The 72089-nt window shown below is 37.1% G+C and overlaps 1 protein-coding gene, 1 long non-coding RNA gene and 1 pseudogene across 2 annotated transcripts in view; 1 reads left to right on the top strand and 2 right to left on the bottom strand.

The window, feature by feature from the left end:
• Window positions 1–16533: 16533 nt before the first annotated feature.
• Window positions 16534–45784, bottom strand: LOC112034442 (probable amidase At4g34880; annotated as a pseudogene).
• An 844-nt stretch (window positions 45785–46628) lies between these two features.
• On the bottom strand, window positions 46629–48097 carry LOC136068545 (uncharacterized). The gene is made up of 3 exons (XR_010629911.1): window positions 47822–48097; window positions 46797–46848; window positions 46629–46701 (listed from the first exon to the last, which is right to left on the bottom strand). It is a non-coding gene; the product is annotated as an uncharacterized LOC136068545 (long non-coding RNA).
• Window positions 48098–71746: 23649 nt separating this feature from the next.
• Window positions 71747–72089, top strand: part of LOC111999683 (very-long-chain aldehyde decarbonylase CER1-like) — a 15869-nt gene continuing 15526 nt past the window's right edge. The window contains exon 1 of the mRNA XM_024031812.2: window positions 71747–71806. Within this exon, the coding sequence (XP_023887580.1) occupies window positions 71747–71806 (60 nt within the window). The remainder of the gene's footprint in view (window positions 71807–72089) is intronic.

Genomic DNA, 72089 nt, shown 5'->3' with positions numbered 1-72089 from the left:
GGTGGTGGTGGTGGTGGTGGTTGTGGCTGTGGTTGTGGCTGTGGCTGATGGTAGAGGTAGTTGTGGTTGGTGCTGTGATGTTTTTTGGGTAGGGGATATATTATTTTATTGTAAGGATATATTATTTTATTGTGGGGATATATTATTTTATTGTAATGTTTATATTATTTTATTATGTTGAAAGCTAAAATAGTCCACTGCTGTAGTATATGTGTAAGTAAAATAGATAAAATAACTTTTGGTGGAGCTAAAAAGCTGCAAAAAATCATAAGTTTGCAAAAAACGTAATTTCAATAAGAGGTTCAAATTAGAACCAATAATTTGTCACCTACGATTTATTATGAAAATATTGTGGACATATCACTTCTTATTAGGAAAAATAAATAATTAATAGATGTCGTAAGGGCATTAGTTTAGAAAATATTTTTAGTTAATGGTTGTCTTAATGGTAATGGTTTAGGAAATTTTTTATAGGAAAAGAAAAAAGTAATTGTTTTATTTCACAGCTTTTTTATATTTTCCATAAAAGTGATATATGAAATACTGATATCAAAATTATCATTTAACAAATGCCGTAATGATACTCGTTAATCGGGCCCTTTGAAATATAGGCTAGATTCTAAAAAGGAAATCGGATTTTAAACCTATATCACACAAAATAGGGAGTCTCTATCACTTGAACAAATTGAAACAAAAAACTAATTAGGAAAATATAAATTTGTTGTTGAATTATTAATATAATTTAAATTCGTTAATTATATCTATTTCAGATTTGTTAATCTTGAAAGAAAAAGCATTATTAGGTATAAGTTTATCCCTTAATCATTCATGTCGGGTCATACAATTTGATGGATCAAGACAATACTCTTATATTCCCTTTACAAAATTCAATGGAACATTATATACTGCATTATTTTTTATATGTTAAGGTATAAGTTTTTATATTTATCATCCTTAATTTTTATTTACTTTTTAAATATAAAGAAGTGATGTCCTAACCTTTGGCTAAAAAAATTTGTTCCTCCATATTCATAAGACACTTTGAAAATCCCATAAAATGACAATGATGATTAAACTTGAGACTTCTAGTTTTATGTTACATCCCAGACTAATGTGTCTGCCACTTGAGTACCCTTTGATGGTCTCCTTAATTAAAACTTTAGTGAAATGGGTTTAGGGATATTTTTTTTTTTTGAATTACTTTTCAAATTCCTTTAGATACATCCAAAAATGGAATATTGCACTAAAAATTTAGAACAAAGAGAATATGTAGTAGCGAAAAAGGAGTAAGAAATATGTTAACAAATATTCTTATACACCCGTTAAGGTAGCTTCAAAAAAATTTCACCTATATTAGAAAGTAACAAGAACTAATATACAAAAGTACTCTGAATCCAAAGGGATTGGCTTGACAGTACTCTTTGTAAGGTGGACCCCAAAGCACACAAGCTCATTAATTTCTGGGTTGATGTTGAATTCTGGTGCATTCTTCTAACTCATTCGGATTTTGGCCCATGAAAAATGAGGGTGGTACAAGTACCTTTGAATAGATTGATTACACCAGATGCATCTCATAGTTGTTTATTATCCCCTAATGTAATTGTTTTCCTAACTATTTGATATGTGAAACTATCCTTGGCTTGGTTGGTTAGTTCATTAAGTAATATATTCAATTATCCTGGTTGGTATTAAATAAGTTTATTTAGTAAATATAATAGTAAAATTTAGGTGCAATATCTTAAGTAGAATATATTAGATTTTTCAATTGAATTCGAATACTTGAAATGGATTGAATTTAATTGCTTTTGGAAAATTTAAGTTGTATCTTAAATATGAAAGGCCATGCATAACTTTTTAGACTTAGGGCTCAAACTATATTGAAGTTGAACTGACCCTAATCTTACAATCTCTTTGGAGGAACAATAGAGATATCACGTAAGATCGGCTATTGCCAGTTTGATTAAAGCAGTGTACACTCTTTACCATGACCCCCATGGATCTCAAGGTCTTGCTCTACCTTGGTGGGACTTCTTGAATTTCAAATTAATTGATATGCTCATATACAGACGAAAATGACATCCATATTAGGTGCCGTTTACGAACACAAAGGCGAATCTCTACCAAACAACCCACAGTTTGTTATAGCTTTCGTGGCACTTACCTCAAACAAGAGACATGGGAACAGGACATCAAGCTAGACACTCTGTGCTTGGTGAACCGACCTCACAAGAGTTCCCGCTTTCAACATGCAATGAACTACGTTCGTAACATGGTTACTTCGTCTAGAGGTGCAAGTGTGTGGCTGGCTGGACATTCTCTGGGGGCAGCTATGGCACTGCTTGCAGGAAAGGAAATGGCCAAGGAGGGTCATTTGATTGAAATTTATCTGTTTAATCCACCATTCTGCTCTGACCTCATAGCGAAGTGGATCCAGAATGATATTGTGAGATTTGAGAACCACCTTTCAACAGTGGTGGAGTCCTGATTCTTCCTGTCAATCTTGGGATTATAGGTACAACCCTAGAAACTGAATGAAGCAGAGATATATAGGTCTGTTGAGTAAACTGGCCCAAAAGAATAACCAATACATACAGTCCCGAAGAATGGGTCTTGGTGAAGCGTTCATCTGACCCAGATGTGGGCCTAGGTTCCTCTTACTTGTTGTTTTGTTAGTGTCAATATGGCAATTATACTAGAAAAGTACCATAAAGAACTACAATGATTAACAAATTTGTTTCTCTAAACGTATGTGAATGTTTCATAATATACTGTTAATATTACAAAACCATTATTGCAATTGTAATTTTTAAGCCAAGAATCTTATAATTCAATTGACACATTTTAGTGTTTTTACATATATAAACATCCAGAATACAAATCTTTTACTCCGTTGCATCTATTGAATAATCAAAAAACGTAATTATTTTTTGAGATTTATGCCAAATTTGAATTTTTTTTTTGGTTACTCTGTAATTAAATCCAGTTCTATAGTAAATCTATAATTGTTTATTCTCTATAGTTGTAGATGTTGTGAATTAATATTCTCTATAATTGTGGGTTCCAGTTATTTTAGTGTTTTTACATATATAGACATCCAAAGTACAAATATTTTACTCCGTTGCATTTATTGAATAATAAAAAAACGTAATTATTTTTTGAGATTTATGCCAAATTTGAATTTTTTTTTTTTTGGGTTACTCTGTAATTAAATCCAATTCTGTAGTAAATCTATAATTGTTTATTCTCTATAGTTGTAGATGCTGTGAATTAATATTCTCTATAATTATGGGTTCTAGTTAGCTTAACTGGTAAAGTCTTTGATGGTTGTATAAGAGATTTGGGGTTCAATCCTCGCCTACACCAAAAACTGATTGGTGTCTTGGTCTGATGACAAAGAGCTATCATCAGAAGCGGACGCCATAGGTTGAAACTCTCTAAAAATATATATATATATATATATATATATATATATATATATCGCTTGCATTATCAGCTCTTTGTAATTAAGTAGAATCATCATCTCCTACACTTGATAAATTGATCTTTCATTTGAAAGTTGAAACAACTCATATATATATATATATATATATATTTTGGGTTACATCACAATCTGAAGCATCCATGGGAAGATTTGAGTAAAGTCAATTTAATTAGGGTACCTTGCATAGAATTCTCGACCATAAGGCTCAAAGTGGAAGTAGGGATGGAAGCTTAATTTATGTTGTTTGACACACTATTGTGCCAACGCAACTGAAAATAAAAAAAAAAAAAAAAAAAAAAAGAAAAAAAAGAAAAAGAAAAAAAAAGATTGTTAAGCTGAAAACAAATTGTACTAAAAGTAATTAACATAAGCTATCTAATGATCTAGTAATTGGATTTTACCAAATTGTGTGTAGATTTACAAAAATGAATGACTCGAATATTAGAATAACCTTAAATAATACTAAAATCACAATCTTCTCTTTCTCCTATCTCACAATTTTCTGTCAGCCTAATTCTATCCCTCTTCTCCCAACAACCCACCCCAACCCCCCCCCCCCCCTCCCAAAAAAAACAATTTCCTAGGAACCAAACCAAGAGAGAAAAAACAAAAGAAAAAAAATGAGCAAAGTAATATATAATTGTCTAAATTGAGTAGAGCTACACAATATAAATAATTATAATTGAAACATGCAATCAGAATTCATTTGAGAGAGAATGGAGGCACTTTAGCAAAGTCAACTCCAAAACTTATTTTACTTCTAGTAATCAAGCTAAGTTACATCACATGATCCATACATTAAAGCAGCACCTTGTTGCAAAGACTAATAAGAAATAACTATCCCCTCAAAGTCAAGTTTAGAAATAACCAGTAACTACAATTTCCACCATGACCTTGGAAGGACGGAACAAATACGAGCACGAATGCTAGCAACAAGGTAATTTTTGAAAAATTATTACACTAGTATGGCGGAAATATGTATATTAATTAATTATATTTTTCGAAACTTATAAAATTTGTTTTATAGAAAAAAATATTATTTGTTTTTAAATAATTGTTAAATATTATTTTAGAAGCATATTAAAGCCAAGTCAGTAATTATATATACATGTGTCTACTGTCTACCTAAATAATGTAAAAGAATTGTGAAAAGTTAACTACCTAGTAATGGACTTCAATTCATAAGAGACAAAAATTTGAAAAGAAGCACTTATTTACACATCTTTTGTTCACGTGGGTGACTGGAGATAAAAGAGCTCTTCACTTAACACAAAACAATAAAAAGACACGTGGACAAAATAAGAAAAAATGGAAAAAGGAGAAACCTGTAAAAGAGAAATAAATAAAGTTAAAGAAGAAGAAGAAGAAGAAAATATCAACGTGGGAGGGGAAGAAGAAGAAAAATAAGATCGGGTATTAGCATAAGAGGCAGAAGAAGAGATGAACAGTGGGGGAAGAGATCGGCGTGAAGGAAGAAGTGAGAAGAGATCGATGTGACAAATAGTGCATTTCCCTTTTTTTTTTTTTTGGTCCAAGCCGTTTCCCAACCATGTCCCCACCTTGTCATTCATTTGAAGAAAAAATGGTTGGGACGTGTATGTTGCTGTGTCCAATACATTTCCCGTGTCCCGTATGTGTTCATACACGAGCACAACAGCCCAAATACCATGTCCGTGCTTTCCAGACCATACACATCAGGAGCAATCGAGAAAAAGGTGAATGAGAACCAAATTGAACTCATAAGTCTTCCATACTCAACCCAGCTGCTCATATTTAACAATCACATCCTATGTCTCAATGTTTAAAGGAATTTTTTATAATTAAAAAAAAAAAAGTCACCATAGGCTACAATGTGACAAGACGATGCTCTGTCACTCCATTTCTATACAGTATAAAGGAAATGATATTTATAAAAATAACTAAAAAAATGAAATATTGGAATTTAATTAACTTCAATTAGTGACCACCGCATATCCTTGGTGCGATGATCACTCTATAAGTATAAGTGCTTGTGGATGTGGGAGGTAAGGCCCGTGGTCCAAGTTTCTAGGAGGGAGTTTCACTCACATATATACTTAGATTCGGCTAGAATAGAATTTTTATCTTGTAAAAAAAAAAAAAATTAACTTCAATTAGTGTAAGTGGAGCGCTACGCTGCTAGTGTGCTAATGTAGATCGTTGCTCATAGATGCAATTTGAATATTACGTACCAAAAGATGGACTTCTTGTTTTTCATTAGAGTCCATAATCCATACTCAAGACTGCTAGCTCTTATAAGTTTTAGCTAATGCTGCACAGATTTGCAACGATGCCAATATAGTATTCAACTAATTAAATTTCTCATTAAGGAAGTCAAAAGTTCTTTCCCAACTAAAAAAATTTAAAGATGTGCAATGTGTAGCCAAAAAATTCTCTATATATTCCCAAACATAATGTATTCCAAGGTTGTCTAAATTAGTGAAACTTTTAAGGCAGGCCATCAATTGTATCCAGATTTTGTACCTTAATTCATGCCAAAACATACTGGTTCTGTCATGCAAGAAAGGGCACAAAAGAGCAATGCAATCATCTTCAACATTAAGCTGCTCTAAATGGAAATTAATCTTTTTTTCAAGTTTTGCAATGAAATGTGAGGGGGCTACATGAGCAATAACAGATGAATCTAGGTCCTAAAGGATAGGTTGCAGAAAGGGCACAAAAGAGCAATGCAATCATCTTCAACATTAAGCTGCTCTAAATGGAAATTAATCTTTTTTTCAAGTTTTGCAATGAAATGTGAGGGGGCTACATGAGCAATAACAGATGAATCTAGGTACCAAAGGATAGGTTGCAGCTCCCTCTAAATCCATGGTTCTACTCTTTCTTTTGTACTGTTAACAATATAAAGAGAGAGAATGACTGAATAGTCAGTATATTAATATGTGTAAAACAATGTACAAAAGAGAGCCTTATATAGGCTAGGTATGTGTGCAGTACAAGTAACATGAGTGCAGTACAAGTAATATACTAGGCTAAGCCCAACGGCCTAATCGAGCTTAATCTATACACTAACATCCCCCCTCAAACTCGAGGTGGTAAGGAGGAAGCCAACTGGAGTTTGGATATAAGATCTCGAAGACGACCAGGCGGGTGAGACTTGGTGAATATATCAGCAGGCTGGTCAGCAGATGAGATGGAGAACAACTTGAGATTGCCTTTCTTGAGATGCTGGCGAGTGATGTAGCAGTCGATCTCAATGTGCTTGGTGCGTTCGTGGAAGACATCATTATGAGCAATGTAGATAGCACTACGATTGTCACAATAAAGGGGAGTAGCAGTGGGTTGTGGAGCATCCATGTCAGCCAAGAGCCAACGAAGCCAGACAAGCTCGCAGGTCGTGTCGGCAAGGGCACGATACTCAGCCTCAGTACTGGAACGGGAAACAACATCCTGCTTTTTGCTACGTCACGAGACAAGAGAAGTACCCAACAGGAAACAGAAACCTGTGATAGAGCATCGATCAGTCGAATCACCTGCCCAGTCCGCATCTGAATAAGCATGAAGCTCAAGAGAAGACCAAGAGGAGTAGTGTAGACCATGATAAAGTATGCCCTTGACATATCGGAGAATCCGAAGAACAACAGCATAGTGGACAGAACGAGGGGCATCCATGAACTTACTAACCATACCCACGGCATGTGAAATATCTGGACGAGTAACAGTGAGATAGATCAGACTACCAACCAACTGACGATAGCGAGTAGCATCAGATATAGGTTCACCATCCAAGGGTGTGAGCTTTGCATTGTATTCCAAAGGAGTGGAAACAGTCTTGTTGTTAGTGATACCGGCTTTAGAGAGAAGATCAGAAGCATATTTAGTTTGGGAAAGATAGTATCCATCAGAGGATGAGGTAACCTCAAGCCCAAGAAAATAGCTGAGAGTGCCCAAATCTTTCATCTCAAAATGCTGACTAAGGAAGTGCTGAAGAGAGCAGATACCTGCAGAATCATCTCCAGTAATAATCATATCATCAACATAGAGAAGAATAAGAGTGATGCCAGCAGAGGAATGTGGAACTCCAAGCTTGAATCATTAGTACAATTATAGCGATCGGCCAAAAACTTCCAAGCAGCCTTAGCAGTCTCAAGATAAGGAAGAAGATTATAAATGGAGGGAATAGAGGTATTAATAAACCAAGACAAGATCTTACTCTGAATACTCTCCCATTCCTTTAGGCGATCTTCATAATCATCTGTTGTAACAGTAGTCGTGGAAGACTCTTCAGAAGCTGTGACTTTGGATTTAGGGTTTGGTACTGGCTTAGGAATTGAACCAGTCACATATCTCCACAGTTTACGACCCTTGAGAAAAACAGTTATATTCTGAGACCATGCATAATAGCTAGTAGGACCATCCAACATAATGGTGATAGGACGTATGATGTCGCGTTCATTTTATTAAGCCATAATGAAGAAAATGACCAAAAAATGAGACTTAGAGACCTCAAATGCAGAAACGGAGCCCAAAATCGGAATCTACACAAAAAACTGAGCAAGACAGGTCCTGTTGAAAAAATTTGACTTTGGTCAAAGTCAACAGTCAATGGTTTGGTCAACGGTCAACGGATGTGCTGACGTATGCTGACGTGGGATGATGACGTGGCTGAGTGATGTCACCCTAAGGCTGATGTGGCAAGACGCGATACGGAGCAGGCGCGTGGCCGGTGCGTGAGGCGTGTGTGGAAGGAGGACAGCGCGTGGAGGCGCGTGGGAGAGCATGATCGAGCGGTAGAAACTTCAGCCGGCACGTGGGGGCGCGTGAGAGGTGATTTCTGGCCGTTCTTGGTTGGGTTTTGCTTGGGACTGTCAGATCTGTCAATATTTGCCTTTACTTTGGCGATTTGATCAACAAACTGACGAGATCCGAGTGTTCTAGGGTTGTGGGCGTGACGGCGGTGACTCGCTTCTGACAGTGACTACTAGATAGAGGCGAAGGCAGCGGAAGAACGCTGTAGATGTCCACAGGAACCAAAAAAATCAGAGGAAAGGCTCTGATACCATGTTAACAATATAAAGAGAGAGAATGACTGAATAGTCAGTATATTAATATGTGTAAAACAATGTACAAAAGAGAGCCTTATATAGGCTAGATATGTGTGCAGTACAAGTAACATGAGTGCAGTACAAGTAATATACTGGGCTAAGCCCAATGGGCTAATCTAGCTTAATCTATACACTAACATGTACCAATATTTCCCTCTAAATACAGTGCACAGTTATTTTTAACTATGCAATATAGCTCAAATATAACCAAAAAAAAAAAAAAAAAAAGGTTATTATATTTGCATTCATATTGGTTAGATTTTTTTTTTTCTCTATTTTTATATGAGCCAATTTATGTTCCTTCTCCTTGATTTCCTTTGAAATAAGCTGCCACGGGAGAAGCAAAAGCCCAGGATTGAATTGTTTATGGAGCCAATTTATGTTCAACATAATTAGACATGTAAAAAACAAGGCATTCTTACTTTGTGAAGCATGACAATAAATTAAAACATGACACATAGGAGATTTTGTCATATCTCTAGTCATTTATAAGCACAAATCTCTTGTATATAGTGAATGAAAATGTATAGAAGCTAAGGCATGACCTTTACGTCAAATGGAAAAATATTTAGATATTACCGTAGCACTGCTCTAAGACTATGCATGTAAGAATTGCCCATGTCAGATAATCTCATCTATGTTCTGAACATTATTACAGTAGATGTCAGGAAAATATCTCTGATTCAACTTAGATTTAACAAAAGCATTGCACTCCACTTCAAGAATCTTGCTTTGCCATTATACTACTGGTAAGGCTACCTCCTTTTCTTACTACATTCCATTTTAGCCTCTACCTCATCCTAGTTATAATAAAAGAAATCTGCCGGTTTTGGTTGTGATTTACGACCAAAAAAAAAGACACTAGTGAGAAAAGAACTTTACCGTATATGCAGAAGACTTTGAACAATGCTGCCACAACTCCTTCACCCATTCATCCTTACAACTTGAGCTTCCATATGTAATCCAAGAGATCAGGGAGAGGCAGAGGGACTGAGGGAGGAGCATGAGTAATAATTCATTGAGGCACTATATTAAGGTGGGGTTTGGATTTCGCGGTTGCATTTCAGCAAACGCGTTTTCCTCTTTCTTTCTTTTTTTTTTTTTTTTTTTTTTTGGCCGCATTTTTTGACTTAGGGAGACAAAAAATCTATGCATAAACAATGCGTATACTGTTTACGCACTGTTTATATACTGTTTATGTAATAAAAAAATATTAAAAATAAGTTTCACGGTACTATTTACACATTTAAAAATTATTTTGCTACACTATTTTCAGTTTTCAGTTTCAGCAACAATAAATTCAATCCAAACACACTCTAAATGGACTTAAATATGCCTAGATTCCTTTCTTCTTATTATTATTATTATTTTTTTTTGAGAAATAATATGCCTAGATTCTTGTGAAGCATACATTATGGAACAAAAGCGACACAAAAATCAAATGGCCTTAGAGCAAGGGCAAAACTCTTTCACGGCTTCCATCCATTCAACTTGAGCATCTCTATGTAATCCGAGAGAGAAAGAAAGACGACTGATGAGAGAGGAGCAATAGTAATTTACTAAACACAAGTTGCCGTGTTTTCCGGATTCGTTTGTTAAGAGGGAAAAAAAAGAGGCACCATATTAAATGGACTTAAATATGCCTTAGATTCCCCAGAAGGACAGAAAAATCAAATTTCTTTAAAATAGGGTTAGGCTTCCCGCTCATTTAAAAATCTCCTATTCTCTTTCACTTTTTTTTTTTAATTTTTATTTATAAACTCCCAAAAATATTAAGAAAAAATAACAGATATATTAAAAGTACTGGTTAAAAATATATATTTTATAAAAAAATTATTTATTTTATGGTTTTATATTTTTAATAAAAGAGGTGTTAAAATTTTATTAAAATAATTTATTAATAATTCTCTTCAAATTGACTAGACGTTGTCCTTGTCATGTATAATATGGCTTGCTTGTCTTTCTTTTTTTTTCTTTTTTTTTTTTTGGTGGTAAATATGGAGTGCTTGTCATGTGCTACAAGTTCTTTGAGCTGGGTGCTAGTATGATTGTGGATGCTTTGACAAAACCAGACTATGCAAACAATATAATATCCCCTATATCTTTGATGACTGCAAGCAGTTGCTGACTCACTTCCAGCAAGTTCAGATTAGGCCTTGCTTTCGGCAAGCCAATCGCTGCGCAGACATGATGGCAAGGAAGGGAGCTGAACAGCAGTTAGATTTTTGTGTTTTAATGGTCCGCCTGTGGATGTGTTGGAAATCTTTAGGGAAGACTTTGATGACATGTATTTTAACAGGTTTTGTCAGTTGTAGTTTGTTAGTTTGTTTTAATGACTCATCCTTTTAACCCAAAAGAAAAAAATTATTTTGCTAGAATATTTTTAATTTTTAGTTTTAATTTTAGCAACAATAAGTTCAATCCAAACAAACCATTTGTATAAAAAGCATTGCTGTCTCATGTAACCATTTATTATTAGTAATCACACGCTTTTTGGCAGGGACGGACTTACAATATGGCAGGAGGAAGTAAGCGTGCCTCACGTGATATTTAACTAATCTATTATTAAGTATTCCCTTAATTGTAGGACGTACGCGTGTTCAACCAAGAAGAACTTTCAATTTCTCCAAACGTGTTTAACACTTTAACAAGGAAATTTCTTAGAAATTCCATGGGTCGGTGGGACTTTATCTTTGTTCTTTCTTTTTCTTTTTCTTGCAACGTCAAAAGATCAATGTTTTTGGGATGTAGACTTTTGGGATTAAAGACTTAGAAGTTCCATAAAAAATATTTTCATAAAAAAAAATCTTGTTGAAGAGTATGTAATTATCTATTCTTTGACCTTGAGTATGTCAACTCGACTTGTTTCACAATGCCTAAGGTAAACCTATAATTTTTCAATCATGCTTAATGAAAAGATGGAATAGGGTCGGGTTGTTAAAGAGTTTGAAAATTTTTTGAAGGGTTTTTCGGGTCATACATACAAAATCGAGATGGAAAGGGCACAAATGATTTTTGCTGGAATATTTTTATAAATTACAATATTTTTATTATATGATTTAATAAAAATCAGTTTCTTTCTCACATACTATAAATTTTATGTTGGTATTTCTTTATTAAGCATTTTGTATTTATGTTTTTGTAAAGGAAAAGGTTTTGGTTGGAAGGTTTAGCTTGCCTCAAGTATTTTTATTATATGATTTAATAAAAATAAGTTTCTTTCTCACATACTATAATTTTATGTTGGTATTTCTTTATTAAGCATTTTGCATTTATGTTTTTGTAAAGGAAAAGGTTTTGGTTGAAAGGTTTGGTTTACCTCAAGTATTTTTTTAACTGAAATTTCCTTTTGTTTTAATAAAAAACTGTCAAATTACCCATTAATTAAATAAAATGTGGAGATTAAAACTCATTACCACCTGTTATTGTGTATTTAAAATAAAAAGAGATTTTCAGTTAAAAAATATTGGAAGTAAGTCAAACTTTTGGTTAAAACACAACTGGCATACAAAAGGGTATATGACCGTAGGTGTCAATTTTATGAGGCTCTACATGTATATGTATGTCATTAGTATGAAATAATTTCTATAAGTAATTTGCAATAATAGGCAAAGTAAATTAGCCTTTTATGGTAATAATTAATTTTCATCAAAATAATTCAAAGGATTTTTTGACCATAGCCTCTATATGTACAGACCACCATGAACGGGAATTAGAGACATAGACTCTTACCTATGTACGGTGAATGTGAGGTACAAAAACAAGTGTAATTTTGTTTTGTCATTTTTACATGCAACAACATATTTCTAAAACACTTGTATGGACTTTTTTCTCTTCTTTTAATGGAATAAATATATATACCCCTACTATGCTATATTCTTGGGTAAAGAAAGTACTATCAAGAGATTTCTATCCTACAAGCGGTGTAATTTTGAAGGATAATTAGCGAAGGTGGTTGGGTTGTTGTATTCCGGGAGCGGCATGTACAATGTTTAGTCTACTACATTCGGAACCTCATAGACGCGTGTATCGTCTCAAGACAGTGACTTAGTCTACACCTTAATCCCGCCAACTAAAAACATATATGAATTGATGGTAATTTGCTTCTAATGTTATGAGTTCAATTTTGAAGTATTATTGAAGAAATATCTCTCCATTATTCTCTAATTTTATGGTAAATTCTAATTTATATGATATGTTAAATGTTATGAAATTCAATTTATTTATCAATTATTCATCAAGGATCAACAATTTTTTGTTCAAACTTTTCAATGCATTTAAAAAAGAAGCAGAGGGTCCACCAAACTTTTGTTTGGCAGAGAAGCTAGTGGAGATGAACAAATTAATGTTGTGACATATGTACTGTGTAGAAAACAACTAAATCCCCCTGAATGACATGAAATGGCTGATAACCCCCTCGCGCGCTTTCGGCATAAAAGAACTCGTTCCACAGACTGATTACTGAATAACAGACAAAACCCTCTTTTGTTTGCCTTTCAGAGCTGCCATAGTGCCATGTGGTGTTCTCTTCTAAAACATCGTGGAGCCATCAATTTAGTAATTTGACACTATAATAAATTATTTTATCTATTTTATTATTATTTTAACTTTTAACACAATAAAATAATATAAATAACACATTAAAATAACATATGTACTACACATTAAAATAATATAAAAAACTACAACAATATAAATAGATACAAAACATACCGCTCACCACCGGTTAACCACCCTTTTCACATAGCCCACTACCACTACCCACAGCCTACTCCTAATGCCACCACAACTACCAAAATCAGGCCACAACTACAAAAGAAAATCAACCCACAACCACAAAAAAAAAAAAAAAAAAAAAAAAAAAAAAAAAACCACTGCAACATAAAAAAATAATTTAAAAAAAAAAAAAAAAAAAACCCTGAACCTGAACCTCCAATCCCATAAATTTGAAACTCACCACCACCACCTGCCATCAATAGCCGTTATTAGAAGATAAAAGAAAAAGAAAAAGAAAAAGAAAAAGGCAAAGGCAATTTGTGTATTGAGTTTTTCTGGCATTCTATCATCAACCCAAGCCAAAAAAATCAACCCACAACCACAAAAGAAGAAAAAATGAAAGGGAGAAGAGTATCAATGGCTTGGGTCGGTGGAAGGGGTGGGTCAGAGCTAGGAAGGCTTTGTGGGTCTGTTGGCGGCTGGGTTGGCGAGATTGGCGAGGTGTAGGAAGAGAGAAAAATCTAAGGGAAGAGTGAAGAAGTGAAAAGAGTGAGGAGAGATGAGCAACGGGAAGAAATGAGAAAGGATGGAACAGGTGCAGGACCCCAAATATCAGAATGTATAAGATCAAAAGGTGCAGAAGAAAATGAGTCACTATTATTAAAGGGTAATTTTGTTTGTTTGCCAAAATGACAGGAAGTACAATCAAATTTTGAAACTGAACTGAACCTAAATGACCTTGAGAAGCTAACAACTGAAGACGAGATAAGGATGGATGACCAAGACGAGCATGCCATAAATTAGGTGAGGAGGTGACAGTGGTAGTAACTGCAGAAATAACTTGTGAAGGAATCTTCAAGTCATGAACCTCAAACATGCGACCAACCTTACGGCTTGTCCCAAGCACTTGACCCGTCCGGAGATCCTGCACATCCACACCATGATTAGTAAATAGAAGATCAACGCCTAATTCACAAAGTTGACCAACAGAAAGCAAATTGAGGGATAACTTTGGAATATGAAAAGTGTCACTAAGGGATAAACAAGGAGAAGAGATTGTTCCTTTATGACTAACAGGCATAGGAGTTCCATCAGCAGTGTAAATGGTGACTGGATGTTCTAAGGGTGTCTTATTAGAAAATTGGGATTCATCAGGAGTCATATGGTTACAACATGCAGTATCAAAAAACCAAGGTTGTTTACCTGAGGTGACAGAAAGGGCAGTGGAAGTGCGGGATAAAACCTGTTGAACAACTGCCTCAATATCAGCCGTAGTAAGTGAGGAAGCCAAAGATGGACCTGTAGGAACCGATGGATCGGAAGGACATACAGCAGTGCCCGAGGAAGAGAAGCTTTATTCTGCTCTTGCATAAATTTCTGCAGTTTGCGACAAACTGAGATGTCATGGCCTTTAGCACGGCAAAACTCGCAGCGAATACCTTTGGAAGACTGAGAGGTGGAACGCCCAGAGTTTATCCGTGGAGGAGCAGTGAATGCAGCAATGGGAGGCTGTGGAGATGGTGTAGCCAATACATGATCAGATGATGACATGTGATAAGCAGGCCGACGGTTTTCCTCAAGATGAGCTCCTTCACTGCAGCATCAAGAGAAGGAGTAGGAGACCGACTAAGCAGAGAAGCCCTAGTAGGCTCAAAATCCTCACGCAAACCCATTATGAAGTGCATAAATTTACGGCGATCCCGATATTTGGCAAAGAGCTCAATGTCCTTAGAACACACTAGTGGAGGATCTGCAGCAAAGAGTTGTTCCCACATAGTAGAAGTCTGAGAATAAAAATCAGAAATGGACTACCTGTCTCTTGTCGCATTTGATAAAGTTTTGATTCAATGTGGAACTCTAAGCTTGAATCATTAATACAATTATAGCGATCGGCCAAAAACTTCCAAGCAGCCTCAGCAGCTCAAGACGAGGAAGAAGATTATGAATGGAGGGAATAGAGGTATTAATAAACCAAGACAAGATCTTACTCTGAATACTCTCCCATTCCTCTAAGCGATCTTCATAATCATCTGTTGTAACAGTAGTCGTGGAAGACTCTTCAGCAGCTATGACTTTGGACTTAGGGTTTGGTATTGGCTTAGGAATTGAACCAGTCACATATCTCCACAGTTTACGACCCTTGAGAAAAACAGTCATATTCTGAGACCATGCATGATAGCTAGTAGGACCATCCAACATAATGGTGATAGGACGTATGATGTCGCGTTCATTTTGTTGAGCCATAATGAAGAAAATGACCAAAAAATGAGATTTAGAGACCTCAAATGCAGAAACGGAGCCCAAAATCGAAATCTACGCAAAAAACTGAGCAAGACAGGTCCTGTTGAAAAATTTTGACCTTGGTCAAAGTTAACGGTCAACGGTTTGGTCAACGGTCAACGGCTGATGCTGACGTGGAATGCTGACGTGGATGCTGACGTGGGATGATGACGTGGCTGAGTGACGTCACCCTAGGCTGACGTGGCAGTCCGTGAAACGGAGCAAGGCGCGTGAGGCGCGTGGCCAGCACGTGAGGCGCATGGAAGGGAGAGACGGCGCATGGAGGCGCGTGGCGGCGCGTGCTCGTGAGGCAGAAACTTCTGGCGGCGCGTAGGGGCACATGGAAGACTATTTCTGGCAGATTTTTGTTAGGTTTTGCTCGGGACTGTCAGATCTGTCAATGTATGCCTTTACTTTGGCGGTTTGATCAACAAAATGACGAAATCCGAGTGTTCTAGGGTTGTGGGCGTGACGGCGGTGACTCGCTTTTGACAGTGACTACCGGATGAAAGCGAGGGCAGTGGAAGAACGCCGGAGATGTCCACAAGAACAAAAAATCAGAGGAAAGGCTCTGATACCATGTTAATAATATAAAGAGAGAGGATGACTAAATAGTCAGTATAATATTGTGTGTAAAATAATGTACAAAAGAGAGCCTTATATAGGCTAGGTATGTGTGCAGTACAAGTAATATAAGTGTTGTACAAGTAATATACTGGGCTACGCCCAATGGGCTAATATAGCCAATCTATACACTAACACCAAGAATGCTATATATATATATATATATATATATATATATATATATGTATTATACCTGATGTATTATTTGCCATAAGAAGATATATTAATGCTTCATTACTTGTTATATTGATAGATGGGAATCACCAGATCACACAAGTTTAATCGAAATACATGATTAAGATGTATTAATACAAGTTCTTCAATTTAAAATAGAGGTTGTTCTAAACATCAAGGTTTAAATGAAGGTGGCTCTCTAATCTTAGTAGCTAGCTCAAAGCCATGTGCAATCTCAATCAACGTTGGCTCTGAGCCCTTTAGTCCACCAAAGGTTATGCCAAAAGGTACAGCTTTATTATCATATCCTGCAGGGACACTAATACCAAGGAACCCCCCAATTGCAAGAACACGAGCAGCATCGGAATCAGGTGTTACCAATGCATCTAAGCTAATCTTACTTATCAGTTTCTTAAATCCATCTCTGGACAGTTTTTCCAGGTTCAGCAATGCTGCCTTCTCTTTATTGCCAATTCCATTTGTGGATTGGAATGCTAGAAGGATGTCTTGGCCAAATTCCTTAATCTTTTCCTGCATGTCCATTCAAGTCAAATTTTTAGCATCAAATGAGCAAGCTTTGCCCATGTCGCTTGAATATACAACCATGGATCGAAGAAATTAAGGGAACCTTTGATAATATGTCACCCAGGAGAAAGTAAGTAATTGAAACTTTTATTTATTATATTGTTGAAGTGACACCAATAATTTATATTTATTATCACGCAAGTTTGTAAGTTTTGTATAATAAAATTTGTTGTAATTTTAGAAATTTCCTACTTACCACGTCTGAGAACTTGATGTTGAAGGTTATTACATCTGCCAAGGATCGCACTGGAGAAACCGCTTGATCTTTTAGATATGCATTTAAGAATAGTTTGAACTCAGCCAGCAATTGAGCAAAGCCGTTGCTTCCCTACTTTACGTGACATTCAAGATGACGTCAATGTTGGCTACTTCCAAGTGGTCTATCAAAATTGCACCCTCTTGCCTTTATAACATGAAAATTATGACATATTAAAGCAACATCACTATGTAGAGCCAATTTCTTACTTGAATAATTTTGCTGTTTATTTAGATTAGTACTTGGAAATATTTTATCTTAAAGTCTGGAAATGATAGTCAAAAGCTTTAGCCTGGAGAGATCCAGTGCCAGAAGTGAAGAAGGGATTCCTAACTACTCCCAACCTCTTCTTTAAGCCTATAAGCATTTAGAAACTGTTTATAGCCACCACGTGGAATGTACTTTGATGCATCCTCTGTTGCTTTATCATTGTAGTCGAAACCTGTAATGGCGTCAAGAACATAAACAGCTAGGAAGCACGGGTGCGTTTCGGGACTCGGGTGCGCGTGCAGGTGCGGGTGCGGGACTCGGCAATTTTTGAAAAAGGTGGGTGCGGGTGCGGCGGGACTCGGTGAATAAAAAATTATTAAAAATATATTTATTTATATTTTTAATATATTGCTAAGCACACTTTTCACATTATATAAACATATACCAAATTTAAAAGCAATAGTAGATAATAATTAAAACTAAGATGTTCATAAATTCAATACAACCCACAAGATTAAAACTAAAACATTATTTACTAACAAGTGCAACAAGTCACTGCTAAAATTTCATAATAAGTAGAATAACAAACTAAGATTCACAATCAAACACAACAGAGAGGGACGAACAAGCACACAAACACAACAGAGAGGGACGAAATTGGGTTAAAAAACAAGCACACAAACACAACAAACACTGCACAAAGAAGAGAGAAATAGAGACTAAAAGGGAAGCAAAGAGAAGAGAGAGCACACCTGAAGGAGAGAACACGACAGAGAGGGAAAGGTTGGAGGCGGAGCCGCGGAGAGCACAGAGAGAAAGAGAGATGAGGGACGGACTGAAAGGGTGGGTTTTGGACAAGTGAGAGTGCGTGAGTGTCTGAGGTATTTTTAGGTTAGGTCAAACGGTGCGTTTCGCACCTTTTTTTTTTTTTTAAAACAAATTTCGGCCTGAACTGGAAATTTCGGATTCGACCGAATCGGCCGATACGGCCTGAGTCTGCTCGATTCGCGTCTCGTCGGTGCGAGTCGGTGATGCCATATGGCAGGACACGCCTGACGCGGCACAGACTCGCGGTTAGCGGCGTCCCTGCCGCGTCGCCGCGTCCGGCCGAGTCCGACTCGAGTGCGGCTCCTCTGGAGCCACGTCGGTGCTTCACAGATAAACAGCATCTGACACCATCCTGTGATTGGCCTATTCAATTAGTCACAATATATGACACTCCACTTAGACCATTTGTACATACATAACCATGGTGAATGAAAATTGCAACACAAGTCTTAGGAAAAAAAAAAAAAAAGAGGAAGAGGAAGAAGAAGAAGTAGAAGTAAACCTTTTAGAGATAGATATGATTATGTTATTTGGAAATCACATAGAATAATGTCAAAATGGATTATGCCATAGCCATATTATGTTGTGCAAAAGCTATTGTGTAATGTTTGGGCCAAATTTTTCATGGCTCAAAACAATTGGGCCCTGCAAGAAAAACGAAACCATATCCCTTGGACACAAATTCAATTTTTCAAAATTACATGAGATGGACTTTACAGAGCGGCCGGCCCAGCTTGGAGCCATGGAAAGAACGGAATGGCCCATGTGGCCCAATTTAACCTTCATCACTTAACATGTTGATATGAGCAGCAAACTCGACACATGCGACGAAACCAGGTCAAAAAGACAAGCCAATCAAAGTTCGACAAGTGACGAAGGGATGAAAAGGAGATTTTCTTTCGTGTGGCAGATTTTCTTTCGACTAATGAATGAAACAACGTACACACAAATTTGACTGCTTCCTTTGGTTAGAAAAGCCAACGCGGTATTGAATAAATTCAGCATTAAGTGAAAAAACTATGGAACGCTCTGAACGCTCTCTCTCTCTCGAAGAACAAGCGGAACTTGCCCGCAATAATAAAAAAGTTAAAAATGTGAGCCATGATGGATTCTGTGAAGGCCATAGCCCAAGTCCTTCATCTCCTTCCTTCGCTGGGGGCTCTAGCAGCAAAAATGTTTCATTCAAGGATAAACTTATGGGTGAAAAACCAGGTGCATACACGCAGGCTTTCTGTTTTGAGGAGTTCATGGAAGATGATGCCGAGTCGGATGACGAAGTGGAAACACTCAGGCAAGGTATGGTAGCTGTGAAGTTTTCAAAGGAGCTAAAACAAGAGATTTGAAGACCATGGGCAAGAGCTTTGATAGTTAAAGTGTACAGCAAAACTGTTGGATTAAATTTCCTTCAAGCTAAACTACTATCTATGTGGAAGCCAGCAGGGCGATTGGACGTTGTAGACTTAGAACATGGCTTTTTCCTCATAAGGCTGTCTTTGAGAGAGGATGTTGAGCATGTTCTGAAGAAAGGGCCTTAGTTTATAGGAGACCACTTCCTCTCGGTTAGACCATGGGAACCAGATTTCAAGCCTGAGTCAGCCAATGTGTCTTCCATTGCAATGTGGATAAGACTCAGTGGATTACTGATTGAGTATTACAATGCTAAGGCTCTTCAACATATCGGCAAGGCTATTGGCAATGTGTTAAGGATCGATACTTTTACGGCGACTGAATCTAGAGGCAAGTTTGCAAGGTTGTGTATCCAAGTTGATGTGGATAAGCCGCTTGTCACTACAGTGATGATAGGAAAACTTCAGCAAGCTGTTACATATGAGGGTATTCATAACTTATGTTTTGAATGTGGAAGATTGGGCCATAGAAAAGAGCTCTGTCCTTTTGTTATTAAACCGATGCCGATGCTGCCGTGCAAGGAAGCGGATTTGGGTGGTGTAGGTGAGAGAGGAACAAGCCCACACGTTGTGCATGCTACTGACGATACTGAGAATTAGGTGGGACCACATGGTAAGGAGCATGTTGCCATACGCAAGGACGAGCATGAAGAATTGTATGGCCCATGGGTGGTCGTGGCACTCAGGAAGAAGGAGACAAAAATTCAGAGGAGTGGTGGGTACTTACCTGACCACGGTCTGGCTTATGAGCAGAGGAGTAACGGTCTACAAGTAGCAAGTAGAAAGACTTGGGCTGGTGTGGAGAAGGTTGATGGATCCAGCGGGCTGAATAGGGAGACAAAGAGAAAGTTATCTCCAGTGAGGATATTGGAAAAAGCCCAAGTGGAGCAGGTGATTCATAGAATAGGAAAAGAAGCCCAAACCAGTCTAGCCCATGTTTTAAGTTTAAGTTTAAAAGGTAAAGAATCAAAACTTAAAGTTGACAAAGCCCGTAAGGCCAACTCAGTAAAGGCAATGAGGGCTGTTGCGCGTGCAAGGGCTGTGCAGAATTCTCAAAGTAGCGCCGCTAGAGAGTTGAACGCGCCGTTTCAAGGAGCTGAGATGCGAAGCAAGGAGATGAATGCACCGGTGCACCTGAAGGGTTGTACTTACCGTGATTCTGGCAATGGAGATACAGGGACGAAAGCTGATGGAGATTTCCAATTTGCTGCCGCCGCTGTGTCAGATATGGGTCAGAATCGAAGAGGAAGCATTGGTTTAAATTCTGATCAAATTGGCTGTGAGGTGAGTATTTTTGAATTGAATCATGGAGTGGGGCTGCTTAAAGACCAAGAAGGTGTGGAAGGAGAGTTAACTGATACGATCCGGCTGGGCATGGAAAATAGTGATGGCTTGGGTGTTCCTCCTAGTGAATGCGCTGGCATCGAAGAAGGACCACAGAAAGCTCATTATATATACGGGTTGGTAAGTGATGAGAATGGGGGTCGTGTAGCTTATGGTGCAGATAAGATGGATTTGGAAGGGGGAGAAGATGGTGAAGCTTCTCTTTGATGTTGGTCAGGTCACATATCTAAATAAATTCTTATGAATAGCATCATTTGGAATTGTAGAGGTGCTGCGAAGCCTTCCTTTCAAAAGCATGTTAGGGAGTTGGTTCTAAGTCATAATCCAGCTATCCTGGTGGTAATGGAAACTCGAGTTGGGGGAAACAGAGCAAGGGAAATCACTGAGAGGCTTTCTTTTGATGGAGTTATTCACTCTGATGCAATTGGGTATACTGGTGGAATGTGGGTGCTGTGGAATACAGACAGAGTTGATGTTGCTCATTTGGCTAGCACTAAACAGAAGATTCATTTCACGGTTAAGGTACGAATTTCTAATGTAACTTGGCTTTTCTCTGCTGTGTATGCTAGTCCTAGGAGTGCTGAAAGGCACATTTTGTGGAATAACCTTATAAAAGTTGCTGACCTTCACAATATGTCTTGAGTTATAGCAGGGGATTTTAATGAACCTTTGGTTAATGATGATAAATTTGGGGGTAGAGCGGTGAGTGTGAATAGGTCTCTGTCGTTCAAGGAGTGTTTAGATAAATGCAATATGATAGACATTGGTTTTACGAGGCCTCGATACACTTGGACTAATAGAAGGGAAATTCAAGCATTGATACAGGAGAGGATAGACAGGTTCTTTGTGAATCCTAAGTGGTGTTTGCAATATCTAGATGCAAAAATTACCCATTTACCTAGGTATCATTCTGACCACTGCCCTGTCTTGTTAGAGATGCAACTAGGATTACGCGGTGGAAAGAAGAGGCCTTTTAGGTTCCAAACTTGCTGGCTGTTAGACCCTACTTTCCCTGATGTTGTTTCTCGAGCATGGGATGGTGCAAATAATCTTGTTGAGGCGGTTGATAGTTTCACTAGGGATGCTGTGGATTGGAATAAAAACCAGTTCGGGAATGTTTTTACTAGGGAGAAAATTCTGATGGCTAGGATATATGGTATTCAGAGGGCTATTGCTACCAAACCCTCCTTTTTCCTTCTTAATTTGGAAAAGGATCTTTTTAGGGATCTTAATCTTGTTTTCAATCAAGAGGAGGAGTTATGGGCTCTAAAATCTCGGGTTAATTGGATGGTTCAGGGTGATCGTAATACAGCCTTTTATCATGTATCGACGTTGGTTAGGAGGAAAAGGAATCAGATCATGGCAATCAAAAATGCAGTGGGGGAGTGGATTCATGAGGAAAGTGACATTAAAGAGTATATTAGAAGTGGTTTTAATGAGATTTACTCGACATCTCATGAAACTGCTTCAAGGGGAGATTCTATCAATTTGCATTGTCAGGCTAGATTGTCAGATGGGGATAGAGAGAGCATTGGTGGGGAGGTTAATAAGGAAGAAATAAAGGCTGCCTTGTGGTCTCTAAAACCTTTTAAAGCCCCGAGTCCAGATGGGCTTCATGCGGGTTTTTTCCAGAAATTTTGGTCGGTAGTGGGGGACTCCATGATTGAGGAAGTTGAACAGATTTTTAGGAGTGGAAAAATGCCTGAGCATTTGAATAAAACTCTCATTGCACTAATTCCTAAAATACAAGGCCCTGCACTAATTCCTATTAGCCTCTGCAACACGGTGTACAAAGTGGTGACTAAGATTATTGTGCCAAGATTGAGACCTTTCTTGGATAAGCTTATATCTCCCTTACAGACGGCTTTTGTCCCGGGTAGAAAAGGCACTGACAATGTTATCATTGCTCAGGAGATAATTCACTCTCTTGGGAAAAAGAAAGGGAAGTCAGGCTACATGGCTTTAAAGATAGATTTAGAAAAGACTTATGACAAGCTTGAGTGGGGTTTTATTCGTAACATGCTTGCTAGGATTAATCTTCCCACAAAGCTCATAGATGTCATAATGAGTTGTGTGTCGACAGTCTCCACGTCCATTTTGTTTAATGGGGAAGCATTAGATCCTATTCTGCCTTCTAGAGGGATAAGGCAGGGTGACCCACTCTCCCCTTATCTTTTCATCATTTGTATGGAGTTTATTGGGTAGCTTATAGAAGAGAAGTGCAATATGAAAACATGGCAGCCAGTCAAAGCCTCTCAAAGTGGTCCGGAATTTTCTCACCTTTTTTTTGTGGACGACCTCATTTTCTTTGCTAAAGCAGATTGGGTAAATTATTTCGCCATTAGAGATGTTCTTGATGAGTTTTGTGATTTATCCGGACAATCAGTGAGTGAAGCTAAGTCGAGAGTGTATTTTTCTCCAAATGTGGATAGAGACACAAGGGAATCGCTTTGTGACATGCTTGGGTTTGTTTCCACCCCTTTCTTGGGGAAGTATCTTGGTTTTCCTCTAAAGCATCCTGGCTCCTCATCTCAGGATTACAATTTCATTCTTGATAGAGTGAAACAAAAACTCACGGGTTGGAAGGTTAACATGCTCTCTTTGGCGGGGCGGACTATTCTCATACAAGCCTCTTTGGCTGCTATTCCTTCGTATGTTATGCAATGTACACAATTACCTGGAAGAATTTTGGATGGGCTAGATAGAGTGAATCGAAATTTCCTTTGGGGTTCTTCGGAGGCAGCCAAGAAGATTCATTGGGTTGGTTGGGATAAGGTGATAAAAACTAAGGAGGAAGGGGGGCTTGGTTTGCAATCAGCAAAAGGCAAGAATATAGCTCTTTTATCCAAGCTTAATTGGAGGTGGCATAATGAAAAGGAGGCCCCTTGGGCTAGAGTGTTGAATATGAAGTATTGCAATCAAAGAAGAAGGAGTGCAACCAATGCTAATAGGCTTCCTTGTTCTCACATATAGGCTGCTATGAAAAGAGGTATGGATACTTTCAATAGGGGAAGTAGGTGGATGGTTGGTAGGGATAGTGGGCTAAATGTGTGGCAAAATAAATGGACAAGTGGAGGTTCTCTTAGAGGTTTGATTCAGGGTCCTATCACGAGGGAGGCTAGCAATTTAGAAGTTAAAGACTTTATGACAGACACGGGTTGGGATTGGGGGAAGATCCCTTTTGAACTTCCCTTAGAAGTTAAAAGGGTGATTCAAGCAACCCCAGTGACAGTATTGAGTAGAGGTGTTGATATGTTGGCTTGGTCGGGATCTCCTAAAGGCACCTTTGATTTGAAAAGTGCTTATAGGATTGCCATGGGGGCTGAATGTATAGTACCTTTCTTTGCGCAGTGGATTTGGAAAGTGAATACTCTTCCAAGGATTAGAACTTTTCTTTGGAAATGCATTCATAACAGCATTGGAGTCAAAGTTTGCCTTGAAAGGAGGGGTGTTAGTGGTGATACTACATGCCCTCTATGTCAGGAAGGAGTTGAAAGCATTTTACATGCCCTAAGGGACTGCTCACTATTAAGATGCTTGTGGAACCAGCTGGGGATTCTACCCTCTAATGAAGCCTTTTGGAGGAGCAACCTCCAAGATTGGCTAGTGTTAAACTCAAACATAATTTAGGTGCTTCTCATCCGCCTTGGAAAGTTGTTTTTCCATTTGTTGTGTGGAATGTTTGGAAGAGTAGAAACAATGTGGTTTTCAATGGCAAAAGTAGGAACCCGAATCTTGCTTTGGTAATTGTAAACCAAGCTGTAGAATTTTTTCATTGTCTTACTTCTCCAAGGGTGCTGACCCGAAATGTTATGATGAGGATTAGATGGGAGAAGCCGACTCAAGGGTGGTGGAAGCTTAATACAGACGGCTCATGTTGTGGCAACAATGGCTTGGCAGGTTGTGGAGGAGTGGTTAGGGATGATTCAGGTAGGTGGGTTATTGGTTTTAGTAGAAGTATTGGTATCACAAACAGCTTTGCTGCTGAGTTGTGGGGTTTAAGGGATGGTCTTCTCCTTTGCAACAACCTCAATATTAATGCTCTTGAAGTTGAACTTGATGCCAAGGCTATTGTGGATGCCTTAGGGAATCCCTCATATGTCAACAACGTTATATCGCCGTTATTGGATGATTGTAAGCTTTTGATTTCTCGCATTCCTCATGTTTGTATTAAGCATTGCTTCTGTCAGGCAAATAGGTGTGTGGATAGTCTTGCTAGGATGAGCTATTGTTTAGATGCTAGTTTTTCTACCTTTTATAGTCCGCCTGTGGACTTAATAGATGTTGTTGAGGATGATCTCAATGGGATATCTGTCAATAGGATCTGTACTGAGAATGTTTTTGTTTGTTAGTTAGTAATGAATCTTTCTTCACCCAAAAAAAAAAAAAAAAGGACCAAACACATTACCAATTCAAATTGATTTTACTTTATTAATCCAAGTTACTTGATTGATATTTGTAATAGAAAATTTTAGATGGAGCACTATGCCCAATTGGATGCTTAGAACTGTAATGGTAAATGTAACCCTCCATATTTTCTGTTTATCTTTTATATTGGTTATATGTTTCACAGTTGGTTAGAGAGCACTCACTTCATGTGGACATTACATGTTATGAAATATTAGTTGCATACCATCGTTACACAAAACACCATCCTGTGAATGTGAATACATTGCAATGCTTTATAACACAAAGAGCACATTAGAGCATTCACATCGGTTTGTGCAAATATTTTTTACTATTTTAGTATAAAAATCTTTTTATGTTCTATTTTACATAATCACTTTAATTTTTAAAAATGCTCACATTATATTATCTGTTTTATTATCTATTTTATTAAAATATCAATTTTTTGTGATTTTTTAATTGTATCTCTATCTTTAGTATTATTCATACATCAGAACTGCTATTCACTCTCTTTTTTCATTTTCGAGAAACACAAAAAATGAATAAAATATGCATATGCACAACTACGATAATCATGTAAATTTACACGGTTATATATTATAACTAAAATGGAAAATGAATCATAGATGCATAGGTTTATATAAACAGATGTAAGTAATTTTTAAAGTTAATTGGCCAAAAAATTGTATTTAAGCCATTTTTCATGGAATGATGCAAGTGCTCTTATAATCTCAAAATGGAAAGTGTAAAATCACATACCCAATAGTGTCCTGCCTAGGACAGATTGAGTTAGAATTGGCAGGACATAGGATTGAGCCATCAGTCTCGGTCCCAAGCGCCACTGCTTCCAGATTTGTTGCAGCTGATATTGCTAGCCCACTACTTGACCCACAAGGAGTTGCTGATAAAATGTAAGGGTTCTTCATGCAATATCAAAACGTTAGGTCTTGGTCACAATTAAGTTTTTAGGCTTGAATCAAAGTTGCATTAAGTATATAGGTTTTTTTCTTTTCTTTTTTTTTTAAAAAATTTTTTTTTTTAAATAAAAGTATATATATAGTTTGTTAGTGTTTCCTGTTAGCTCACTTTATCAAATTTTTTCTGGCCAAATTCTAGCTAATATTTAAGCTTACTTTAGTTTCAGCATCTTAACTTCGATATTTTTCTGATTTTTCCGCCTTTTTTAAGGTTAGTTTTTATAGATGTCTACTGAAAATTAGATGCTAAAATTGAGAATTCGAGAACCATTACATTTTTGGTATGAGATTTCCATTGATATATATATGTTTTATATGTTAGGACATATGTGATTCACTTGTTAAAAACATGTCACTATTTTATGTAATTAACTAATCATTTAACAAAATGCACTTTACTTATATTTGGGTAGATCTAGGATGTGTTTTATACTTTAAGAAACTTGTTTCAAGTTCAAGTGTTAAAGTCATGCAAGTCTGTCCAAGATTCAAGTGCAGAAAGTGTTGTTTATTAAACCTCGACAGCTAGCTATCTATCAAGACCTATAGAGCTGTTGAAGCCCGTGGCTCGACAGCAGCTCGATAGATAGGGCATCTGTCGAGGTTTATGAAATTCAATTTATCAGGACTGTTTTAATTCAATCCGTGATTGTATGTTTGGGATTTCTTTTCTCACAATCTTAGACATATAAAGGGATTATTTTAAGGGCCGTCAAAGGTGGACACAAGTTGCATAAGTGTTGAGCAAAGTTTGTTCAAGCAAATTGTGACCAGAGACAGAATTTGCCCTAGTTCATCTTTCTTGTGAAGAAGCTGTTGTGTTTGTACCCCGTAAGGTTTTGTAACTAAGGAGCTTCTCGATCTTCATTGTTGGATGAACTAAAGAACTTTGCAGCCAACAACTTTCTCTAGTTGATGATTGAAGTCATGTACTGGGATCTGCGCAATTGGTTAGTAGCATACTAGAAGCCGTGCATTAAAAGGAGAGATTGTAACTACAGAACAAGTCCAATTGGGTATTGGGGTAAGGGTTCTTGTTACCTTATTCTTAAAGATTTAAATTATTATTCAAAAATTAATTCAGATCATTTAATTTCTACACCTAAACATTCTACTATCTTATAGATATGGTTAGTGGGAGATGGATTGACTGAAGAATAACAGTTAAAAGTACCGAAAGGAACATTATTTATTCCCTATTCACAATCTCCACCAAATAAATATCGAAAGGACAGCTGCCTATACCATATCACACGGGCAATGTAAATTCCCACTTCTCTTGAGAATGCCCACTCTTGTGAGGTTCGTAATATTACTCTAAATGATGTTTTGTCTTGAGCATTTACATTCAATCTTACAAACTATAACCAACATATTGCAAAGCTATGATAGAGCACTCTCTCCATGCACCAACATATTGCAAAACTATGAATATTTATAGAATGCTTTAAATTTGATCGTAGAACTGGTTGCCAAGAAGGGTGATGAGTGCATGGCGTATAGCTGGGATAGTGCATGCATTAGGAAGATGGAATGAGCATGAGTGTGGTTACACAATGTCCAAAATGGAGAAAGTTTGGCGAGAAAGTCTTCAACATGGGTTTCAGCCTTTGATGTTCTCAAATGGATCTAAATACTAGCTTCATAAGCATATGGTGATGTATTTTAATAAAAATAATAAATTAAAATTTCCTATGGAATGTTGATGTATTTTAATAAAAATAATAATTTTCATAATTTTGTTGTTACAAAATTTGTTATGGAATGTTATGCCACATTAACTAAATGAGTTGCTTAAAATATTTGTATTACATTAACCCTGGCTTTATTGTCTTTCTAATTTATTTGTCATTATGTTGTGACTATAAATATAAAGTATTCGTTTTTTTAATTGGTTAAAAATATAAGTACAAAAACACATTAGAGCATTCGCATCAGTTTGTGCAAATATTTTTTACTATTTTAGTGTAAATTTTTTTTTTCTATTTTATATAACCACTTTAATTTTCAAAAGCACTCACATTATATTATCTGTTCTGTTATCTTTTTTATTAAAATATCAATTTTTCGTGATTTTTTAATTTTTTTTCTCTATCTTCAATATTATTCACACATCAGAACTACTATTCACTCTCTTTTTTCGTTTTTGAGAAACACAAAGAATGAATAAAATATGCATATACACAACTCCAATAACCATGTAAATTTACATGGCTATTATAGCTAAAATGGAAAATGAACCACAGATGTATAACTTTACATAGACTGGTGTAAGTGATTTTTAAAGTTATTTGGTCAAAATTTTGTATTTAAGCCATTTTTCATGGAATTATGCAAGTGCTCCTATAATCTCAAAATGAAAAGTGTAAAATCACATACCCAATAGTGTCTTGCCTAGGAGAGATTGGGATGAAGCTTGCTCGGCTGGTGAGCCCAACAATTGGCTTGATGCCTACTACTGAGTTAAAACTGGCAAGATATAGGATTGAGCCATCAGTCTCGGTCCCAAGTGCCATTGCTACCAGATTTGCCACTACTGGTATTGCTAGCCCACTTCTTGACCCACAAGGAGTTGCTGATAAGACGTAAGGATTCTGCATGCAATGGCAAAACATTGCGGTCTTGGTCACAATTAAGTTTATTGGCTTGAACCAAAGTTGCATTAAGTATATAATTTTTAAAAAAACAAAAGTATTGGCAAAAATGGCCAAACAGCATGTTTAGGCAAAATATTTAGTCATCTATCACTATTTGCAAAATATTTAGCAATTTATCACTGTTTTGTAACTTAAGTTTCGAAAAATCGAGTTCTTTAAAAAAGTGCGACATTTTTTAATTAAAAAAAAAATCCACATCGAACTCAAATTTTTAATATAAATCTCGAGTTCTTTGAACTCAAGTTATTTAAAAATTTTAACTAAAAGAGCTGTGTGAAAACAGCTTGACAACATGATAGTAGAGATTTTTAGAGAAGTTTTGTTTTGCGTGAGTGTTTGTTCATTTAGATCCTTTAAACAGATTGTTTAACCTAATATATTAACCAAGTGATTACTTAGATTAATTATTCAGATCTAAGTTAATTAAGCATATATCATATCATGCACAAATGCAAGAAAATAAATAACATTACGATATGATGATCCAGGAAAATCGATGAAACGAACCGTTTCTAGGTAAAAACCTGGAGAGGATTTGATCTAGCTATCCTCAAGGTAAATTAAATTCACTATAAGAGAATTGAAGTTATTACAATCAGATTTAACTCTAAATCTATTGCTACCTCATGTAGTAACTTACTAACATGACCACGTGCAAGCTTTGAATCCACAGATTTCTTCTCTTCTCAGATTTACACCAACACAAGTCACTTTGCTTATGACTTCGAGATCCCACTCAAAGATTTTAGATCACCATCAGTAATGATCTTGATGCAGCAACTATGTTCTGCCATCGCTTGATTGTAGTTCTTGCTACGTTAGATTCTTGTGTAGTTAGAAAGTACAAAACCTCTCAAATCTCACAAAGAGTAACACACAAGTCTTCTCCAAAGTCCTAAAAACATGGTTAGGGTTTCCCTTTTATATGTGGGGGAGTTTAGATGAAATCTTAAACATTTTCACGAGCTTGGGCCTATTTAAAAATTCTACAGAAAAACTGGACTTGCGATTTTTGATCTGTCTAGCCTAATACTCAATCAGTCAAGCAAGGAAAAACCATACTTCCTTTTTCTACAGTTAGCTGGACTTGAACCTTGAAATAAACACTTTTAAGCATTGCCAAACACCTAGACTATACATGTTTTGTTCTCGATTTGCCAACACAACAAAAATATGATTCTAAACATTTAAACCTAAATCTTTATAACCTAACAATGAGGATTCACGGTTTTAGAGCTGTGTGATACGTTAGAAGATGGTCTGACTTTTTTTCAAGCCTTAATTGCATATCTCTGCAATTTCAACGCAAGATGATTCTTGTAACATACCTAGATAGAATAGGTATATGCTTGAACTATCAGGCCTAACCTTTAAATGCTTGATCACGCCTATGGACTTTCTTGCAGGAGCAAGCTTACCGACATTGACCTTCCTGCATGCACAATGGTAAATTGCTGCGAGTTCCTTAAAAGATAACGCATTTTTTTAAGGAACTCTATTTTTTTTTTAACTCAAGTTATATGTAAAAATTGTTAAATATTTCGCAAATAATAATAAATTGCTAAATATTTTACTGGAACATACTATTGGCCATTTTCGCCTAAAAGTATTTATATAGTTTGTTGGTACTTCCTGTTAGCTCATTTTGATAAATTTGTTTTCTGGGCAAATTCTAGCTAATATTTAATTTTACTTGAGTTTTAGCATCTTAACTTTGATAAATTTTCCCCTTTTTTAAGGTTATTTTTTATAGATGTCTATTGAAAATTAGATGCTAAAATTGAGAATTTGAGAACCGTTACATTATTGGTTTGGGATCTCTATTTTCTGTTGAGGTTGTTAATGAAATGATATATTTTTTATATATAAATAATTCAAGTTTGGCTCAGGAAATGTTTTCTTTATATTCATTTATTTCGCAAACATTCTGTTTAAGCTTGCTTGCAAAATGAGCATAATTTCAAATATAATAATGTGTTAGGGATCAAGCTTGGAAGTATGATCTTCTCAACTATAGCATACCAAATATTATATGTATACATGCATAAATTACTTATGTCAATTTGAGATTGAATTGGGTAATTTTGTAAACAAATTTTCACCCCACATGGCACTACTTCATTGGCAACTCATGCCACATCAACATATTATTGATTTTTTGGGTAAATCTATTTAAAACCCAAAATAAGCTCATATCTCATTCAACTACATAGATTGGGCCCATATGGCCTGCGAGATCCTTACTTCAAGAGGCAAATTCATGGTCCACATTTCCTCTTCATCAATTGGGATCATAACCCATGACATCAACATCAACATCAACATATGGATTGGGCTCACACAATGAATCAAAACTCACGGCCCATATTACCTCTCTCATATTCATGGAAAGCGGCTTCTCCAACAAGAGCTCATATTTACACAAAATGACAACAAAACCCAAGGTATGTTATCTTATCTTCGGCTTATGATCCAAGCTCATGAGTCTCTTTAAGGAAACCTTGGGAGTCGTGGTTTAGAGGGCCAAGAGGTATGTTCAGTAAAGCTCCAACGGTTTAAAGTTGATAAAAGAAACATGTTGCTTGGCATGTCTTCTCCAACTCCCTGAACTCTGACAAGTCCATGTGTAGTGGGTAAGATATGGTAAACATCTCTTATCACATAGCACTAAAGATGATAAAACTCCCTTATTGCTCTTTTCCTAAAACTTAATATTCATCATATGACAAACACTCAATATCTCCAGCCATCTAAATGATGAACGAATAACTATTCATTCAATCTCCAACTGTTCCTAAACAAATTTAGAAACTTCATTATTATTCTACATAAATTTTATTACTACTTTCAACTAAAATTCAACTCAAACACATGGCCTAATCTGATTGGCTATCTTTAATCTCCAAATATATAGAATATTCAAGATATCTCTAATATCCAGCTGCTGTCTGCCATAAACAGACCAAATATTCCTCTGCTAACTGCTAAAGCAAAGCATTAAATGCTCTTTTTGCTCACCAATATTAAGTCACAACACAATGAAACCTTCACTAAATCTCGAAAGTTTCATTAACTTTCAACCAATCATTCTATTACTTACAAAAAATGTGTTGTAATAGAATCTTGGACCAAAAACACAAACACCTAAAAAAGAAAACATTCCTAGCATAACACTAGCAATGTGTTCAATGCTTGACACCTGGTTGAAAGTGACATCATCAGTTATTTAATTCTGAAATCCCAGCAACCTGATATCTGCCTCATCTACTTCTATCCCAAGCAACAACTATGTTATGACATCTATGATAGCTTTTCTTGGCAACTGGGATAGCTTTTTCAGAAAAGCTATGATAGCTGACCCAGCAACCTTAACATTACAAAATTTTCCTTATTTGCCTAAAAACCAAAACCAACTAAAGAAACTTTTTTTTTTGTTAAAATACTTGATAGGCCAAGAATGTATTAACCCCTTGTGATATATTACTTAATTAATTAGCCAAATTTATTAATTAATCAAATTAACATGCAAAACGTGTGGTAGCACAAACAAATCACCAATTATCTAAAGTATGCAGCGAAATAAAAAATTGACACGGTGATTTGTTTACGAATGGGAAAAACCTACATAGCAAGAATCCTATCGGGTGATTTTAAGGTCACCACTCTCAAGAATCCACTATTATCAAAGCTAGCAGTTACAAGTAAAGGAATCTCAGTACCTTATACCAACCTAAAATTAAACCCTTACCCCAATACGCAATTTGACTTGTTCTGTAGTGAAAATCTCTCATTTCAATGTACGGCTTCCAGTACGTGACTAACTAATAGATGCGCGGATCCTAGTACGCGACTTAATCACCAACTTGAGAAGGATGTTGGCTGCAAAGTTCTTCAGTTCATCACACGATGAAGATCATGAAGTTGCTTGGTCACAAAACTCTATGGTGTACAAACACAGCAGCTTCTTCAAGAGAAATAAAAACTAGGGCAAACTAGGTTTCTGGTCACACTTTTCTTCACACTTGTGGAATTATGCTCTTGTGCAATTGTGCGTAAACTTTTACGGCCCTAAAATAATCCTTTTATATGTTTAGGATACTGAGAAAAGAAAGCTCAAACATAAATTCACGGATTGGATGAAAATTAGCTTTGAAAAGCTAAACTTCATAAATCTTGACAGATACCCTATCTGTCGAGCAGCTATCGAGCCTCAGGCTAAAACAGCTCTCTTAAATCTCGATAGATACTAGCTGTCAAGTTAGCTATCGAGTTTTAATGAATAGCACTTCTTCACTTGATTCTTGGACAGACTTGCATGGCTTTAACACTTGAATTTGAAATCCTGTTTCTTGAAGTATTAAACACATCCTAGATCTACCCAATTACAAGTAAAGTGCATTTTATCAAAGGATTAGCCAACTACATAAAATATTAACATATGTTCCTAACATTGAATCACATATATCCTAACAACCTCTCCCTTTGGCAATCCGTGACAAAACCACAACAAACAAGTGAACATATGAGAGAAGTCATAAATCACTCAATTTATACTCACTTGTTGAATACAATAAAATCTATCCTAATACAAAGTCTTGAAAAACTTTGTAAGAAGAGAGTTTACGGCAAGTAGACTTTGACAACTTGTATTTCTGAAACACTTTAAATAAAACTTATCAAGATATCTTAGTGTGCAACAGAAATAATAAATTGCATACATTATATAAGAAGCATACGCATAAAGAGAGGGGGGAAAAAAAAAAAAAAAAAAAAAAACAACAACACATGTAAAAATAGGTGAAAGAACTGTAATAAGAACCTCGAATGTGTGTATATATATATATATCAACAAGTACAAGGTTTGTTATCACAACATGATCACAAGAACTAAGGCCCCTAACAAAAATCTCCTATACTAACCCTCCCCCTATGAGTATGACTACTCTAATATCCAAAACTACTCCCTCTTTTTGTCACGAGTGATAAAGGGTAAGTATATCAAGTAAACATTTCATTAGCACTGGAAGAGCTAGCATCATCATCGTTATCAGCATTAGAAGGATTAACATCACCATCATCATCCTCATCCTTAGAAGCCTCTGGAGTAAGAGGAGGAGAAGCAATGAAGCCACCTGTGATAGCTTGTCGTTATGCAATATGACCAACATAGGTGTTCACCTAACACAACTTATCACTGAGAGTGTCAAGGCGAGCATCCATGCGTACAAGCTTTGCCATGATGTCCTCAAGAGTCACACTGCCCGTAGAAGGAGAGGGAGCAGATGTGGATGGAGCTATAAAAACTGGAGGAATCGCCGTCTTAGACCGCCTCGAACATAGTTGCGCCTCGCTTCGTTTAACGATAGCGGCCTCTAAGGCACACATGACATGGAAGTGGTTAAAAAGGGGAAAAGGGACAGAAAAATGGCGTAGAATCCTCGTGATAGCTGAAGGGAAGATGAGCTTATCACGGGTCGCCGTATCCCTATATACATCTATGAGGGAAAGGATAAAATGAGAGGAAAAATCTATAGTAAGATGCTCTAAAAGGGAAAGCAAAAATCGAGCACGAGGCTCTGTAATGGAGTTACAATGAGATAAAGGATGCAAAATAAAAGTCATAACCATGTTAATAAACCTAGGACCTTTAGCAAAGGTCGTACAAGGAGTGAACTGAAGATCAACCCAATCAAAGGGACGCTCACAAAAAGAGGATATAAGCTCATCTTTAGACACGGTCTTAAGACGATCACAACTGGGGTAGTCATGATGCGCTACCCTAGGGACATGGAGCATGTCAGATACAATATCTAAAGTGACCACGATGCACATACCTCGAATGCGATTGACAAAGAGAGGTACTAAATAATCAAATCCATGCATGTTAGAGTAGAACTCTTGTATAAGAACGGATGGACAAGTGACTGCCAACCGCTACTATGAATGACAGTGGGTAGGTCAGTGTCGGAGAAGTTCGACAAATTGACTTGGCATTCTAAATGAATAGTCTAGAAAAGTTCTCTAAAAAGTCCTGTCGGGCTTTATCATCACGGAACCGAACATGAGGGGGAGTAGAATCAAAAGAAGAAGATGCCCCGGAACAAAGTGGGTTTCGGAATGGAGTAGATTTTTGTTTAGGTGCCATAGAGCAACTAACCGACCGAAGAAGAGAGGTAGAAAGAGAGATACATAGAAAAGCACCAATTACAATCAATATATAAGACTATAGAGAAGGTAAGGTACATATGCATGAAAATGTATGAGCATGTGATATGCAATAGTAAAAACATCATGGGCTCAACCCAGTTCAATCCTACCAGCACACAATCATTTCAACAAAGTAAACATACATCTAAAATGAATGAAACATTTTTATAATGCAAATGTAATGCAATGCATGATGATTTAAAGCCATTTTCACCAAGTCCATTTCAAAAATTTCACAAAAACTCCATTAATTTTGAAAACCCCCAAAGTTTATCAAGAAATCCAAAAAAGTTAGGTCAGATGCATGAACAATGAGTGAAAAGGATCATACCAGATGATAGAAGATGATATTTAGGCCGAAAAACTCTTAGGAAAGGAGTTTGAAGTGAGAAAGAGAGGTTTTGGGAGGTGAAGAGTCAGCAAGAGTCAAGAGAGATCGAGAGAAATGAACTTGAAATTTCGCGAATCCTATATATAGAACCTCTTAAATCTCGACAGATCGAAAGGTGTTGAGAGGTGTCAAGGTTTAAACTTCAACAGATACATCTATCGAGCAGCTTTCCAGAGGTGTCCACAGCAAAAAAAAAAGCTCAATGGATCAAAGAACTATCGAGCATCTATTGAGGAGACAAAAACTTTCTTGATGGATCGAGGAGCTATTAAGAAGCTATCGAGATTGCAATAAAAAGAAGCTGAAGAGCTCGATAGATAGCCTAGCTGTCGAGAGGTGTCGAGGAGCTGTCGAGATTACTTAAAAACAGTTTTCCAGGAAGAGAAAAACACAGACATGAATGCAATCAAACATGCAACTTAACCAAGGATCCAAACAACATTTTAAACTCTCAAAAACATCTCTCAATCAAGAAAAATGTAAGCACATAGATCAAAACACACACACACACATACTAAACAAGTCTAACCAATTTTATATTTCAAAAACAAGTTAAAACAGTTTAGTGAGTATACATTAACACATGTAAACCTTGTGATGGCCAAATCACATTGTACTTACACATGTATCAAAAGTAGCAAAGAATATTATGTGTCGTGTGTGAAAAATATCACAAGATTGCATAATTGTCTGCATGTTATGATGATTTGAGGTATGAGAAATTCACTTTTACTCATACACAACCATAACTATTTGATGAGGACTATCATCTTCGAGGTACATCTTATAGCTCCCACATCTCCTAAAATACACACTGCAATCATATATAAAGCATTTTGATCTTTTTGCTTTTATTTTTCTTTGCATATTTTTATTTTAAGCAAACCATGCATGGACATATATGAGATAGAAAAGAAATAACCAATAATGTTAAGCATTTGAAATTTCACTTTTGCTATGCCGAAGCATACAAATGTCATTTCATGATTGGCGGGCAGCAGTAGTGAGATGGTTATTTATGCATTTCTCTTAGGATTTTCTAGTCCTTCCCGTCAAAAGAATGATACGAGTGTTAAATACAAGAGATCACTTAACCTTACTCATCACAAACACGAGCCACAAAACTCACTTGCTTAGTTGTGCATAGAGATGCTTATCTAAGCTACAAAAGATACAAAGTTTAGAAAATTTTGTTCCAATAATCATCCAAGGTATGCAAGTACCAATGTACACAAACACACACTATTTTTGTATTTTTCAATTTTTCAAATTTTTATTTATTTTTATATGAAAAAAAAAATAAAGGAAAACTAAAAAGAAAACAACCAAAAACATGTTGAACAAAAACAAAGTAATGCATAAAATTAGACTGACTTAAAACTAGAAAGCAAAACGCACAAGTAATGCAAAACCAAAAATAAGAAGGGGAGAGAGAGAAAAAGTAACAGAATCATTTCGAGCCTTTTTCTTTCCACACCTTGGAAGAACCTTTCCGTTTAGCAAACCCTTGATCCAGTGGTGAGGGTGAAGAGTTAAAACTGTTTAAGTTCGAAAGGAATATGAGGGCTTTGAGAAGATCTCCAAGAGGAGCAAAAAAGGATGGTAACAAATTCTGGTTTCCTGACGCGATCATGCTGTTGCTCTGTTAAGTGGCTAGCCACTTATAGCAATTTGGTCGAGTATGTCCAGCTATGCCGCAGTGATGACAAAAATGCTGCTTTTTCTATTTTGGCTTTTAAGAGTTTCCCTTCTTAGCCCTAAGGTTCTTAATCTCTTTCTTTTCCCTTGTCTACATTCTTACTAGCTAATTCATTCTTAACATCATTGTTCTCAGTTTCAACATTATTAGCAGGAGGAACAAAAACAGTAGTACTAGTAGAAGCAATACTAGGGGAAGAGAAATCATACCCTAAACCAGTTCGATCGGAAGCAACTTTCTGAAGACTGAGCATCTCATCGAGCTTAGCACTTGAAGTCCTTTCAAACTGAGCTCTCACTTGGAACAGTTTTGCCTCAAGCTTCTTGGTCTTCTCAGCCAAGAAATTATTCTCAAATCTCAGTGCTCCAATAGTCTGATTGGCTTCATCAAACTTTGTAGAGATTTCTTCTCACATAAGCTCCACATCACTAAGCTTCTTGGCGACCAACCTATACAACTTCTTATGCTTTTCAAAGACCTTGTATAACTTTACATAGGCTATGTGGATGTCATCTTGTTCATCCATCTTTTCAAACTTAGACTCCACCAATTCCTCTTCTTTATCCACATCTTCAACAATCCCTTGAGTAGGATTTACGGTGTCATTAAAGGCATTTAGGATTCTATCATCCTCATTTTCGAAGTCATCCTCTAGCTCGGTGTCGTTCAACATAGCAACAAGTGCCTTGCTCTTCCTAATAGTCTTGAGATGCGTAGGGCACTCTTGTTTCATGTGACCAAAGCCTTAACACCCAAAGCACTTTGGTCCTGAGGGAACAGTATACTGACCGCCATCCCTAGCATGATTTTTCCCTTTATCATGGCTCTTGAACTATGAGGAGTTGGATTGCTTTCGGTCCTGGTCAAATCCTTTCGCATTGGCATTCTTCGTAAACTTTTTGAACTACCTTGTGATATAGGATTTCATTTTAGAATCTTCATCATCAAAAGACTCATCAATGTCACTGCTTTTGGCCTTTAGTGCCATGCTCTTGTTCTTGCTCGATTTCACGATCCTAGACAAACCCAAATCATAGGTCTACAGATTTCCAATCAGCTCTATCAAAGGAATTTTGTCAATATCCTTTGATTCCTTATTGGCAGTGATCTTGGCATGGAATCTCTCAAGTAGAGATCTGAGCACCTTTCTCACAATCTTGGGTTCAGGAATGGTTTCCCCAAGATTAAAAGCTGAGTTCACTATGTCCTTAAGCTTAGCATAGAACACATCAAACGACTCATCCTCCCCCATCTTGATCTCTTCAAAGCTTGTAGTGAGCCTCTGAAGTTTTAAATCCTTGACAGCCTTAGTTCCTTCATAGGTTCTCTGAAGAATGGTCTATGCTTCCTTAGCAGTTTCAGTAGAGGATATCTTCTTGAATTCCTTATTCATGACTACACTGAACAAAACATTTAATGCCCTGCTGTTGAAGTTTTCTGCCTTGATCTTAGCATCATCCTAGTCGACTAGCGCTTTCGTAAGCTTGGTCTAGCCTATCTCCACAGATTGCCACACTTTTTCATCTAATAATTGCAAGAAAACTCTCATGCGTACTTTCCAATATACATAGTTAGTGTCACCAAATAGAGGTATAATAAGAGACTGTCCTCTATCCATGATAAACAGGAGTCAATGGATCATACAGCAAAGATTAAAATCTAATCAGAGTGTGCCTGCTCTGATACCACTTGATAGGCCAAGAATGTATTGACCCCTTGTGAAATATTAATTGATTAATTAGTCAAGTTTATTAATTAATCAAATTAACATGCAAAGCACGTGGTAGCACAAACAAATCACCAATTATCTAAAGTATGCAGCGAAAAATAAATTAACACGGTGATTTTTTTACGAATGGGGAAAACTTACACGTCAAAATTCCCACCGAGTGATTTTAAGGTCACCATTCCCGAGAATCTACTATTATCAAAACAAGTGGTGAGAAGTAAAGAAACCTCAGTACTTTATACCAACCTACAGTTGAACCCTTATCCCAATATGCAATTGGACTTGTTCTATAATGACAATCTCTCTTTTCAATGCACGGCTCCCAGTACGTGACTAACCAATCGATGCGCAAATCTCAGTACGCAACTTAATCACCAACTTGAGAAGGATGTTAGTTGTAAAGTTCTTCAATTCATCACACGATGAAGATCATGAAGTTGCTTGGTCACAACACCCTATGGTGTACAAACACAACAGCTTTTTCAAGAGAAATAAGAACTAAGGCAAACTAGGTTTTCGATCACACTTTTCTTCACACTTGTGTAATTGTGCTCTTATGCAACTATGTGTAACCTTTTATGGCCCTTAAAATAATCCTTTTAAACGTTTAGGATTGTGAGAAAAGAAAGCTCAAACTTACATTTACGGATTGGATGAAAATCAGCTCTGAAAAATTGAACTTCATAAATCTTGATAGATACCCTATCTGTCGAGCAGCTGTCGAGCCTCGGGCTAAAACAACTCTCTTAAACCTTAATAAATACTAGTTGTCAAGGTTTAATGAACAACACGTCTTCACTTGATTCTTGGATAGACTTGCATGGATTTAACACTTGAATTTGAAACCTTATTTTTTGAAGTATTAAACACATCCTAGATCTACCCAATTACTAGTAAAGTGCGTTTTGTTAAAAGATTAACCAATTACATAAAATATTGACATATGTTCCTAACATTGAATCACATATATCCTAACAATACTTTCCTTTTCTAATGCTCTTTCCTCCAACAGCTATTACCCAAAATAGCAAGAACACCTTAAAGCTAAACATACAATTTTTGGCCAAATTTTAAGATAGATTTTTTGAAAATTCATTGCTGATTGGGACAGATTTTGGCCGAGGTTATTTGCTAAACCCCCCCCCCCTTAAACTCAGATATAAATAGAGTCCCTTATCAACACACCAAAAGGGGGGACAAAATGGAGAAGAACAACTCTTTCATAAACTTCTCTATTCTCTCTCCCTCTAATAATCTTCTTAAGCTCTTAATGAAGTTCTAAGCTTTTGAGTTTTTAGTTTTCAAATTAGGAACTAAACTCTTCAGTCCTTAACTCATAAATGTCCTATATAAGCCCTCATACACTCTCCAGTGGAAAATGTCAATAACTTTGCTAAACACACTACAACACCATTACTTTCTTATACTCATTCTCTCACTCTTCATATTCTAAAAATACATCTATCTTGCTGCCCATATACCTAAAACATCTCTTTCTCCACTTCTCTTACACAATCTCATACACATTTACTACACCATTACATATAGCACACTACATCTCTTTTAAACTCCACTCTCATAGTCTCTCACTCTGAAATTATACTGTTTTGCTGCCCCTAAACACATCTCAATACTCTTCTCCACCACTCTTGTAAAAGCCATTCTCATGGAATGCACAAATTTCTAATGCTAAAGCCCTTCTCCTAGAAGGCACCAAGATCTCATATCAAAGCCCTTCTCATGGAAGGCACAAATCTATCTTACATGAAACCCTTCTCTAAGACACAAATACATCTTACAAAAGCCCTTCCCATTGAAGGCAATCCTATTCATAGTTTCACAACAACTAAAAGATCATTGTTAAGAGGAAACTCATTTAAGTGCATAATAAAAAGGACCAACTTAACCAGCCTCTACACACAGTGGACATACTCTCTCTCCCTCTAGTTACACCAATTTTCCCCCTTCAATCTTGAAGTTATTATGGCAAACTGCTTCTCTACTACCAGAGTCATTCTGCTGGAAAGTTATCAACTCACAGATACTATATAGCTGGAGCTACAAACCATATAAAGATAAGTAACTTTGCTTCCACATCTTTAAATATACCTCATTGGGTACATGATTACTTCACATTTAAATACATATTACTTTATTCCAACTACTATTACAACTACTAATCGAAGCTATTATATCAAACACATATTATATATTTATTCAACCATTTTTATGATTCTTAGACTTTGGCTTTAATGGTTTTGTAGGCTTAAAAGTATACCGGTAGCCATTGGACCACGTGGTCCAATGTTGAGTTCCGGATGCAACTCCCCAAACAAACCTGGGTTTAGCAAGGCCACCCCTCCAGCAGACAACACATGGCCAAGCAAAAGAAGAAAGTCCCCCGAACACATATAAAATTACTAATTATAATGTAGGAGTAATAAAAATTAAAATAGTAAATTTCATCATAAACATTATATACACTTTTTACTATACAAGGTTGATAAATCCAATTTTCTTAAGTTCATAATGAAAATTTTTACATCTATATAACTCAAATAATATAGTTCCAACTGTGATTTAGTTATTAAGTATTACTAAATATTTGTGATATGATAAAAATATATATTTTAAAAATAAAATTAATCATGAATTTTTTTTTTTTTTTTTACATGTATGGGAATGAATGAGTAAGCTAAATAATTCTTAAAAACTTGAATTTTTTCGATAAAAAAATGAACAAAGTCTGAATGTCTAATTTAACTTGTTAGAAGTTCTAGTTTGGTTGAATTAATTCACTAATTCTTAACTTTGAATACTTATATATATATATATATATACATATGTTGGGAAAACTTCTATAGAACTGTGAATAAATTTCAGCAAGCACAGTGGAAGTACAACCATACAATAACACAAAGATTTACGTGAGAACTCTTTCTTTTTGAAGGGAAAAACCACGGGACAAACTCTGAATAATTTCACTATATTAAATAGAGATTACAACACTTAAAGATACAACTTGAGGAAAGAAAAAAAACTCTATTTTTCTTTTCACTCACTGCTTTCTTCCTCACTATGTATTTTCTCTCACTCTCTATTTTTTCTCTTCTCTTTTTTCTTGCTCTCACTCACGCAATTCTTCAAGACTGCACCAGTCCTCACACTTTGGGACTTCACTCTTTTCACTCTCTCTACCCAAATGGCCGAACGGCCACTCCTTTTATTTCTTCATCTTTTCCTTCTTTTCTCCCTTTCATACTCTTCACATCAAGTCACAATAAATGCAAGCCAACTTATCTTGACTTTGCTTCAACCAATTTCTTTTCTTTAGCTCTGCCATAGCCAAATGACTCTTGCCTTTTGCTTCTTCCTTTACTTTCTTCCTCCAGCGTGTCCAACACACCTAAGCCAACCAACCCCACTCATGCTGACTTTTGTACATAATGAAGAAAAGTTAAGAAACATGAAGACATGCTCATTAAATGAGCATGTCTATTGCGTGGGCTGGACTCATGGTGCAGTGCACCCAACAATCTCCCTCTTCAACTCAACCCTTCAATTAGAATCCATGCTAGCCAAGTCAATACTAGACTCAACCTTCTACATTATCTTCACTAACACTGAGAAAATTTCATCAAAATTAATACCTTTCATTCTCAAATAGTTTACTTCACCTTGGATATCCTTAATCCAATTTCTTGGCTCCCCCTCAACAAAAGCACAAATATTCTCGAAGCTAACTGTTTGATGTTCTTCAGTACACCTCCTTTCAAGCAGTTCAACAATCTCTAGTAGAGAATATTGCTCCCCATTCTCAAGACCTTCACGATCTTTCACTTCATTCTTCTTAGCATCATGATATTTTTCATCAAATATCACTTTCTCATTTAAATCACTTTCAGGTAGAGAGAATTTTACTCTCTTGGTTGCAACACCATTAATATCAACTCTTAACTGTGGAGTTTTCTCAAAAACTTTGACTACATTGGACATTTTCTTACAAGCCCTCACATGAGTTCTATACATGCCACAACAAGCACACCCTCTAGCAATAACTAATAATCCTTTACAAAGTTTCCATCTTCCATTGCCAAGATGGTTACTATAACCCACTCAATCCAAAGCCAAAGTAGACAACACATTCATCCTTAAATCTAGAACATCACCAATTCCCACAATTTTTGAATAACTGGAGTTACTCATCTTCACAACACCAAAGTCGCTTGCTTTGTATGTGGTGAACAACCTTTTTATTGGGATAACATGGTGGGAAGCTGCTGAATCAACAACCCACTCAACATCATTCTTAGCAACATGCTCACATTTTTGCTCTTCAAGAGAGAGCATCAGAACATCCTCATGAAACACAACTGCTATAGTATTCTTCTCATCATCATTCTTTTCATCTTTCTCTTCAATTTGTTCTTTATTCCAATGTCAACAGTTTCTTTTTATGTGACCCTTTTTCCCACAATGGAAACATTCTCTCATCTCTTTAAACTGAGATCTACCTTTTGACTGTGACCTATCATTGGATTTGGCCCAATCATCAAGCCCTCTGCTTCTATTTTTGCCCTTGTTCTCTATAACAAGAGCTTGATCTTGTGCATTGTTTATACCAACATCTCTTCTGTGAACCTTCTCACTTAGAATCAAATCTCAAATATCATCATATTTGAGTTTGCTTTTTCTCATGGCCTCCCAACTATTTAGCAAAAAAGCCAAAACAATTAATGCATGGACCTCATCATCAAAATCAATCTCCACGGAGGACAATTGATTTGTGATGGTGTTAAACTCATTCAGATGCTGAGCCACAGGAGTACCTTCCACCATCTTCAGATTAAGCAACTTCTTCATTAGATGCACCTTATTGTTAGCAGAAGCCTTTTCATACATACTAGACAAAGCCTTCATCAGATCCACTATGGTCTTTTCCTTCATAACGTTGTGTGCAACTGATCTTGTTAGAGTTAATCGTGTAACTCCTAGCACTTGTCTATCAAGAAGACTCCATTCTTCTTCTTCCATACTATCTGGTTTCCTTCCCAAAAGAGGAAGATATAATTTCTTCCCATACAAATAATCTTTGATTTGCATCTTCCAATGGCCAAAGTCTGTGCTGTCAAACTTCTCAATTCCTGACGTCTTTCCTTCTTCTCCGGCCATTGCTCCCAATCGAACCTAAGCTCTAATACCACTTGTTGAGAAAAATTCTATAGAACTGTGAATAAATTTCGGCAAGCACAGCAGAAGCACAACCACACAATAACACAAAGATTTACATGGGAACCCTTTCTCCTTGAAGGGTAAAACCACAAGAAAAACTCTGAATAATTTCACTATATTAAATAGAGATTACAACACTTAGAGATACAACTTGAGTAAAGAAAAAACTCTTTTTTTTCTTTTCACTTACTGCTCTCTTCCTCACTGTGTATTTTCTCTCACTCTCTCTATTTTTTCTCTTCTCTTTTTGCTTGCTCTCACTCACGCAGTTCTTCAAGACTGCACTAGTCCTCACACTTTGGGACTTCACTCTTTTCACTCTCTCTGCCCAAATGGCCGAATGGCCTCTCCCTTTATTTCTTCATCTTTTCCTTCTTTTCTCCCTTTCACACTCTTCACATCAAGTCACAATAAATGCAACCCAACTTATCTTGACTTTGCTTCAACCAATTTCTTTTCTTCAACTCTGCCATAGCCGAATGACTCTTGCCTTTTGCTTCTTCCTTTTTTTTCTCCTTCAACGTGTCCAACACGCCTAAGCCAATCAACCCCACTCATGCTAACTTTTGTACATAATGAAGAAAAGTTAAGAAACATGAAGAAATGAGCATGTCTATTACGTGGGCTAGACTCATAGTGCAATGCACCCAACAATATATATATATATATATATATATATATTATTTGGCGAGCACATAAAATTAACTTACTTTGCCCTGGCCACCTCTAGCACTAAAACCATTAGGTGCTTCAAGTGACCTAAAATTAAACCATTATTGTGCTCGTGGTCTGCCTTATCAGCTTCAGATAGAGCATCTGGGTTCACCTCTATGACCCCCATTCACTACAAAAAAAGGGGTCTATAGCCGCGTTTAAAAAACGCAGCTATAGCCCAAAAAAACGCGGCTATAGCCTATAGCTGCGTTTTTCATAGCCACGTTTCCAAACGCGGCGTAAGCACCGCAACAACAGAACTATGGCCGCGTTTTTCAAAAACGCGGCCATAGGTTATCCCTATAGCCGCGTTTCACGAAAACGCGGCCATAGGTAAGACCTAAAGCCGCGTTTTTTATCCCTGTAAGATGTATTCTGCCCTCTAGGCCTATGGCCGCGTTTTTAAAAAAAAACACGGCTATAGGTTCTCTTTGAGCTGCGTTTATGAACGCGGCTAAGGCTGCGGACCTATAGCCGTATTTTTAAAAACACGGCTATAAGTTGTCTGAATGTAGCTGAAAAGGGTTCTATATAGTTGCGTTCTATAGTTGCAAGGCATGTTTTATGGAATATTATCTTTTGTGGATTATTACTTCAATCATAAACTACACGAAAATAAAGGTGAGTGACTCTTGCTAGAATTTAAAAACGAGCCACTTGTCATGCTCATGCGCCCTTACTTTCTAAGTTATGTAATAATAACTAATAATAAATAATGGATTGGAAAAAGTACCTAATGGTTACTGCTTCATCAACCAACGACTGAGACGTATCCTGGCTCATATTGCTGCAAAAATTCACATTTTCATTGTCATTAATAATGGAAAACTTGTCATGTCTCTACTTATAAAAGCTATGGATATTGACAACAATTAAAAAAAAAAATGTATGTAGTTTTTTTCAGTCTACCAAATGAAAACCATTAGCCTTGATTTAATTAGGTTACACCAAAGGAGATTACTATGAAACATTATTGTGTATGCTCTGTTTTGAAAAATAGGACAGTTGTGATTTTTTTTATTTGTTGGTGGGAAGGGAGGAGGGGGTTGTTACATGTTCGCTTGAGCCTTGAGTAGTATACATAGTTGCATATTGACCCCCCACCCCCACCCCCTCTCATGACACAAGTATGGTAGTGACCTTAATGAATTTAACACATTATGGCCTTTATATTGAGGTAAAAGAGCTCTAACTTCATTCTTAAAGACTTAGAGCACAACACACAAAAGTTGCTTTTCCTTGTATTCTAATTTATTTTTTGAGGCCTTAAAATACACACAAAGAAAGATCCTTGACTGATTTTATGCATCAAATCAATTCAGTGCTTAGCATTCACATTCCATAGAGGAATTTTTTTTGCCAGTAAGGTACCTCTAACTTCATGCGTAACAACAAAAAAGATATGCAATGAATACTTATACATGATTTTTTTGTAATGGAAGTACATAAGATGATTCAAGACACCATAAGAAGAAAAATCAGTTGCTACAAAGAAATCATGTTACAAAATGACCCAGTAAACACTTGTCAACACCCTCAAATAAACTGTCCAAATTAAATACAATCTAGAAATAGGGGAAACCAACTTTTTAAAGAAGAAGGAAAAGAAAAAATTTAGAGACTTAACTGCTTATCTGCTTCAACAATTGCAGCTTTCTCAGCATGCTCCAGACCAGTCGGTGTCTTGTGTTTGAGTGAACCTAGCTCATAAGAACAATACAAATGGAGAATACAGTTTAGCATAAAATAAAGGTTGACAAGAAAGATCTGTTTTAGTAGGGACTATGGAGCATACCGATACTTTTGAGATTCTTTTCATGCTTTAGTGTAGAATTTAAGTTCTTGTCCTGTCATGAACCCCATAAAAATAAAAAATTTAACAATAATAACAAGCTAGGCTTTAAAGTTTTTAACAGGTCTTAATAATAGGCTCAGCCACCTCCCTGAAGAAACTCAGAGAGTTAAATTTATGAAGAAAGAGGAATTGGTTAAATGAAAATTTGCCAGCGGGAAAATCAACACATATAGACATACATAGACATGCATGGAACAAAGAAACAGGAATATAGGTAGTCAACTAGTTGACTGTTTTTTTTTACTAAAAAAAATCTAGTTAAATAGATTCTAGTTCAGATCCCCACTATAAAAGTTAGATAGTAGAATACCTTCACTCTTCTCATTAAGGACTATAAGTTTGTCAAGGACTTTTATAATTTTCTCAAAACCACGCATTCTATATTGGTGTAAGCAATCATCATTTTATGCTTATTGACTTCCTAATAAACAGGGAAGAACTAGTGCTACAAGCACTCAATCCATACACTGGCACATGCCAGTACCACATGGACATATAAATATGCACCTCCATTGGACATATAAATATGCACCTCCATATGTAATTCAAAATGTCTTTTAGATGTAAAAAAAATTCCTTCAAAGAAAACTAAGAATTGGAATATTAATAACTACCCCTAGTTTGTATTCCTATTTCCTATGAACAAATCAGCCAACTGCCAACTGCCAACTTCAGCTATTAACAAGTGATTCAACTCTATTAGAACAACTGAAAATTATAAAACTACATTTCAGATCTATTGAACCTTTAAGAGTTAGATATCTTTATGTGAAAGAATTGTTAAAGCTCTAAAACACCAACTATTTATCATTGACTTAAATTTAGTAAATGGTTTAACGTACAAGAATGATGAAATCATTGGTGGGCCTATTTTCATTGTCATTGGTGTACAAGAATAATGTCACTCAATGTCCAATTAAAAAAATAATAATTAAAACTTGCAGAGATCAATGAGAAATAACCACCTCAGTGTCAAATTCTCCTAATTGAACGGCAATATTGATGTCAGTTATGATCTTTACAAGATTCACTAATAACCCCGGGCAATCAGCTGTTTCCACAAAAAGCAAACTGCAAAAATAGTATTATGGAGGCGGGCAACTTCTTTTGTTGCTCCCTATAAAATAAAAAAGAATCCCACTATGAGCTTGAGATCATAATTTGTTGAATGTGACAAATGGCTAGAATCAAATTACCTGCAGGTTATAACTTTTAACGTATCATCAACAGAAATGGCAGATTGACCCTGAAAATTTATGACAAATCATTCGTTAACTTTTCGTTTTATGCAAAAACTAAACAAAAAATTATAAATAAAGGAAAAAATAGGTGCAGTGTCACAACCAACAACACTTTGCCCAACGACTTGACAAACCAAAACAACCCATTATACTCCTAACCATGATCCCATCAATTAAGTATTATTGCATCATGAAATCCCATACCAGGCAATGCTGACTGTAGATGACACAGCACACAATTCAAGCCCTCTTTGGGATTGTCAGTTATTTGAGTATTTCTCGTTTACAATAACAATACTAAAGGTCCGATCAAACCCAAACAAGTCCATTGTCTTTTACAAAACCATCGTATTTTGTATGCTAACAGTATAACAAAAAACATGTCACTAGAATCACCAAATTACTGCAAAGTTTAAAACCATTTATCATTATTTAAAAAAATAAAATTAGTAGAGATCATTTCAATTCTGCGAAGAACACAATGGTTAAAAAAACCAATCTTTAACAAATCACATAACAAAAATGCTTTAAAGATTATACTATAAAGAGAACCACCACACACAGCCACCAAAACCCAGCACCGATCTCACAGCCAGAATCACGCCAAATCAGCAACTACCAGACCCACGCCGATCTCACAACCACTAGACACCATCACAGCAACAACCCACCCCACCACCACGGCAACACCATCAGAACCCACCCAAAATCAAACCCATTCCAAAAATCCAACCCAAACCCATCGAAACCCAGCCATAACTACGGCCCCATGCCATCACTGCACCTCCACAACCAAAACCCCCATGCCACCACAACCCACCACAACCCAGACCTGCCGCAACCCACCAACCCAAAACCCACTCCCACACAAATCAAAACCCCACACCCACACCGCCAAACCACATCAAAGACCACCACACAACCTAGATCAATCCACACCACAAACCGTCACAAACCTAGATCAACCCCACCATCACAGACCACCCCAAAACCACCGATCAGAGTGAGAGAGAAGAGAAGGAAACATTGAGAGAGATATACCTTGAATAGTTAGTAGATCGGTGGCAGGACATGCTTTGTCGGTGGTGGCACATCGAGCTTGATCAGCAGCGCAAAAGGCACAAGGATTGGTGGTGAAGGAGAGTAGGAAGGGTACGGTTGAGCTATGGATCACAAAATTTTCCATAGCTCAAAAATGAGATCAGAGAGGGGTGGGTTGAAGGTGAGGGTTTGGGAGTCAAAGGGAGAGGGTGAGAGAGAAGATGAGAGATCGGGTTAGAGATCAAAGAGTAGTTTAGGGTTTTTTTTTTTTTTTTTTTTTAATTTATGCCAAACCTATAGCCGTGTTTAAACAAATGCAGCTACAGACATGCTTTAAGTTGCGTTTATATAAAACGCGGCTTAGGTATATAGTTGCAGCCGCATTTATAGAAAACACAGCTCTAGGTAGGCTTAGGTTGCGTTTTTTAAACGCGACTTCAGTCCTAGGAGGTAAACGCAGCTCCAGCTTCAGAAAACGCGGCTTCAGACCTGGTCTATAGCCGCGTTTCAAAAACGCGGCTATAGACCAGGTCTAAAGCCACGTGGCTCAAAAACACGGCTCGAAGTCTTACCTGTAGCCGCGTTTTTAGAAAACGCGGCTCAAACCAGCGTTTTTTGTAGTGATTAAGGACCAGGTTGAGTTCCCAGATTTCTCCAATGTAAAACTCAACGAGTTGTCTCGAGGTGAGTTGGTTTTGCTTGAAAGCAAGTTGGAGGTCATCAATGGTTGCTTCTCTAATTGAGAAACCATAGCCCGTGATAATGTGAGACCCGGATGGTAATATGGCTAGGAGAATTAAAAGAAGTGATGAGATTAAGAAGTGAGAATTGATAAGACTTGAGTTGCCATTGGTAGCCATTGAATGTTGGCTAGCTATTTGAGCATGTATATATATTCACATTACCAGGCAATAGATAATCAAAATTAACCTACGAGACCCGTGACAGTAAATATAATTTGAAACATGAATTAACGGTTATAACACAATTGCAACCAAGTTAAGGTTTGGTCTATATTTTGAACATTTGTATTTTTTTAAACTCAAGGAGTATTTTTTTTTTTCTTTTGGTAACAAATATACAATAACAAAGTTACATTAGAAAAACGAAAGCACATTAAAAATATAGCAAACTCATTACTCTGCCTTTTGGCATCAGGAACCGACTGTTACAGGAATATTCGAAAAGGTTCTTGGTCCAGTCAAATATATGAAAGAAGCTAGCCTTTGTTTTTCGCCATATAAGAAATGGTGTAGGACAATTTATGGCCTTTGCCGTCTTCTTCCGGTAAATTTGATTATATTAGTTTTGGATTGAATTATTTCTTTTTGTTGCTTTCTAATTGGGATATATGTCATGTCCCATCCCATTTTAATGGGTTTGAACAATTTTTAGGTACTTATTGTAAAATTTAAAGTATTATTTGAGTTACAAGGGTCTTTGCAGAACACATATGTTATAGTTACTAAAACATAGACAAAAAATAAAATTGTCAACTGGCTGTGGTTTTAGTGGTTGTGGTTAAAGTTTGTATTTGAAGCTCTACTTGAAAGAATTTCTAATTGAAGAAACTCACTCAACCAAGAATGAATGAGTAGACATGGCAAAACAAGTCAAAATTTTTTGACCAAACCCAAAAAATACTTGACCCTTACCCGATTTTTTTTTACCCGAAGAAAAAATAGGTTGACCCGTGAATCGACCCATGTTTTTTGTAGGTCAACCCAACCCAAACCCAAACCATTTTTAAATTTTTTTTTTTTTTGGTAAAAAAATAACAATATTAAGACAATATTAGTTTAATTGTTTGTTGTGAGTTTTAAGAAAACAATTGAGACGTTTACATAACTGCATGCAAATTAATTGAAAGATGAATGGTTGAGTATTCTCTAATGAGTAAAGGTTTTTAGATATCAAATAGCAAAGTACATATTAAGATAATCTGGTTACAGTAAAGTTAAAAATATAAATTTAAAATTGTAGACATGTGTGAGAAACATTCACAAGTGTGAAAATAGTGAAGCCAAAGTTTCAAGATTTTAAATTTCTTATATGTTTTAATTCTTTGTCAAATGAGTTATCCATCCAATAAGTCAATTGTAATTTTGTTTTATATTTTGGGATATTGATATTGCGTAGAAATAAAACTTGTGTATTTGTTTTATTTATCTTTGTGTTATTTTGTTTTAAATAACAATGTTAGGATTTGTATAATTTTAAAATTATTGAATAAGTATTAATAAGTTTAACTGAGTTCATTCTTGATATAAGTTGTGAATTTAAAGTAATACATTCTACATCAAGTAATTTGTTGCATGACTTTCCAAATAGCAAATACATGATTTTTTCTTTATAAAAAAAAATCATGTGAAAAATATGGGTCAACCCGACCCGACCCATAACCCGATTGACCCAAACTCGTTTTTAACCCGCTTAAAATGACCCATTGTTAACTTGCTACCCATTTGACCCGACCCAAACCCGACTCGACCGTTTTGCCATGTCTAAGAATGAGACGCGATCAAGTAAAAAAGAAGCCCACCTAGCAAATCAATAAAAGTATAGAGATTTTTCACTCAAGCAAGACCAAGGAAAGCAGAATACCTATTTTTCTTTTAACCCTAATCTCAGTTGTCACTTAATATACCCTACTTTGAGTGTTGGGGAAAAATCTTAATACCCTTAATGTCTATGTGTGAATTAAAATATATAAATACCAAGCAATAGCAATATTATGGGGAAAAAAAAAATCTCAGCAAGCACAACATAAACACAACCACACAAGAACACCAAATCTTATGTGGAAAACCCTTTAGTGTAGAGGGAAAAACCACAGGGTATCTCCGAAAAATATCCACTATGAAATAGAGATTATAACTATCAAGTTTATGCTAAACTTGAGTCCACAATAAATTGGATATACAACAAATAAATCTCAATGAGTAAATACAATCTCACCATAAAGGCAGTAGCAAAATCTTCCTCTGAATACTTCAACTCACCATAGTTGTAGCACTCAAAAACTCCATGAGAACTCCACCAATTTATGTTCCTCGTGTGTAACTTGAGCAAAGAAAAAAGTCTCATTTTTCTTTTTCACTCTCTCATACTCTCAATGTGTTTCTCTCTCAATCACACTCAATGGCCGAATGGTCTTTCTTTTCTTTTCCTTCTTTTCTCCTCAGCGTATCTCACATGCTTGCTCAGCTTTGCATTAAACCAAAAGCTGATTTTGGAAGCTTAAGGAAGCAACCTCATTAATTGAGCTTTGACTAATGTGACAAGCAAGTGGGCTGGACCCCCTAGGTGCCACGCACCCAACATTGAGCACCTATGGAACATGCTTTATGCACGATTTTTCGAGAGTCGAAAGGGCAGTTTAGTAATGTTGTTCCAGTAACATTGTTTGTATTTTTTGAAAATATGTGTGGGTGAAAAAAAGTATAAAAATACATGTAATATTATTTAAAAACTGAAAACATATGTTTAAACTCCTATACCAAACGGCCCCTAAGAAACCTTAAAACTCAAAGTTTGAGAGAGAAACAAGTAATGCCTTTTTGCCCCAATATTTATTGAAAAACCATGCTATACTACCCGCTCGCCTAGTGATCCAAAGACAATGCTCTAGTGTTTGAAACCACAAAGTCTTATTCTAGTGAGGTCCGCTATAGCAAAATCTTCAAGAAGGTTCCTTGAAGTGCTAGAGGTCCTGGTTGGCTGGTTTGTGCAAATGAGGTGTTCAAGGAGAATATCAATACAAAAGAATTCCGGAAGTTTTAGGGCGCTACGACTGTAGTAGGACGGCAAACAAGGCATTTGCAACTTCGCATAAGTTACAATAGAGGGTCTAACTGTACTAGAGTCATGTAGGGAGGTCATTGTTACTGTTTTTCCAACAGTGCATTTTCTGCCTAAGTCCCCATAGTGTTTTTTACATTGAAGATGTTCTTCTTTGATTTTCCAATTCGTTACCAAATCCTATGTTGTACTTTATTGCTTTTATATTTCTAACATTAAGATTTGGTATATGCTAAATTATGGTAAACATATATTTATTTGTATGGGTCACTTAACCAAGGTAATTTGAATTTATCAGAATGTGGATAGGAGATCAAAATCTGTTGCTTCATAATTTTATTTACATTGCAGGAAATATTGAACTTTTGGATACAAGTTGCAACCAAGGTAATTTGATAATAAAATCAATAATCTTGCAATTAACATAAGGGGTCCAAAATAGATGTTTTATCATGGATTTGGTTATTAATGTACCTCTAGACATCGTGAACAAAGCTGAATAAATTAGTAGTGGTAGTGAAAACATGTGCACACTTGACACATGACCTATATATAGGTCTGACTCTTCATACTCCTCCTTTCAAGATGGCTCTTAGTGCAGGGAATTAACACAAAATTCCTAAACCTCTGAAAAAAAAAAAAAATAGAGAAAAACACACGCCAAAGAAAAAATAATCACATGCACAATATAGTATTTATGTAGTTTGGCAATTTGTCTACGTCTACAGAGTTGTAGGGATTTCACTATTATCAGGAAAAAATACAAAGTATGACAGTACAGTTTTTCTCTCTCTCAAAAACTACATCCAAAAACCCTAATCTCCCATAAAAACCACACAACATCATTTCGGGTCAAGTCGTTATCCGAATCAAATACAACTAGGCTCCATAAAACCCAACACTTAGAGGTACAAGCCACCTTAATATCTAGCTAGAAAGAATAAGATCCAAGTTTTTGTCTAATTTATATATCTATATATAATAATAGTTGAATCCGGGTGAAACTCAAATTAGAATTCCTAATTAGAATTCCAATTTTGCGCCATGTGTCTTAAATTATTTATTTTTAAAGAGTTTTATTTATTAATTTTAGAATCAAATGTGGGATTACATCATAAATATTCATCCAAGTGGGTTATTAAGTACAAAATCCAAAGAGCCTAGAATAAATAAATCGTAAAAAAAAAAAGTTCTTCACAATAATTATAAAAAAAAAACAAAAAACAAAAAAAAATGGAAAATTTATATTTTATACCTAATAATATCCTTACAAAATATTTTAAAGAGTTAACAAAATATAAAAATGACTATCAATAGTATTTACATTATACATACATAGGAATTATATTATACATCTTATTGTATATCTTTAAGGGTCCGTTTGTTTAGAGTAGTGGAAAAGTTGGAGGATAGAAAATGGGGGGAGGATGGAAAAGTAGGGAGATAGAAAAGATTTTAATTTCCCTTCTTTTTGTTTGGTTGGAAGTGGAAAAATTGAAGGATGGAAAAAGTGAGTTTGTATAAATTTATGCATATATCCTTGTTAAAAAATAATGTCAAATTAAAACCAAAAAAGGGATAAATAACCAAAAAAAAAAATCAATCACCTAAATTTATTTAAAAATAAAAATCATGTCTAGAAAAAAAAATCACATCTAAAAAAACAAAAACAAAAACAAGAAAAAAGAAAAAAAAAATGAAGAAGAGCAACGTGAACAAGTCCATGTGCAACTGCACATGGGCATTTTTGTCCAAAAAATGATGTCCAACTTTTCTCTTCAGTTTTCTCTCTATTTTGGAGAGAAATTTTTTTGGTGGGTCTGGGGAGAAATTGTTGGATATATTTCAACAATTTACTTTTGTGATAAAACAAAAAGAACAACATACAGATTTAAATATAAGCAATAACACAAATTGATATGATAGGCAAAAGCAATAAATAGATGTTATATATAAAAGAAGAAATCTGCAAATAATTAAAAACTCACAAACTTACTGACTCAAAAGATTATATGTTGCTGAGCAAATTATACATTGCTGAACAGATACACTGTTTCAAAAAATAACTGTTGTATACAGACTTATTGACTCAAAAAATAAAATAAAATATTATTATTAATTAGATAAGTGGGCCTAGTCCACACGTGCCTAAAGTCCAACTCAATATCCAACCCAAAACTCATATTCTCTATAATTTCCTATGTGGAACTCAAGGATTCTCACTACTTCAATATCATGTTTAAGTGAACACATTAGGAGTCAATATCTTATTCACTCCATAATATTTATCTAACAAAAAACACTTGGATCCCACAATTTATTTTCTTTCCTTCCCACTCAACCAAACACATTCTAAAAAGTTTTCATTCCTATTTTCTCTCCAAATTTTTTCATCTATCCTATTTCACCTCCAAACAAACACACCCTAAGTGTATCCATGCATATGCATGGGTTACAAGGTAGTGCTTATAATGCACAACCACCAATTATGGACTAGAATACAAATCAAAGACTATATCTCATATCTGACTATATTACAAGCCCTAGAGAAATAAGGTGTACAAAAACTCACTACCTGAACAGGACCACAACATATGCAAATTGGCAAGGGCGAATGGAAGGGGCCAGGCTCCTTGACTTTTCAAATTCCAACCCAACTTGGCCTTTTTATAAAAAATTATAATTATATATATATATATATATTTATATATGTATGTGTGTATGTTTTAAATTGTATAAGCAGTCATTTAAAGTAATAATATCTCATTTTTTAGTAGTAATTCAGTACTTTCGAAGTACAATAACATGAATGATGAGTTCTAATAAAAAAATTTATGGTAAGACCCACCAATCATGTGGGGGAAGAAAGTACCTCACTATACTTGGAGAGTATTGAATACTTTTCCCTCATTTTTTCTTTTAATGTTCAATGTTTTTTACCATAAATAATTCATTAACTTTAAAATATTTAAAACATATGTTTCCAACAAAATCTAAGTATATCTCTCCAGTAAAATCTAAGTATAGAAATGCATAGATTTTTTGGTTTTTTCAAAAGAAGAAATGATGATATGGGTTTCATGGTTAAAAAATTGGGACATATATTCATAAAAAAGAAAAAAGAAAAATTCATTTAGTATTTTTATTATTATATTTCTCTTATATTACATTATTTATATTGAAGCATATAAAATTGATATTTATTATTTAATTTATTTGAAATTAATTGATTGATATATTTTTTATGTTTTCGAAAACTATAGTATAATGTGTAGTCTAAAATTTATTTAAAGAAAAATCAAAGACTTTATTTCAAAATGTTGAAAGTATATTAACTATGTTTCAACATAGAGGAGGAGGAGGAAGGTTGGGGAGATGAGTCAAAAGTGTCCATTGATTAGGGAAAATTAATCAAGATTAGGTTTTTGTAGGTCATTTAAGGCCTAAGGGTAAAAGCAACTAATAAAATATGTATTATTAAAATATTACATATGTTGGGTTGGGCCCTTTTTTTTTTAGATTGGGCTAAACCCAGTTTGGTAAATGGATGAGTTGGTTAGTAATTTGGATGAGCTATTGCAATATGCAATTAATAAATTATCACTTAGTTGTGGAGATGTAAAAGTTAAGATAATTAAAATAAAATAAAAAACATTAAAAAGATAAAAGGTTAAACAAAAATTACTTTATTAATTTTTACATCAAGGAGGTAGTAAACGCTTGATATAGTGGATATAAATAAGCTAGTTGACACCTTTTCCAAATATCATATTGACTCCATTATTAATAAAGGGAAGGTGGATGCTTGGAGGTTCACATGTTTTTATGGGGAACTTGTAACACACTTGAGAGTTGAGACATGAATCTTGGTCGAAGTTAAGATAATTAAATTCTCATTTTAATCTTCCTTGGCTTTGTGCAGGTGATTTTAACGAAATAATGAAAAGCAACGAAAAGCATGGAAGCAGCAGCCTCTCACAATCTCAAATGCAACTTTTTCAAGATGTAGTTGATGAATGTGGTTTCCTTGACCTTGGTTTTGTAGGTCCCCAATTTACATGGACTAAACACTTTGCAGCGGGGCACTCGGTATGGGAAAGGCTAGACCGAGGTTTAGCCAATTATGAATGGTTTGAGAGATTTGTAGGGACGCAGGTTCACCATCTCCACTCGGACTCTTCTGATCATCACCCTCTTTTGATTGTCCCTACAGGTCTGGAGGTGGAGAGGAAGAAAAATGTTTTCAGATTTGAGGAGATATGGCTTTCCGATAAGGGCTGTGCTGAAACGGTAGAGGCTGTGTGGTTATCACGTGATTTTTAACATTCAAGATATGGGTTTTTGGACAAAATAGAGACGTGTGGGACTGAATTACTAAAGTGGAGCTGTGAGCATTTTGGTAGCGTGAAAAATGAGTTATTGCTGAAACTAAGCTACTTGCTGATGTTGAAAAGGAAGCCATGTTGACAAGTTGTAATAATCGGATTAGGGAGTTGAAGTTAGAGATAGACACGCTACTGGATAAGGAAAATAGGATGTGGTTGCAGTGTTCTAAAACACTTTGGGCCACTTATGGGGATCGTAACACACGTTATTTCCACTCTAGAGCTACAAAACGTTTTCGAAAACTTTTTATCCATAGATTGAGGAAATCGGATGGGCAGTGGAGTTCTTCCAAAAAGGAGGTGGCTGATATGCTCGTCAATTATTACACTGAGCTTTTTTCCTCGGCAGCACCCATTTACTCTGAAGAAACTTTGCAATCAATCACCACCTTGGTTAGTGCCCAGATGAATGATAAGTGATGAAGTCTGAAAAATCACCAATGAATTACATGTCGTTCACACGCTCAGAAAGTCACTTGCGCAACAAGAAAGAGAAAACCTACAGAGAACAGCGGTGTGGTACCGGCCAAATACCCTCCGAAGGTCAAGTTAGAATCTTTTTCAACTCCAGAGTGATAGAGAGGGTTGATTATGCGTACATTGATTTTAGAGGGTATTGGGGTTTTTATAGTAGTTGAAACTTGATTCTCTTTTCCTTGTAGGAGTCTCCTTCAGAAATCCTAAACATGATGAACAAGTCTTTTCCTAATCGAGAAGATCTCCATTAATGCATGTGGCATCTAGAACCCCAATTGTGCTAGGACTCTATTTGCCCTCGGATTCTGTGGTGTGCTCCGCGGATATTCCCACATAGGGATTCTGTCTGACACGTGACCAATAAATCCGTTTAGGTTGTGGCTGTTTACGATGAATCCATCCTCACCAGGCCTCGCACATGATGGGCTCGTTCATTAACTTTTACTTGGATCCATTAACTTATTTTCTCCTCTTCAGCTGCCCCCTCACCCCATGGGTCCATCATTTATGAGCAAACGGACACGTGGGGTGACGATTCAAACAGTATGATGACAGTTCACAAATTAGGATGACGGGTTCAAACTTCCTGAATTGTACTTGAATCCGGACAGGTTGTCAGAAGTAAATTTATTACCTATTTACACGTGTCGCCCTTCTATTGGATTATGTCTTGGATCGAAACGTCGCTTTGGCTTCCGTGCACTCCCTCTTATAAATATCGCCTCCTACCCCTCTCATTTTTCTACTTTACGAAGAAACACCTTGGTAGAGCTAAACCGTCATATCTGTCAGAGAAGAGACCGTTCAGTTACTGCAACCATTGTACACGCCTTCATCCGTCCACTTTTCAAATTGGTAAGTCACTTCTTTCCGTCGGTATTTCATTCCTTTCAACTTTTGGTACTGCCTTGCCTTGGATTTTATGTCCTCGTCACCCTTTTTTAGACCCCGTCAGAGTCTTAGGTTTTGTCATTACATGTAGGTAATGTCTAGTGCGTCGAGTAACTAGTCAGTTGTCCGTGATGGGGTGGACTACGAAGAGGTTTATCCGTCAGGTCACAAAGACCGAGACGATCTGAGCGAAGAGAGGAGTCCGTCTGCATCTTCCCTGTCCTCAACAAATAAGGACATGGAGATGATCGAGCTAGAGAAGGTTTCTGATGACGATGGGGATCAAAAGGTCATGTCCGTCGTAGGTGCTGAAGGACTTAGGGAGTTCATCATGCTACCGGAGTGGACGGTGCTTGCTTTTATTTCTACTATCAAGGAGCCTCACTTCAATACCTTTAGAGCCCACTACCAAATCCCAGATTATATCCCTATCCATCTACCTTATAAGTCGGAAAAGTGTTACTATAGAGGGGTAGACAGAGTTGGAGTGTACGAGCAGGTGCTCAAGGTGGGCCTTAGGTTTCCTCTGAGTTCCCTACACCGTGAACTTCTTAAGTACCTAAGTTTATCCGTCAGCCAAATATCCCCTAATGCCTGGAGGGTTTTTATAGCCATAGAGGTCCTGTACGGAGCCATGTCAAATGGTGCCCGAAGGTTGACGGTTCGAGAATTCCTCCATTGCTACCGTCCAGATGAGATAGACAAGTCAAGGGGGAGGTATAGTTTTGTTCCTAGAAGTCCCGTCTTGAAGGTGATTTATGAGACCCCAGATTCCAACAGGGACTGGAAGAGTCGTTACTTTTTTATAGAAGGTGACGGTTGGATATGCCATCCGAGGGAGACGGATCACATGCCCGTCGACACTACTCAAGGGATAATTAATCCGTCCGGTATTCGTCCGTCAGTTTTTTTTTTTTTTTTTTTTTTTTTTTAACGTCCGTCGCCTTTTTGCAATTCGACGGCGCCCTCAGGTAGACCTCAAGGAGTTTACATTTCTTGAAAATATTTTCACCAAGTCCAAGTCAGAGGAACGAACTTGGGCAAAACTCGTCAACCTCAATACCATCCACTGGTACTGCGACGGTCATTAGCCAACCCCAGCAGCAATTAAATACGAGGCACGAATCCGTCAATGTGAGTCTGTCAGCCCTTATTTTTAAGTAAATTATGCTATCATCTTTTCCTTACCCGTCTACTTTTTCAGAGATGGATGACGCTAAAAGACGAGCAGTGATCAGATTGCAGGCGGTCAAAAACAAAGAAGCCGGTGCAGACCCTATGGGGGCGGGCTCAAGCAAACCGTCAGCCAAAAGGAAGCAACCGTCCAAGGGGGACCGCGCACCTAAGAAACCCAAGGTTCCTTTGGAGCTTATTGTTGGGTTAATGGCCGGGGGTGCCAAGATGGTCATCCCAGCAAAACATGGGGCCGGCAAAGGCCTAATGATTGGTCCGTCAATGAGCCAGAAGAAGCCCCCCGTCCTGCTCCGTAAGGACTCTAAATATGCCCTGGAGAAGCTCTCGTCCATCAGAACCTCTGAGGATTATGAGGACTTGGGTAACCACTCGATGAGGCTATAGGAGAGACAGGCCTCTTTAGCGTTGCTCAAGTAACTTATCCATCGTCATCATCATTTTTTTTTTCTTTTGCATCCGTCCTCCTTTATTAATTTGTCTTCCTTCAGGCAATGCTTATGATGAAAGGGTTAATGGGATGGTGTCTTAACCACGAGACAACTCTGGGCCATGTTCGTGACAAGGCCAGGCTGACGAAGGACAAGCTAATTGAGTTAAAGAGCTGGAAGGTGACGGCGGAGCAGAAATTCAAGAAGAAAGAAGAGGCCCGCGATGAGTACTATCAGATGATGGAGGATCTAAGAAAGTTCTGGAGGACAAAGAAAAAGAGCTCCGTCAGGCTAATGAGATGGCGATAAAAGAGTACCGTGATTCCGAGGCATTTCTGTTAGAGTTGGGGGTCTCTTATAACGACGGGTTCAATGACACACTCCGTCAAGTGAAGAACTTGTACCCAGAGCTTAACCTGTCATCTGTCAACATCAATATTCCTGAACAAACCTTCGTCCAGCTTGCCCAATCAGAGGACACCAATGAGCTCTTTGGAGATGACGCCCCCATCAGTAATATCCCTGTGGACCCAACGGTTGTTGATAGTCAACAGATCCGTCAAGTTGAGGAGACTGTTGCCCGTGCCACAAGCTAGAGTTTATTTATATATACATCTTTTTTTTTAATATGAAAAAAGTGTAGAACAATTTCTGTTTCCCCGTCATATTTTGGGGCTTTTGAACATATTTCCCTTTGGTGGGTTTTTTATTTATCTATTGAACTGGTTTGGCCCGTGGGTGTATTTTGATATTTTGCTATGGAATGCCTGTCGACTATGTTTAACTTTTTGCGGACTGGATTCTATCAATATTTTGACAGACTCCGTCCATTTTGTAGTTCTCATTTAGTTAATACGTTCAGGTTGTGGGCGTCTGGCTGATATCCGTCCATTTAAGGTTTACAGACTATTTGGACGATTCGTCCATTTTGCATATGTAAACCTTATTCGTCCACATCTCGACTTAGGAATTTTTATCTTTTAAGAGGATTCGTCCATCTCCTGGACCTTGTTTGTCCGTTCATTTTTAGCACTTAGAAACTCTAGTCCTTATAGGACGATCTGTCCATCTCGTGGATTTGGTTTATATCCGTCCATTTTCTGGACTTAGGGATTTTCATCCTCTTAGGATGATCCGTCCATCTTGTGGACGTTATTTTTATCCGTCCATTTTCTGGACTTAGGGATTTTCATCCTCTTAGGATGATCCATCCCTCTTGTGGACTTTATTTTTATCCGTCCATTTTCTGGACTTAGGAGTTTTCATCCTCGTAGGATGGTCTGTCCATCTTGTGGACTTTATTTTTATCCGTCCATTTTTTGGACTTAGGGATTTTCATCCTCTTATGATGATCCGTCCATCTTATGGACTTTAGTTTTTATCCGTCCATTTTTTTTTTTTTTTGGACTTAGGAAATTAAGTGGGAACAATACAGTCGTATCTGAATATTTCGCTTATTGAAAAAAAACCATGTTGAAAAGTACCTACCCCCTTGGGCTTAAAACTGCATTTGTAAGAAGAATTTTTCGAAGTAAAAACTAGCGATAGCAAAATAAAAAACTGTTCGCAGAAAAAATTAATATAACTTAATAATAAACTGGAAACTGGGAAGCATCGAATCTTTTTGTGTCGTCTCTACTAGTAGTATCTCCGTAGGTGCTCCGTATTCCATGGGTGCTACAGCTTCCGTCCATCCAAAGTTTCGAGGTGGTAGGTCCCTTTCCTTTGCCAAGATGAGACCCTGTATGGTCCTTCCTAGTTGGGGCCGAGTTTTCCCTGTGAAGGATCTATAGTAGCTCCTATTACCTTCTGTAGCACAAGATCTCCGATCTGAAAATCTCTATGTCTGACATTGGAGTTGTAGTATTTTGCCATGAGGTTTTGGTATCACGCCAACCTCTACTTTGCTGTAGCCCGAACCTCGTCCACCAGGTCTAGCTGAAGCCACAAGGCCTCTTCGCTCTTATCCTCGTTGTAGTTCTCCACCCGATAGCTCGTAAGCCCTACCTCCGTTGGAATGACAGCCTCACTTCCGTATGCTAGTCTAAACAGTGTTTCTCCAGTGGGTGTTCTTACCATAGTACGATATGCCCATAAGACGCTTGGTAGCTCGTCAAGCCAGATGCCCTTAGCCCCCTCGAGCTGGGTCTTGATGATCTTGAGCAGGGGCTGGTTTGTGACTTCGACTTGCCCATTGGCCTGTGGGTGTGCAGGTGACGAGTAGTGATTCCTAATACCCAGTTCTAAACAGAAGTCTCTGAACGAACTGTTGTCTAACTGCTTTCCGTTGTCGGAGACGAGCACTCTGGGTATCCCGAACCTGCATATGATATTTTTCCATACAAAACTTTGGATGTTCTTCTCCGTGATAGTGGCTAGGGCTTTTGCCTCCACCCATTTAGTGAAGTAGTCGATCCCAACTACCAGAAATTTTAGCTGCCTTGCTATCGTTGGGAAGGAGCCCATGATGNATCGCATCTTGTGGATACTCCATTGTCTGAGGGCGTCTGCCCCTTTGCTTTCTAATTGAGTGTATTCGACAATGAAATCTGCCACTACTTTCGCCTCTTTATTGCAGTTCGCGGTACTGTATATCAAACTCGCTCAGCTCTATTGCCCACAGAGCCATTCGTCAAGCAGCTTCAGGGCTGCTTATTGCTTTTTTTAGGGGCTGATCCGTCAAGACTATGATGGTATGGGCCTGAAAATAAGGTTTGAGTTTTCGAGCTGCAGTTACCAGTGCGAAGGTCAACTTCTCCATTTTGGGGTACCTTTCTTCTGCCCCCGAAAACCCCTACTTATGAAATAGATGGTCGCTGAGATCCTTCCTCTTCTCTTACTAAGGCCGCGCTTACCGCTGCTTGCGAAACTGCTAGGTACAGGTAGAGTTCCTCCCCTAGTTTGGACGGGCTAAGCAATGGTGGAGAGGCGAGGTTATTTTTTTAGGTCTTTAAATGCCTTCTGACACTCGTCCGTCCACTCGAATGATTTCCTCAAGGTGTGGAAGAATGGTAGACATTTGTCCATTGCTTTAGAGACGAACCTGTTCAAGGTTGCAATTTTGCCATTCAAGCTTTGCACCTCTTTCACCGTCCTTGGTGGTTCTAACTTCATGATAGTCCATATCTTTTCCAGGTTGACCTCTATACCTCTTTGGGATACCATGAATCCCAAGAATTTCCCCCCGTTACTTGAAACACGCACTTGCTTGGATTCAGCTTCATGTTGTATGACCGAAGGGTGTCGAACGTCTCTCGGAGGTCATTTAGATAGTCATTTTCGCGCAGGCTCTTAACTAACATGTCATCAACATAGACTTGTACGTTCCTCCCAATCTGGTGTGCGAACATTTTTGTTCATTAGTCTCTGGTACGTCGCCCCGCATTCTTAAGTCCGAATGGCATCACTTGTAGCAAAAAAGTCCTTGGCTGGTGACAAAAGACGTTTTCTCTTGATCAGCTTCCTTCATCTTGATTTGGTTATAGCTCGAAAAGGCATCCATGAAGCTTAGAAGCTGGTGTCTGGCTGTTGAGTGGACCAGAGCATCTATCCATGGGAGGGGGTAACTGTCCTTTGGCACGCCTTGTTGAGGTCCGTGAAATCGACGCATATTCGCCACTTCCCATTAGCCTTCTTGACCATGACTATATTCGCAACCATTTTGGGTAATATACTTTCCGAATGAAATCCGCCTCTAGTAGTTTCCTGACGTCTTCCGCTATCGCTCTGTCTCGTTTCTGAGTGAACACTTGCTTTTTCTGCTGAACGGGTGAGGATGTAGGGTTTACATTAAGCTTGTGAACCATGACTGATGGATCAATCTTGGGCATGTCCTCGTGGCTCCACGTGAATACATCTTAGTTCCTCCTGAGGAATGCTGTAAGGGCTTCACATACTGGCTGGCTAGCTAATGTCCCTATCCTAGTCATTCGCTCAAGCTTTGATTCATCGAGTGCTATCTCTTCCAATTCTTCAACCAGCTCTGCTACGGTCTATTGTTCTTCTATACACATGGTCTACTGGTTATCTTCCATTTCTAGCATGGCAATGTAGCATTCCTGGGCGGCCACCTGGTTTCCTCGCAACTCCCCAATCCCATAATCCGTAAGGAACTTGATCATTAGGTGGTATGTCGATGTTGCCACTTTCCACGAGTTCAGTGTGGGTCGTCCAAGAATACTATTGTAAGCAGACGAGCAGTCCACCACAAGGAATGTTACGTCCTTTGTGATCTCTCGTGGATAATCATCCACCGTTACCGAAGTGTGATCGAGCCTAACGGGAATACCTTGTTCCTCCAAAACCGACCAGCGGAGCATTCGTTGGTATCAATTGCATTCTATCAATCCTCATTTGCTGGAACACTGGATAGTATAAAATATCAGCCGAGCTGCCGTTGTCGACCAACACTCGGTGAACATTATAGTCCCTCACAGTACGCTGACAACTAGCGCGTCGTCGTGTGGATGGTGGAGTCTTCTCGCGTCTTCCTTGGAGAACCCAATGATAGGGCTTTCCCTCCGTGCTATCTTAGGTACAGAGCCTGTTAGCTAGACGTTTTGGACCATCCTAAGGTACGTCTTTCAAGCTTTTTTGGAGGAGCCAGTGGTCGCGGTTCCCCCTTACATCATCCTTATGTCTCTGATAGAGGGTCTAAGATGCTCATTATCCCGTCAGGGGGCCTGCTTTTAGTGATTAGGACCCACTCTCTCTTTGATGACAAATTTCTGCAACTTCTCTTGTCTGATGAGGGCCTCAATCTGCTGCTTTAAGTCGTAGCAATTGGTTATGTCATGACTGTGATCTCGGTGGAAGCGACAGTACTTGTCTCCAGGTCACTTGTTTGGATCACTCTTCAGCTTCCCTAGAAACGTCAGTGCCCCCTCGTCCTTGATCTGCATCAGGACTTGGTCTATTGGGGCATTCAGTGGTGTGAAGCTTATGAACCTTCCCCCCCCCCCCGGGGTTTAAGGCGCCTTTTGTCCCTTCTGTCTCCTGTCCTTAGTCTCTTCTACCCTTGATCCTGCTGTGCATCTCCCTATCGCTCTTTCTTCTTGGGTTTTTCCTCCCGGGCCAGTAGCGCATCTTCTGCGTTCATGTACTTAGTGGCCCTGTAGAGTACCTCTGACATGGTCTTGGGGTCGTTTTTGTATAGTGAGAACAAAAACTTACCCTTTTGCAACCCATTTGTGAAGGCTGCTACCAATATCTTGCCGTCGGCTTCATCGATCAAAAGCACTTCCTTATTGAAGCGGGTTATGTAGGATCTTAGCGTCTCGTCCTCTCTCTGCCTGATGCTCATTAAGCATACTGTGGATTTCTTGTATCTGTGTCCCCCTAAGAAGTGTGAAGTGAACTGAGCGCTTAACTCTTTGAAAGTGCTGATGGAGTTTGGTGTCAGCTGACTGAACCATATTCTCGCGGGACCCTTCAGCGTTGTAGGGAAGGTCCTGCACATGATTTCGTCCGATACCCCTTGAAGATGCATCAAGGTCTTGAAGGTCTCCAAGTGATCTAGGGGATCCTTGACTCCATCGTAACTCTCTATCTATGACATCCGAAACTTATGCGGTAAGGGAAAGGAATTGATGGGGGCGGTGAATGGAGAGTCAGTTTGGTTGACTAGGTCGTCAAGATAGCTGGACACTCGTCCCTTGAGGGCGTTTATCATGACCTCCATCTATTCCAAAAATAGGAGGTGGAGCCATATCCATGAGGGATGGGAGGCTCACATTTTGCTGTTCTAGCCTGCTTGGGGCATTGCTGCCTTCAGGCCCTTCACGATCTCTTCGCATGGCACTGGTACCTTCCTAGTCCTCCCTCTGGTTGTTAGGTGCTGCGTTTTTTTGACGCAGCTATTCTTCTAGGTCGTGGTTTTATTTGGTGAGATGCTCCACGGCCGCGGTGAGAGTTCGAACCTATCTCTCGAGGGCGGTTGTGGGTGGTTCCTCTCCTTGGATGTCGTTGGTGGTTGCCATCGAGTGAGTGAGCACCATGTAACTCTTCTGTCTCAAGGATAAAGCAACGACCGATCACTTCTTCTTTTCCCACAGACGGCACCAACTGATGAAGTCTGAAAAATCACCAATGAATTACACGTCACTCACACGCTCAAAAAGTCACCTGCGCAACAAGAAAGAGAAAACCTACAGAGAGCACCGGTGTGGTACCGGCCAAATACCGACTGAAGGTCAAGTTAGAATCTTTTTCAACTCCAGAGTGCTAGAAAAGGTTGATTATGCGTACCTTGATTTTAGAGGGTATTGGGGTTTATATAGTAGTCGAAACTTGATTCTCTTTTCCTTGTAGGAGTCTCCTTCAGAAATCCTAAACGTGATGAACAAGTTTTTTCCTTATCAAGAAGATCTCCATTAATGCGCGTGACATCTAGAACCCAATTGTGCTAGGACTCTATTTGCCCAAGGATTCTGTGGTGTGCTCTGCGAATATTCCTATATAGGGATTCTGTCTGACACGTGGCCAATAAATCCATTTAGGTTGTGGCTATTTACAATGAATCTGTCCTCACCAGGCCTCGCACATGATGGGCTCGTCCATTAACTTTTACATGGATCCATCAACTTATTTTCTCCTCTTCAATAAGTTGACAGCGGAGTTCCAAGCTTGGGAAATGCACCTAGCAGTGAAGCAGATGGCACCTCTCAAGGCGCCCGAGCCAGATGGAATGCCTCTGGCCTTTTTTCAAAATTTTTGGCCATTGATCGATGACGAGGTAACAACTTATGTTCTCCACTTTCTCAATACAACCACTTTTCCATCCCATTTGAATCATACTTTTATTTCCCTAATCCCCAAAGTTCAAAATTCGGAGTTGGTTTCTGAATTTTGACCTATTAGCCTTTGTAACGTCCTATACAAATTTTTTTCTAAAGTATTGGCAAATAGGTTAAAGAAAATATTACCTACTCTTATTACTGAACACCAAAGTGCCTTTACGAAGAGCCGCCTCATTTTAGATAATATTTTAGTTTCTTTTGAAAGTCTCCATAGCATGCAGAATCACGGATCTAGGAAAGAAGGCTTCATGGCAATGAAGTTAGACATGAGCAAAGCATACGACCGAGTGGAATGGTCTTTTTCAGAGGTAGTTATGTGAAGAATGGGATTTACAAAAAGGTGGATCCAACTGATGATGGTGGGTGTAACAACGGTGTCTTATTTCATTTTGGTGAATGGTGAACCCAAAGGTTTGATCAAACCTTCACAAGGAATCAAACAAGGAGATCCCCTCTCACCTTTCTTATTTTTGTTGTGTACCGAGGGCTTGCATGGTCTCATCTCCCAAGTAGCAAGACAAGGAGAATTGGCTAGATACTCCCTTTGCAAAAATGAACCCAAACTAACTCATCTTCTCTTTGCAGACAATAGTTTGTTATTTTGCAGGTCCACTCCTCAAGAATGTGAGAAGGTTTTGGGGATTTTGGACACTTACAGCAAATGCTCAAGGCAATACATCAACAAGAGCAAGACCACTATTTTCTTTAGTAAGTCCACCACATCGGAAAGGAAGCATCATATTAAGGAGGCTCTAGGAGTTCATGAAATTAGAAGTTATGAAAAATATTTGGGGCTGCCCTCTCTAATTGGTAGAAGGAAGAAAACTTCAAGGAACGAGTGTGGAGAAAACTTCAAGGATGGTAGGAGAAATTGCTTTCAAAAGCCGGGAGGGAAATCCTTATAAAAGCTACTTATACGATGAGCTGCTTTAAATTACTGGTGGGACTTTGCAATGAGCTTGAAAGCCTTACTAGAAAGTTTTGGTGGGGACAAAGGGGAGATCAAAGAAAAATACATTGGGTTAAGTGCAGTACTATGTGTAAACTGAAGGGGGAAGGAGGGATGGGTTTTAAAGATTTAGCTTTGTTCAATGATGCCCTTTTAGCAAAACAAGCTTGGCGGCTCCTACGAAATGAGCAATCTCTATTCTACCAGGTTTTCAAAACCAAATTTTTTTCGGATTGCTCAATTTTGAAAGTCTTGAATAATGCCAAGGGGTTATATGCTTGGCAAATTATTTTACATGGAAGGGAAGTGTTGAAAAAAAGGAGCAAGGTGGAGGGTGGGTAATGGCAAGGATATTAGCATTTAGGGTGCACCCCGGCTTCCATCCACCTCTGAGCCAAAGGTCAATAATCCAATGGTAATTGACTTCCCAGAGATCAAGGTTAGCTTTCTAATTAACCCTCACACACGCAATTAGGAGTTGGATTTGCTCAAAGCCTTGTTCAGACCTGAGGAAGCACAGCTGATCAGAGGCATTCCCCTAGGTAGTGCCTCAGCTTCTGATAAGGTGATCTGGCCTCACACTCAATTAGGCGTTTACACAGTCAAATCCGGTTATTATCTCCTCTCTAATGACAGAAATTTGCCAAATAGTGACTCCAACAATCCTACTTCTCCCCGGAAGCTCTGGAAGTTTATTTGGAGCATGTCGGTCCTAAGTAAAGCTCGAAACTTTCTATGGAGGGCAGTAAAGAATGCAATTCCAGTCAAGACCATCTTAGTCAAGAGGCAAGTTCTGACTGAGACGACCTGTGAACAGTGTAAGCTGCAATCTAAGAGTGTATTGCATGCGTTATGGTCATGCCCATGCCTTAACGAGGTGTAGGACTTAGATCATGTTTGGAGCTTTTAGAGCACACAGATTTTTTCAAATTTCAAGCAACTCGTTCTCCACATTATGGACATAGGTCTAGATTTGGATGTGTTTTCCATGGTGGTGTGGTCTTTATGGTATCGAAGAAATCAAGTCAGAGTGGGTAATTCAGTTCCTCCCATTGGTCAGACTCTTGTCCAAGTTCAACAGCAGTTGCAGGATTACTATCAAGCTCAACCGATGTAGTCAACTCCATCAAATCCTACTTACCACTCCGCAACTCGTTGGACTCCTCCCCTCTGCTCCCACGCTGAAGATAAATTATGATGGAGCTGTTTTTCAAGATTCCAATGAGGTAGGGATAGGAGCTATCATCTGTGATAGTCAGGGGAGACAGATAGCATCTCTTGCGGAGTGAATTGCCCTTCCTCAGACGATGGCAGATGTGGAAGCAGCAGCAGCAAGACGGGCAATACTTCTAGCGAAGGACCTGAGTCTTAGTTCTATTATATTGGAAAGAGATTCATAAATCATCACCTGAGCCCTCCAAGATATTGAGCAGTCACTTGCCTCTTTTAGCAACCTTGTTGAGGGAATAAAGACTCTTATAGACTCTTTTCTTAGTTGTAGTGTCTCTTATGTTAAGCGAAAAGGAAATTCTGTAGCTTATAACCTTGCTAGACATGCGAAAAATGTTAGTAGTTCAGTCGTTTGCATGGAGGAAGTTCCTTCCCATATTGTTCTTGTTCTTATGGCTGATTTCATCTAAGTTTTTTCCATTAATGAAATTCAATTTGTTTCTCAAAAAAATAAATAAATAAATAAATAAGCTAGTTAGCACATTTAGAAGAATTCTGCAAGAACTAAGGGCATTTACATCCGCTTTCTTAGAACTATTTTATTTTACCATTTTAAAAACTATTTTATCAATTATACCATATCATTTTATAACATACCTAATATCCCAACTTTTATTTATCTCATCTATTCATTAAAATATTAATTTTACTAACTCTTTCTCTCTCTTCCTCTTTATAAAAAATAATTAAAAATATTCACCCACCAACATAAAATACAATATAAACTTTTTACAAGTTGCTCCAGAAAATTATCACCCTACAATAAATTCTCTTTCCATAAAAATGTCTCCCTACAATAAATATTACATTTATATGTGACTATGTGTTGTCCTGTCAAAAAAAAAAAAAACAAAAAAAGTATGTATGGTCTGACAAGTTGCTACAGAAAATTATCACCCTACAATAAATTCTCTTCCCATAAAAGTATCACTCTACAATAAATATTACATTTATATGTGTCGTACTATTAAAAAAAAAAAAAAAAAACAAAGTATGTGTGGTCTGACTTAGGTTACTGTTATTTTGACTTTTTTATTTTTTTATTTATGGTATTCGTTTTCAATGATAACTTTTTATTATCAGACTAATAAATCAATCAGTTTTTTATATAATTAGAAATTAAATATTAAATCTCTTATTTAACTATTAAAAATTTTACTAATTGAACTAACTGAAACACACACCCTTCCCTTAACTCATACTGTATTACTATTACCTGTGTTCATGTCATAAACATTCGTACTACCAAAAATAAATACTGTATATAAATATTCCACCGACTAGTCCTTGTCTTATTAAATTCTTAGTTCTAAAAAATAAAAATAAAAAACTTATTTTTACTTTTTACAGTGCTGAATAAGTATCACCAAACTTTGGTGGTAGATATATAAAGGTAGATATATAAACAAAAATTCTAGGATTACAATTTAAATAACAATTTTTGTTATAACTATTTATACAGAAAATTATGAATTGTGGATAAATAGTAGTGGATTCATGTAAAATTGACATATAATTAATCATAATTTACCACTTAGGATAGTTATCGCAAAAATTATAACATTTTATGTAGAGTTATGTCACAGTCACAAACTATTTTACAACACTTTTATAAAATATTGGTGTGATCAACCTCTTATTAATTTTATCTAAGTCCACCATTAATATCACTTTTTCATTGACAAATAATTACTCACTATATCAACAGTTTATAAAAATTTGTGTAAAATAATTTGTATTTCTAGCATTATTCATATGTAAATAAAATAATCCTGGCGCGGCTAGTGTTTCCGTTACCTATGTTACTGTTGCCTGCGTCCATATCATAAATATCCGTACTACCAAAAATAAATACTCTATATCAATATTCTCTACTGACTAGTCCTTGTCTTATTAAATTCTTAATTCTAAAAATTTTAAAAAAAATAAAAACTTATTTTTACATTTTACAGTGCTTCACTGGATCGAAGAGTACTTGAATTTTATTGTTAGTCAGTATAATCTGGAAAGCAGCTGAAATAGGACTGAAATTTGCTGCGTACGTTGCTCTTTTGCTTAGCTTACATGTTATAATTGTTATGAATGAAAATGACATAAAACATATATCTACATAAAAGTGACGTACGTTAGTTAAAAATAATAATAAAATAATAATAATAATAATAATAATAATAGAAGTGTAATGTTACAATCACAAACTATTTTATAATATTTACAAACTGTTAATGTAGTAAATTCTTATTAATTCTAATATGAGTTCATTACTAACATCATATTTATATTTACCAATTACTAAAACCACATCAGCAGTTTGTAAAAAAATTGTAAAATATTTTGTATATGTATCGTTACTCATAATACTAATCTGAAAATTTTCGTGTAGCATTACTCAAATAGCATATAAATATGAGGCTTCCAGAGGCAGAATGCTGAGTAAGGGAAATAGTACAGAAAATATGGCTTCTAATCCAGGAATTCTCACCGATTGGCCATGGAAGCCTCTTGGAAGCTTTAAGGTGGTGTTTTTATCTAAACTTACTGTTTCTCTCACTTGCACACACACCCCCTACAAGCACTGTATGTAACTTGGTGGTCATTTTTTGTGTGAAATGTATAGTAACTATATGTTTAAACACTAGATTATTTAATTGGTCCACATCGTGAACAAGTTCGGATTAAATTCCTCTCTATCTAATACTCTAGGGTTCCTCTTTCTGGCAATATTTTCGAAAAATTGTTTCTTGTGGATTCTTGTTAACATACAGGTAGTGGATCAAGATGCATGCAAGTTCTATAATC

This window comes from Quercus suber, unplaced genomic scaffold (assembly GCF_002906115.3).
Source record: "Quercus suber isolate HL8 unplaced genomic scaffold, Cork oak 2.0 scaffold_121, whole genome shotgun sequence".
Taxonomy (NCBI): Eukaryota; Viridiplantae; Streptophyta; class Magnoliopsida; order Fagales; family Fagaceae; genus Quercus; species Quercus suber.
Note: the sequence above shows the minus strand (reverse complement) of the source record. Positions and strands in the feature narration are given on the sequence as shown.